Source organism: Bufo gargarizans, chromosome 8 (genome assembly GCF_014858855.1).
Source record: "Bufo gargarizans isolate SCDJY-AF-19 chromosome 8, ASM1485885v1, whole genome shotgun sequence".
In the NCBI taxonomy this organism is placed as follows: Eukaryota; Metazoa; Chordata; class Amphibia; order Anura; family Bufonidae; genus Bufo; species Bufo gargarizans.
In genome coordinates this window covers 178248339-178308233 of record NC_058087.1, presented here as the reverse complement: position 1 = coordinate 178308233, position 59895 = coordinate 178248339, and the positions used below count along the sequence as shown (strand labels likewise).

General features: G+C 46.6%; 1 protein-coding gene across 1 annotated transcript; it reads right to left on the bottom strand.

Moving 5' to 3' along the window:
- Positions 1-3960: 3960 nt before the first annotated feature.
- On the bottom strand, positions 3961-50143 carry RAB11FIP3 (RAB11 family interacting protein 3). The gene is made up of 16 exons (XM_044302665.1): positions 48319-50143; positions 32655-32748; positions 28951-29039; positions 16835-16989; positions 15304-15480; positions 13240-13380; positions 12388-12423; positions 11866-11953; positions 11091-11194; positions 10862-11002; positions 8038-8119; positions 7752-7889; positions 7282-7437; positions 6953-7093; positions 6424-6533; positions 3961-6037 (listed from the first exon to the last, which is right to left on the bottom strand). The coding sequence occupies exons 1-16, from the start codon at positions 49909-49911 to the stop codon at positions 6028-6030; spliced, it is 3255 nt and encodes a 1084-aa protein (XP_044158600.1). The 5' UTR covers positions 49912-50143; the 3' UTR covers positions 3961-6027.
- Between the last annotated feature and the right edge of the window lie 9752 nt (positions 50144-59895).

Here is a 59895-nt window from a genome sequence, read left to right as displayed (position 1 = left end):
GTCATAGCCAGACCCTTATTTCTGATATTTGCGGACTCTATACTGACAGGGAATGTCCCACAGGATTGGCGCATGGCAAATGTGGTGCCGATATTCAAAAAGGGTCCAAAAACAGAGCCTGGAAACTATAGGCCGGTAAGTTTAATATCTGTTGTGGGTAAACTGTTTGAAGGTTTTCTGGGAGATGCTATCTTAGAGCATCTCAACGGAAATAAGCAAATAACGCCATATCAGCATGGCTTCGTGAGGGATCGGTCATGCCAAACTAATGTAATCAGTTTCTATGAGGAGGTAAGTTCTAGACTTGACAGCGGCGAATCAATGGATGTCGTGTATCTGGACTTCTCCAAAGCATTTGACACTGTACCACATAAAAGGTTAGTATAAAATGAGAAAACGTCTGTATGCGGGTAAGTAACTGGCTGAGGGATAGAAAACAGAGGGTAGTTATTAACGGTACACACTCAGATTGGGTCACTGTCACTAGTGGGGTACCTCAGGGGTCTGTATTGGGCCCTATTATCTTCAATATATTTATTAATGATCTTGTAGAAGGCTTGCACAGTAAAATATCAATTTTCGCAGATGACACTAAACTGTGTAAAGTAATTGACACTGATGAGGACAGTATACTGTGTGTGTACATATATATATATACTACAGAGGACAGTATACTGCTACAGAGGGATCTGGATAGATTGGAGGCTTGGGCAGATAAGTGGCAGATGAGGTTTAACACTGACAAATGTAAGGTTATGCACATGGGAAGGAATAATGCAAGTCACCCGTACATACTAAATGGTAAAACACTCGGTAACACTGACATGGAAAAGGATCTAGGAATTTTAATAAACAGCAAACTAAGCTGCAAAAACCAGTGTCAGGCAGCTGCTGCCAAGGCCAATAAGATAATGGGTTGCATCAGAAGGGGCATAGATGCCGGTGATGAGAACATAGTCCTACCACTTTACACATCGCTGGTCAGACCACACATGGAGGACTGTGTACAGTTCTGGGCTCCTGTGAACAAGGCAGACATAGCAGAGCTGGAGAGGGTCCAGAGGAGGGCAACTAAAGTAATAACTGGAATGGGGGGACTACAGTACCCTGAAAGATTATCAAAATTAGGGTTATTCACTTTAGAAAAAAGACGACTGAGGGGGAGATCTAATCATAATATAATATAAATATATCAGGGGTCAGTACAGAGATCACTCCCATCATCTATTTATCCCCAGGACTGTGACGAGGGGACATCCTCTGCGTCTGGAGGAAAGAAGGTTTGTACACAAACATAGAAGAGGATTCTTTACGGTAAGAGCAGTGAGACTATGGAACTCTCTGCCTGAGGAGGTGGTGATGGGGAGTACAATAAAGGAGTTCAGGAGGGGCCTGGATGTATTTCTGGAGCGTAATAATATTACAGGCTATAGCTTCTAGAGAGGGGTCGCTGATCCAGGGAGTTATTCTGATTGCCTGATTAGAGTCCGGAAGGAATTTTTTATTCCCCTAAAGTGGGGAAAATTGGCTTCTACCTCACAGTTTGTTTTTTTTTTGCCTTCAACTGGATCAACTTTCAGGATGACAGGCCTTATGTACTATGTTACTATCTGCCGCCATATTGGTTTTGCATGTCTGGGATTAAAGGAATGCTCCAGAAAAATCAGATATCATGGCGGAGACGTATACAAATGCAAAGAAAAAGTGATGGAGTTGCTCCCGGCAACCAATCAGGTCACAGCTTACATTTTCCCATAGATCTCTGAAAATGAGAGGTGACACCTGATTGGTTGCCATGGGCAATGCCTCCATTTTTTCCTTGTGCACTGTTGGTTACCATGGGCAACACCTCCATTTTCCCTTCTGATGCATCTCTCCCCCCCCCCCCCCCCCCACACTGTTAGGGCCATATTACGGCTCCCTGCACCCATTCTGGATGGTATGGGGCAGCTATATGGCGGTGAGATCTAAAAGGTAGGTCCAAGGGGGTCAAAATTTGAGGATATGTAACAGAATTTACCTTTGTGCGTTGCCAAAAGGGATATCCATGGTGGAAATCTGCTGCGTATTTCAGTGCCCTAGGTGGACGTCCCCACCATTTTTGTAAGATGTTCCATTTATGGTCCCATGCATGAGGTCAGAGTGGGCGGAGCATGACACAAGGACGATGAAAGATACAAATGTTGTCATGCTCCGCCCCCTCGGTTATAACATCCACCACCAAGGATTTTCGGGACTATATGAGGCCCTGTTACTTTCGTCCTCCTCGCAGGATCAGTCCCCCCGTGTGGCCTAACCCTAAGGGCTCATGCACACAAGCGTATTTGGTTTCCGTGTCTGTTCGTTTTTTTAGGAGTTTTTTGCGGCCCGTATGCGGAACTATTTACTTCAATGGGGCCGCAAAAAAAACTGAAGTTACTCCACATTCCGTTTCGCCAAAAAATAGAACATATCCTATTATTGTCCGCATTATGGACAAGGATGGGACTGTTCTATTAGGGACCAGCTGTTCCGTTCTGCAAAATACAGAATGCACACGGACGTCATCCGTATTTTTTGCGGATCCGTGTTTTGCAGACTGCAACATACATATGGTCCTGTGCATGAGCCTTAAAAGCGTGCGATGCTGTAGGCAGAGGACCTTTATACAGGTCACAGGGCGCTGTGGCGACTCTCCATCTTCTCGTAAATTATAGTAGAGGCGCATTACTCCGTATAATACACACCACAGATGCTGCAGAACCTCTTTTTTTAAGATTTTTTAAAATTAATTTATTAATAAACTGCTGATTTAATTCATATAAAATATTTCTGAAGATAATAGCGGGATCACCAGGGCTGGGATTTTCTTCTCTTCTTCTTGCCAGTCGGCCTGAAATGTCTGACACCAGAGAGCAATAGACTGCATTCAACAGCAAAGTAAGTGGACCTACCCTTAAAGTTATAGTAGCTGTATGGGATTAGGGTTGCTTTATTCCAAAAATGGCGCCACACCTGCCCACAGGTTGTGTGCTGTATTGCAGACCAGCCCCATTCACTTCAATAGAGCTGAGCTGCAATACCAGATACAACCATGGACAGGGGTGGCGCTGTTGAGAAAGCAGTCATGCATTTCTAATCTGAAGTTATCCTTTAAACATGGGTTTTCCCCACCAAATTTTATGACTCGTCAGAAAATTTGCTTGGGAAAACACCTTTATAGAGCACTTCCCCTTAAAGGGGTTTTCCCAGGAATTTTATATTGATTGGTTATCAATACCTGATTGGTGGGGGTCCAGCTCCTGGCACCCCTGCTGATCAGCTGTTTGAAGAGTAAGCACAGCGCCATCCATGGTATAGTGGCTGTGATTGGTATTGCAGCTTAGCTCCATTCACTTGAATGGGACGAAGCTGCACCTAGGTCATGGTACCAATGAATGCGACGTCACTGGCCTAGGAGAAGCACAGCCTCTTCAAACAACTGATTGGCAAGGGTGCTCGGGAGTTGGACCCCCACTGATCAGATACCGATGAGTATTAATATCAAAATCCCAGACAACCCCTTTAAAATCTACACGTGACTGCGACAGAACTGCAATACCCAGGGGTGCACCTAGCCTTTCTGCTGCCTGAGGCAAAAACTGGACCCCCCCCCCCCCCCAAGCCAATTTCTTAACCTAACCCCTGTGCCACAATGAAAGCGCTCATTGCCCATGGCCCTTCTGCTGCCCCCACCTGGTACGACCTGAGGCGATCGCCTCAGCTGGCCTCATAGGTGGTGCACCCCTGGCAATACCAGGCACACCCCGCAAGAGTGGCACCGTTTTTAAAGGCTGCCAGATGCAAGTTGGAATCTTCCCATGAAGATAAGCGGCATCAGACATTGACTGCCGCTTGTCTCCACTCCAAAAAACGTTACCCTGTCTACGGCTCTTTATTGGCATCCGCTGATGTGTTAAAAATCATGCACACGGGAAAAAGTTACTGCAATCAATCAGTTTATTCCTCACCAGAAATTTCTGAAAATACACAAAGATAAAGCAAATGATCCCAAAATTAAATTAATAAACTTTTCTTTTTACACATAAAATGTACGTTCATGCTCCATAGCGCCCTCTGTCTGCTCGGCTGCGTGGCGCAGCGTACGACTGTCATCGGCCCGTCACATATGAAGCCAGCCATGTCACCAAAGCCGTTGAACCTGGATGTGCGTTTGAATTTCTAGATGAACGGATGCGATTTCCTCCGGGTACTTGGAGCGGATTTTTTTTTTTATAGATCTGGTAATAGGTAGTGGATTTAATGGGGGGGGTTGGAGCATTCATCATGACAACCCCGGAGAGGTGGCAGCTGTACAGTCAGTGGGTCAGTATCGATTCCTTGTATGTAGTGCATCTCCATAAGCAAACCAACGTTAACAACCATTGGTGGTGGTGAAGACAAAATCAGCAGCGCCCTCTTGTGTCAGGAGGAGGGAGGAGGGAGGGGGAATAAAGCGCTGTGGGGTGAACTAGCACCAAAAAGAGGGCCCCCTTAAGAAGTATGCTGTGGAAACCCTCATCCTTATATGTATTCCTTTGCATGAAAGCCTACGCGACAGAACTGCAACTCAATGTGCACCTAAAATGTGACCATAAGAATAAAATAAAAAAAGGGTACAGGGGTACTGACCACTAAATGTAGGCAGAGTCCTAAAAGGTAGGCGGAGTAGTCCTAACATTACTGAAACCCCTCCACCCTCCCCTCTTAATTCAGCAACAGCAGGACTATCCTATAGCTCCCTAACCGTCGTCTCTTTGTAATTCATGGCATGAATTGGTCTTCAACAAAATGGCCGCCGTACCGGAGACCAGTTTGTAGGACTTTTCTCTTACTCGATAGTTTAACCACATCACCGCCACGGAGCGGAATGAAACTAAACTAATCTGCGCGGGGATTGTATTGCTATGCCCTTGGCCACGACATGTTCATATCCAGTGTCTCGACAGGAAAAGAGTCATCCCGGAGGATCCCGTCCATATACCTGTATATTTACATCTCTCTCTCTCTCTCTATATATAGAATTTTTCTATCTACTTATGTACATACACATATAGAAACTTTCTTCAAAAGTGCCTAAAAATGTGATTTGTCTGCATATAAAAAAAAAAAAGAAAAATAAAAAAAGGGGAAAGCGAGATAATAAGCTGCACAAGCTCGTTAGGAGTCATTTATATCCCCCCATCCCCCCCTTGTCGAAACAGGCTGGTCAGGCGTCAGATGCAGCACCATGAAGTCAAATAGTGGGGGTTCACAGTAGCAGCCTGCGTGATTTGGTACACGGCCCTATATGCATGTACCTGTTGGAATGACATGGATTTTGTGCAAATAATATGCATACTGGGGGGGAGGGGGCAGTTCTGGTATAGTCAAATAGAGCAGGCCATTATTCCAGAATGCACTCCTTTTGCTGGGAGTGCATGCTGGGGTAGGGGACCAGGGAGCTGCAACTTTCTTTACTCCGCATGTTAAAATGAATAAGAAACCCATCCAATTATTGACATTATTACTGTTCGACGCCCCCCCCACCCAATGCGGATTTTACATACAGATCCCATGTGCACCTATACGACGCCTATATACATCTGTGCATGGAGGCGACGCTATATACACATTTACTCAAACAACCGCCTTCAAGTCCATGGTCCAGGAATCCACGCTGGCCATCTCACAGGCCCACAATAGTGGACAGCTGTGCATTGTCTTAAGGTGATGTGTGAGCGGGGTCTTCGAGGTGAAGGAGATTTCGAGATGTAGCAGGTTCGGCCCATGATGATGTCCGGCCCGTGCGCCGCTCAGTCCCACAGTCTCTTTGTGCATTCCGTTAAGACACAAGTGTAAGACAAGACGACTTTCTGACGCAAGACAGCTTTTGCCATGGAAGCCCGGGGAGGTTCGCACTGCCAGAGCTGATCGGCCCGAGTGCCCAGCGGTCAAGGTCGTACCTGCCTCCTCTGCTTTCTGGATCACGGGCAGGGCGGCTTCTACTTTTGGACTGACCTGTGGGGGTTAATGTAGCCTGCAATGAAGAGAAAACGTAACTTTTAGGAAAGTTTCCTGGCGGTTCTGGTTCTCCTTATGGAGACCCAGTTGGTGTAGGGAGGGGCAGTGACGGCGACTCCGGCATAAAAGACAACTGAAATCTACGCTAGCGCACAGACTGCTGCAGTGGCGCCTACCTTATGATGAGACGTGAGCAAGTGTCATAAATTGGGCGCAGCCTCCAGCAGCACACGGGGAGATCATAGACCAGTGTAAAATGCTGGTCTACGATAAATTCCCCCATAGTTTTTAATGGTAAATTTGAGTTTTGAGCTCGCTGGGAGAATTTATTAACTACTTGACTACACCACAAGACCATATTATAGGACGAGCCTTTCATGTTTGCCCACCCTCGAAACTCACTTCACTTCCAATATGGCTGGGTTGGTCTCCATAATTGCCACGATGATCCGGTCAATATAATCCTGTAATCTAAGGTTGATTTCCTCCTGCTTCTGAATAGCCTCCATCAGCTGCAAAGAGAGAGAGAATGCAATAAGACGACCGTGTCTCTAGGCGGAGAAAAGCCCCCAGATGCCATATATAATCCCAGGTCAGGCCAGGATAAACTACATGTGCGAATCACATCTGAATGGATCTCATGCACACAAACATATTTTCTTTCTGTGTCCTCTCCGTTGTTTTTTGCTGAGCGTATGCGGAACCATTCATTTCAATGGGTCCGCAAAAAAACAAGAACAAAAAAACGTTACTCCGTGTGTATTCCGTTCTGCAAAAATTTGAACATGTCCGCAAAATACGTAACGTACACGGACGTCATCCGTATTTTTGGCGGATCTATGTTTTGCAGACTGCAACGCACATACGGTCGTGTGCATGATCCCTTATGAAGGAAGCATGTGGCCAATGTAATGCCTCGTCCTTTACATACCTCATCTCTAGAAACACTGCTGATTTCAGCGGCCAGCGAGTCGGAGAACGTGGTGGAGAACAGGTTCTTGGCTCCCTGGATGCTGAGGTTAATGATCTGGCCGTTCAGTTCTTCATTCTGTTCCTTGAGAAGCCGTTGCTCCTACAAAGAGTCATATATATATTGGAATGGTCATCTATAAAAATATTATCTAGATCTAGCCGTCCGTCTGTCCCTCTGTCCCTCCGCGCCTGTGGTTCCCTGCCTCTCCGTCCAACCCCGCTCGTCCGTCCTTGCTTCTCCGTCCCCGTCTCTCCATCATCCTCCGTCTTATGAAGTAATAGCAGCACCTGTTTGAGCCTCCGGACTTCATGCTCCAGCTCAGCCTCCCTTGTGCGGCTGTTGTACTCCTGCAGGGCGGCGCTGTTTCCCAGTCCCATTCGCTGTTCCATTTCGAGGCGCAATAGCTGTGTCTGCTCTAGTTCCCGCCGGAGCTCCTCTATTACCTGTCGTTACAAGAAGAGGAAAAGGAGGAGGATAAAAGGTTAGCCTTACCCAATGCTGCATGATATGAACACCACTCTTTCAGCCTGATTGGACAGATAACACGGAAAATTTTTGCTCTTTTTTGTTTACCCTGTGGATAAGCGGCATCCGATTGAGTCTTATTGCCGCTTATCCCCATACAATATTGCCAGGCTGAATGGGTAAGAGTGGCCTGAGAATTCAGATTTTGCATGTTTTCAGCATCTTAGGAAATAAGTGAAACGTCAGACAGGGATCACCCGGGGACACTGGCACGCAGCATGGTCACTCGTACCTCTTGGCAGCGCTCCTTCTCGAGCTGTTGTTTATGTATCTCGATGCTCAGCTTCCCTCCCAGCTTCTTGTTCTGCTCCTGGTGATCCTTAAGCTGACGCTGCAGTTCTTCCACTTCATCCAACAGTTTATATTTCTCCTGCAGACATGAACACCCTGGCATGCAATTATTTGCATCTAGGCCTTTGTACAAATATAATACTGCCCTGCTTGCAGTCAGGGAATTGAAACCTCTGTGTTTCCATCCAGTGGTGTCACTGGCAGGTAACTGATTAGACATTGCTCACCTCTTCCAGTCTCTGTGTGGTGGCCCTTGCACTGGGCAGCTGGGAGAGGAGCTCTGTGTTCTCACTCTCCAGTTCTTGAACCCTGCAGAACAAGATCGATCATTAGTATACTGAAGAAGTGAAGATCTGGCTACAACCGGAGGAACATCCCAACAATGTCAAAACCACACAGACATCCCGCCGCATACAATAAATGGATTCATAGGCCCCCATTGTACTGACGGACAACAGAAAAGTGCTCTTTTGGTCTCTGTTAGGAAGGTCTCCTCTGAAGGAGTCATTCAGTAAAAAAAACGTATACCGCACAGTTTCACGGTTGTCAATCAGTGGCATCCATTAAACACATGCAGACCTTTGCGTCTGGTGCAGTGTTGTCATGGAGGCCTTGTGTGGATCCAAATACATCAATATCTACTTCCTAACTGGAACCTGCAACCGTACAAGTTACCCATGACAGCATTACACCCGACACATGCATGCTGCAGTTTTTGTCCGGCTGTGCCGTCCCCGTTATAGTGAATGGCGCCGGAGCATACTTCTGGCGGCACACATGGGCTAGCGTTAGTGCGGATCCAGAAGACTGTTCCCCTGTTGGAACAGCCTGCCGGACCCTGCTAACGCTAATGTGAAAGTAGCCCTAGTCAATAGGCGCCAGATCCGTCTTTTTTTAGTAAGGGTACTTTCACACTAGCGTTAAAGTTTTACGGTATTAAGTTCCGTCCTAGGGGCTCAATACCGGAAAAAAAACGCTTCCGTTTTATCCTAATGCATTCTGAATGGAAAGCAATCCGTTCAGGATGTCTTCAGTTCAGTCCCTCTTACGGTATTTGGCCGGAGAAAATACGCAGCATGCTGTGGTATTTTCTCTGGTCAAAATTCCGGAACACTTGCTGGAATGCCGGATTTCCATTGAAATGTATTAATGCCGGATCTGGTACCAAGTGTTCCGGTTTCCCAGTCTGCGCATGTGCAGACCTTTTAAAAATGTGTTTTTTTTTTTTCTTCCAGGTGACACCGTAGAGACAGATCAGGTATTTCAATGCATTTGTCAGACGGCTCTGCATCCGGAAACAAAATGCTATCCGTTTGCGTAACGGATTTCCGGATCCGGCTGGCAGTTCCGGCAACGGAACTGCCCGCCGGAATCCTCTAACGCAAGGGTGAAAGTACCATAATGAAAAAAAAACAATCAGGCACCATTGACTTATATTGATTTTCATGCCTGATCAGGTTTGTTCCGTTTTGCAAAATAGACACAAAAACGCTGCCTGCAGCGGTTTTGTGTCCGGCGCCAAAACGCAACTGAACTGATGCATCCATAACGAATGGAGACAAAAATTATCAGTCTAACTTAGGTCTTGAGATCCTCTGCCGGATCTCATAACCTGAATTAAAACCGCAGATGTGAAACTAGCCTAAGTAGTGCAGCCTCAGGCTTTGGGCCTGTAACTACACTTGTTAAGCTGTTAGTAGCCCGCATAGTGACATACAGAGTAAACATAACTGGTATTGCCGCCTTCGAAAGGGTCTGAAATATTACAATATCATGGTATTTATAGCACATAGTGAACATTGTAAATAGTTTTTTTTCACCATGTCGTCTTCCTCTTTCCACCCCAAAAAATAAAACTGAATTAAAAAATAAAATAAAATACACAATTTACCGCAAAATGGTACCAATAAAAACTACAGCTCAAGCAGAAAAAAAAAAGATAGCTTCAAAAACAGAAAAATAAAGTTCACTATATACGTCCGGCCTGCATTTAACTCTGCAACAACGTTTCTGAATGTCCTTGTCAGTGACAGCCGGGACGCCTGAAGAGAAGGCGGAAACATTTTATTACCGTCCCTGTCTTCTCTATGACGGTATACACAATAAGCGCAATGCCGCTTCCTGCTCCTAGTGATCGCCAGGGCACGGGTAGTTGCAGTTTCTAGCCCTGCCCCTAGCTACCGTAACCCATATATCTCCGATATCAAAAGGTCTCATTGCTAGGATATGCCCCCTTTGTCTGGGGGCATATATGGGGGCACTGGGCAGCTGGGAGCCGCACCTATATTGGGCAAGGAGCCCTGCAAAGTGGTGGCTGGAGGACTCCGGTCCGGGCACCACCAAGCGCTCTTCCCATAGAAGTGAATGGGAGCGTACTGCACATGACCGGCCACCGCTTTCTATGAGCCCGAGCTCGGTTATTTTTGGTGCCCCCATAGAAAATGAATGGAGGGCAGCTGCGCATGCACAGTGTGCCCTCCACCACTTTCTGGGCTCCGTTCTCGATATTGCTGGGACCCACACCTATCAGACAATGGGGGCATATCCTAGCGATATGCCCCCATTATCTGAGATGAGACAAAAGGGGTTGTCCACTATTTACTACTGATGATAGATCATCAATATCAGTGCGGTGGGGGTCCGACTCCTGCTCGGTTTACCTTCTTCAAACTGCTGATCAGCAGGGGGCCCAGGAGTCATACCGACGACCTATCCTGAGGATAGGTCATTAATAGTAAAAATCAGACAACCCCTTTAAAGTAAAATATAACTAGAAAAAAATAAAAAAAACACAGCTACGTAAATTCCACAGGCTGTAGCTCTGCTCATTTCACTTCCATGGAGCAGAGCTGCAATACCAAACACAAACTATGGACCGGTGGTGGCACTATTTCTGAAAGAAAGCAGCCACGTTTTCTAACCGTGCACAACCCTTTAAATTCTTTCTTTGCCACTTCATTATCAGAACTTCTTATGACCACCTTATCCTATGATGTGGACCAATCAAAAGTTGTTTGGTGCAAATTTTTGGCTGCGCGTTCCTTTTGTTACCTGGCCTTTAAACTGCTCATCTGAAAGCCTCGGTCACGGTCCATCTTTCGAAGCTCGTCCCTGTGTTTCCGCGTCTCCTCGCTTTGCACCTCATCCGATAGTAATTCCTGATCTTTCAGCTGCTCCTCAAGAGCGTGGGCTCTGCTCAGGAGAAGAAGGGAGTCAAATGAGAAACAGCGGGTCAAGAATGCAGGATGGCCGATCCCTAGAGGCAATGTAGGAAGCTCACCTGTGTAACAGCTGCAGGTTCTCCTGTCTGAGGCGGTTTTGCTGTTCCGCCGTCATGGCGGCGTCTCTCTCGAGTTCGCTCACCCGCTGTTCCAGGTAGAGGACCTGTGGGTGACAATGTGATGCAAAGGGTGTAGGTAGCTCCAAAAATGGCCTCTCCTAAGGGAATTAAGCCTGACACACTCTGACTAGAGGTCAGGTTTTACTTGGTGGGGGGGTCTGAGTGCTGAGACCCCCACCGATCGCTAGAACGAGGAGAGAGAGAAGCGCTTTACATATTGCGCACTCCATCTCGCTGCAGGAGACAGACTCAGTACAAAGTCTATGGGCCCTTTTTCTGCAGCGAGGAGAGAGCGCACAATATGCGAGTGCTTCTCTCTCCTCTTTCTAGCGATCGTTAGGGGTCTCAGCACTCGGACCCCCAGTGATCAGAAGCTACTTTGACATATCAAAGCTTTAGTGAAGGCTCGGTTAACCCTTAGAGGAGTATTTCCATCTCACAAAGTGAAGCATATCACTAGGATAGGCCATCCCTTTACAACCGGTGAGAATCCCACCTCGTAAGAATAAAGGGGGCTCAGGACAGATTCAGAGCCGCTGTGCAGTGGAAGACACTGAAGGGACCACCACAATCTCTTCTTTCTCCGGATTGGTTGCGTTACTAGAGGTCATACCCGCCCCCACTGGACATAAAATGACGGCCTGTCCTAATGATACGCCATTACTTCAGGATTTGGGAATACTCCTTTAAGACAGTCCTCCAATGGTCGTACTACCTTGTCTGTCAGATCGGTGTCATCGAACGCCATGTTGGTGAGCGGCTGCTCTCCTTGATCTTCTAGGAATCCACTGTGATGAAGCCTCCTAGAGACATAAGACATGGATATAGAAGCTCCACCATACGGAGATAACGTACATCCTGCTCCGTGTTTGCGGTGCCTTATGGACGACCAGTTGCAGTGTTGTAAAATATTCCTCTTCTTGAACGCACAGTTCTCCTATGCCACAAGCTCCAGAGCATTACGCCACTCATAACTAGCTAGCAACCAATATATATATATAACCCTTTTGCGGCAGCATACAACATTAACCTACATCTATAACCATATTGCGCCGACATGCAACTTTAACCTATAACCTTATTGTACTGGCATGCAACTTTAATCTATAATCTTTTTGCCGCTGGCATGCAGCTTTAACCTATATCCATAACTTTATTGTGCTGGCATGCAACCTTATCCTATATCTATAACCCTATTGCGCCGGCATGCAACATTAGCATTTGTAGTACCACTCACCGTGCCTCCTTTCTGCTCGACGTCCTCTTGTCCGGGCTGCGGGGCAAACAAAAGGATAAGTAAGTGAGAGTGGAAAATAAAACCAGAAGGAAAGTATGAAGGGACAGGGGAGGGAAAACCTGCAGATAACATGGAAGCAAAAAAACAACTCAAACACCAATAGCATGCAAAGCCTGGAGCGTCGGTGAACGAGACACACCGACATCCTGTGTATGGCGGGTTGATGCAGCAGCAGAGGAAATTGTGAGTGACAGGTGGAAGGGAAAATGCTGATGCTGCAGTTAGCAGTGGTCAGGAGGGGGTTAATGAGCGCTGGGATCTGTCAGGAGAAGAGCTGGGGTGATATCGGTTTCCTGCCCCAGGAAATAACAAGAGGGAAGTATGTCCAACCACAGCGCTGCCCCCCCCCCCCCCCCCCCCCCAGCTCTCCTCTCCATTATTCTGTCATCCCCTGCACTGGGGTTGGCAGAGCATTGTCTGAAAACACATCAAATGCATCACTCATAGCAGAGTATAGCGCCCCCTAGATGATGAAGCAGAACCCCCTTCCACATGCAATGTCGCATACATGCACAGCAAGCCCAGTCAAAATTGGACAGGGAGAGGAACCCTGGAGACCCTTTTACAAGACTGAGACCAGAGCCCCCCCCCCCCCCCCCCGCAGCAAAGGGCAATGGAGATCCCGGACAGAAGACTCATCCAGGCCCCAAGCACCATAAATTGGTCATTTTGTGGCACTGGATCATGGGAGTGGATTTAGGGACCGACCAACGTGCACAGCCTTGTCTAAGGGTCTCCATCGACATAACAGCCTCCCCCCGTCCCATGTGGGTAACGGGCATGCAATGTCACCTGTCCATCTCAAGGTAGCGGAGACGGGTGGACAGATCTTCCAGACGGTTGATATGTTTGTGGCACTGGCTGCAGTACAGCCCCCCCAGGCCTGAGCAAGGTGGTGGTGCCAAAAGTTGGCGCTCTGACACGGGTGCACCACTAGGGGGATGTAAAAGTAAATCATGAGGAATGCTCCACGTTATTGAATGGACACATAGAGGTTACTGATCATACCACATGCCTGACTTATTTATCCGGACGGATACCGTCTGCTAACTACTGCACAAAAACAGAAGTTATTTATGGGATGTGGCAGATATTCAGGTTACGTAAGCGCCTTCTGACAACTTTGTCTCAGTAAAACATTACCTTATTACAGTATGTGTCTACCTGTAAACAGATAGATGGAATTGACATAAAAAGTTGAGGTGCTGACTGTTTCCAATATCAGCAAGCAGAATAGTGAGTGCAGCTCTGGAGTGTAATACATTTTGTAACTCAGGATCAATACAGGATAAGTAATGTAATGTATGTACACAGTGACTGCACCAGCAGAATAGTGAGTGCAGCTCTGGAGTATAATACAGGATGTAACTCAGGATCAGTACAGGATAAGTAATGTAATGTATGTACACAGTGACTGCACCAGCAGAATAGTGAGTGCAGCTCTGGGGTATAATACAGGAAGTGACTCAGGATCAGTACAGGATAAGTAATGTATGTACACAGTGACTGCACCAGCAGAATAGTGAGTGCAGCTCTGGGGTATAATACAGGATGTAACTGAGGATCAGTACAGGATAAGTAATGTAATGTATGTACACAGTGACTGCACCAGCAGAATAGTGAGTGCAGCTCTGGAGTATAATACAGGAAGTAACTCAGGATCAGTACAGGATAAGTAATGTATGTACACAGTGACTGCACCAGCTGAATAGTGAGTGCAGCTCTGGAGTATAATACAGGATAAGTAATGTAATGTATGTACACAGTGACTGCACCAGCAGAATAGTGAGTGCAGCTCTGGAGTATAATACAGGATGTAACTCAGGATCAGTACAGGATAAGTAATGTAATGTATGTACACAGTGACTGCACCAGCAGAATAGTGAGTGCAGCTCTGGAGTATAATACAGGATGTAACTCAGGATCAGTACAGGATAAGTAATGTAATGTATGTACACAGTGACTGCACCAGCAGAATAGTGAGTGCAGCTCTGGGGTATAATACAGGAAGTGACTCAGGATCAGTACAGGATAAGTAATGTATGTACACAGTGACTGCACCAGCAGAATAGTGAGTGCAGCTCTGGGGTATAATACAGGATGTAACTGAGGATCAGTACAGGATAAGTAATGTAATGTATGTACACAGTGACTGCACCAGCAGAATAGTGAGTGCAGCTCTGGAGTATAATACAGGAAGTAACTCAGGATCAGTACAGGATAAGTAATGTATGTACACAGTGACTGCACCAGCAGAATAGTGAGTGCAGCTCTGGAGTATAATACAGGATGTAACTCAGGATCAGTACAGGATAAGTAATGTATGTACACAGTGACTCCACCAGCAGAATAGTGAGTGCAGCTCTGGAGTATAATACAGGATAAGTAATGTATGTACACAGAGACTTTACATAGAACATTAGAACGGCGCCTAATAGGCATATACACTTAATATTACAATACAGTTCACTATTTATACAAGTCACAATTATGGTGTCAATATACAAATTACTCTGTGAACAGCCAAAATAATCTTTTGCATAGGAAAATGTGTCATATTCCCCAACCAGGGCCGTAACGAGCTCTAGAGCCCCAATGCAAAACTTGTAATCGGCCCCACAAACCATTTACATTACTGTTGCCCTCCTATGTGACAGCGTGTTATTTGGGCCTTTTTTTCGGCACCAGGGCTGGGGTGCCACCACATACCCCTATAGTTACTCCTCTGCTCATTTGCTTGTATTCCAACCTGTAAAGAAAAAATCCCTGGCAGACTGTGACAGGCCGCAGCACGTTCCTGTGCGTTCATCGTCTGCACCCTGAATTATTAAGCTGAAGGAAGCGTTATAACCTCACCTGGAGGTGAGACGCGGGGAGGTGTTTGTCATCTGGGTGAAGCTCTCCTGCTCTTCCTCGCAGTGGCTGTTGAACAGGTCTGGCTCTGCTCCTTCGCCAAAATCTTCAAACTGTTCCTCCTGCCCAGTGACCGTGACCCCCGAGATATCACAGAGGGACAGCTCCAATCCTTCAGGTCTGAAACAGAGGATATAGAAGGTGTACAGACGAGACAGGGAGCTGGGATGGCCTTCTATGGTCCACCTAAAATGTGGTCAGTTGCTCTTTAGTTGCAATCTAGTCCCCATTATAGTCTATTGTTAGGGGGCAACTGAATTATAAGCAGCATTTTAAAATCAGAGTTCCACTATGAACTATGGGTACCATCCTGGTGTACAGGACCTGTGCCCACTAAACTGGTGTCCCATACAGTCGATAGTGGGGTGGAGATGCAAACTGGAAGTATGAGCCTACTTAACCCTTAAAGGGGTACTCTTATCTCAGGCATTTGAGACATATCCCAAAAACTGTATGTTCCCGATTGGTTTTGCTCCAAAAACGTGCTACCCTGTTTCTGTAGCTCCCGCAGAAGTGAATGGGGAGAGCCGCACACCTGCGCGGTCACTTCTGCATTCATTCTCCGCCTCTTATCGGGCTAGAAGGGGGTCGGAGGACCCCTTTTCTCAGCCGAGGTGCAGATCCCAGAGTTGAGAATAACTTTTTAAAAAGGCTCTCCTCACACTACACCACTTTGTAAGCAGAATTTGTTCCCCATTTAAAAAGGGATCCACCTGCAATAAGGAACCGGTAAGTACTTATGTGCTAGATCCTGGATGCAGCAGTGATGTCACCTCAACAAGTGACCACTGCAGCCAATCAGCTGGCCTCAGTGGTGTACCTGACAAGGGCTCTGGCAGGTAAATACTTACCTGTTAAATATTGCACACGGATCCAGAGGGTTGTACAGTTTCCACCCTTTAGCATTAGAAGAACAATAAATCCCAGCCATTCCTATTACCTTCTCTGAACAACATTCCCAGGTTGCACCATGCAAGTATTGGTGGAGGAGAAGGGAGGTGGTGTTCTCATAGGTCACAATCATAAAAGGTGGACATCTATTCCCCCCCTCCCCCATACACTTGTACTCTCGGCACTGCCAAGTGTGCATGTGTTTTCCATAGGGGGGATTGGAGAAAGTCACGGTCAAGACACCTCTAGCAGCGGCAACGCTTCCTCCCCCCCACATCTACCAAAAGGGGAGGCATTGAGAACCCCTTCCCCGATACACATTAGATGGTGCGGCGGACATGGATCTAACATGTATGACCACCTTTAGGCTGCTGTACGTCCACTGTGCTCTACAGGCATATCTCAGGTATCCTAGCCCCCTTATGGTGAAGGCCTAAACACCCCCATAACTCCATAGCAGCTTCTATGTCTACGTATTGGGTGCTCAATTAGCTTAGCAAGATTTGCAAAATAATTGATTACATTCTCATTGCAAAAAAACAAAACAAAAAATATATTTAAAAAATGTAGGAATTTCTCTTACGTTGCTGGTGCATGTCCACGAGAGCCTGCCCCATCTCCTTCAGTCTCCGGGTCTTCCTGCGCAGCTAGCCCTCCGGTATCTTCATCTGTGAAGGTCTCGCACTCGCTATAGGCGCTCTCCGAACCCACATAGGCGCTGTCCGTCACCTCCGTAACCTGCCAGGAGAAACACAGGAGAAATCTGTCACCACAGCTACTAATGCAGCAGGGGTCAGCGCATAGCCCTGATCTTCTATCGACTCGCCCTACCTTACCGGAGGCTATAGACATCTCGTGAGTCATGAAGGGGTTAATTCATGCCAGTCCAGCAAAAACAAGTCTTCTCGATAACCCTTGTAGGATTTATATGTAACAGGATTAACAGAGTTGGGTTTATAATTAAAACACTTTGTTGCCGGAGGGTTTGTTAATGGCTGCCTGAGCGGCGAGAGGTCTCTGTCCTCGCTCAGCAGAATGACAAGCCATAGGAAGGATAAGCCCCGCGCTGCCCTTCCTGGACCTATATGATGTTCTTACTCAGCGTAAACTTTATCAGGACAAAGTTCAGTGCCGGAGGCGGCATTATTACACCCGGCCACGAGACAACACCTTTATAAAAGGTACACAATGCAAGGATCATATACGGAGGGGTAAAAAAACGTGCACAATCACATTGCTCATAGGAAGAAAAGAACCCAACTATAAATGCTCACCTTCGAGCTGCAGGTAAAATTTTCTGGGACAGAGCTCCAGATCCCCTGCCTAGCCATAGAGTTAGATGATAAGAACGTTGCTGCTTGGAACCACCACTAGGGGGAGCTCACTGCATAGCCACAGAGTTAGATGATAAGAACATTGCTGCTTACAACCACCACTAGGGGGAGCTTACTGTATAGCATCAGATGATGAGATTCATGCTGTCTGCAACCACCACTAGGGGGAGCTCACTGTGTAGCATTAGATCATGAGATTCATGCTGTCTGCAACCACCACTAGGGGGAGCTCACTGTATAGCATTAGATGACGAGATGCATGCTGTCTGCAACCACCACTAGGGGGAGCTCACTGTATAGCATTAGATGACGAGATGCATGCTGTCTGCAGCCACCACTAGGGGGAGCTCACTGTATAGCATTAGATGACGAGATGCATGCTGTCTGCAACCACCACTAGGGGGAGCTCACTGTATAGCATTAGATGACGAGATGCATGCTGTCTGCAACCACCACTAGGGGGAGCTCACTGTATAGCATTAGATGACGAGATTCATGCTGTCTGCAACCACCACTAGGGGGAGCTCACTGTATAGCATTAGATGAAGAGATTCATGCTGTCTGCAACCACCACTAGGGGGAGCTGACTGTATAGCATTAGATGATGAGATTCATGCTGTCTGCAACCACCACTAGGGGGAGCTCACTGTATAGCATTAGATGATGAGATTCATGCTGTCTGCAACCACCACTAGGGGGAGCTCACTGTGTAGCATTAGATGATGAGATTCATGCTGTCTGCAACCACCACTAGGGGGAGCTGACTGTATAGCATTAGATGATGAGATTCATGCTGCCTGCAACCACCACTAGGGGGAGCTTACTGTATAGCATCAGATGATGAGATTCATGCTGTCTGCAACCACCCACTAGGGGGAGCTGACTGTATAGCATTAGATGATGAGATTCATGCTGCCTGCAACCACCACTAGGGGGAGCTTACTGTATAGCATCAGATGATGAGATTCATGCTGCCTGCAACCACCACTAGGGGGAGCTCACTAAAAACACATTTATAGTTTCCATTTAATGGGGTTTTCAAAACCCAGTGGGTCTTGCAGAGCCACCTTAATTACGCATAATATACTTACCATTCCGATGTTGCGTGGATCGGCAGCTCAGGAACCCAGCCACGCGATGCTGCTCTTCTGAAAATCCAACTGCTGCTGACGTCAGGACCTTTTACCAGGTTTCTGTCCTGGGCTGTGGATAGGACCTCACTTCCACTGTGGACGGGACCGGAACTATTCCTCTCCCTGATGCAAGCGCAGATGAGGCGGATTCAGGAGTTGGCGCGCACACACCAGGTAGCGGGGTAGTTGTGGTACTGTCTCTGGCGCATGAATCTGAATCAGACTCTGGAATCTGCCTCCTCTGTGCGAGAACTGCTCTGGCCCTGTTCACAGCAGAAGTGAAAACCCAGGACAGACCGCCGATTTCAAAAGGAACTGTGTAATGCTTCACACTGAGGAGGGCAGCAGCAGGACACCTTGTGACAGGCTTATAGGCAGAGACTTGTCTAACAAATAGTGATTGCCCAAAGTGGACAGCCCCTTTAACTGAAAGGATAGGAAGGACATTCCTGGGACCCATCCGGCTATGCTAAAAGTTCAAATGGTAATTCATTGAGGGAAATTTATGAAAACTAATGCAAATATGACTTTTTATTTGTATATACTGTTTATTTCCTTCATTGTATTTTTAACTATATCGAATCGGCTCTTAAAGGGAAACTGCACAGAAAAAAAACAAGAGCCTCCCATAGCAACAGTTTGGGACGAATCTTTCAGATCATGTCTGTGGTGTCGCTTGGCAACAGACGGGTGACAACACTACCCTCCATGCTTCTGTGTACCCCGTATTACTGACGGAGCAGTGACTGGTGGTGGTGTGTACTGATGGTCATCACAAGGGTTTCTGGACACCATGTGACCCGGTCGGCAAGATGGCCGCCCCCACAGCATATACCTGTATACAGACGGCAGGTGTAGACTCTGCGCAGGCCATGGATCTGTGAACATGAGGTTAAATCCCCGGTGATCTCTGGACATTTGCTGGAGGAGAGATCTACGAGACATTTAATCTCAGTGCAACAAGATCCTCTCCCCGAGGCTTCCTGCAGAGCGGCGGATGCAGTAACATGGACTCTGCTGTGCAGTGGTGTGGGGGCGACGATCAGCATGGACGCCGCAAATCCTACATGGATGCTATTGAGATATTGTATGAATAGAGTCCCGGCCCTTTAAAATATAGGTCATGCCCCTAAACTATGCCCTTTGAACGTGCAACAGCGGCAGCCGCGGTGCGCCCCTTAAAACAGCGGCAGCCGCGGTGCGCCCCTTAAAGCAGCGGCAGCCGCGGTGCGCCCCTTAAAGCAGCGGCAGACGCGGTGCGCCCCTTAAAGCAGCGGCAGCCGCGGTGCGCCCCTTAAAGCAGCGGCAGCCGCGGTGCGCCCCTTAAAGCAGCGGCAGCCGCGGTGCGCCCCTTAAAGCAGCGGCAGCCGCGGTGCGCCCCTTAAAGCAGCGGCAGCCGCGGTGCGCCCCTTCAAACAGCGGCAGCCGCGGTGCGCCCCTTAAAACAGCGGCAGCCGCGGTGCGCCCCTTAAAACAGCGGCAGCCGCGGTGCGCCCCTTAAAACAGCGGCAGCCACGGAGCGCCCCTTAAAACAGCGGCAGCCACGGAGCGCCCCTTAAAACAGCGGCAGCCACGGAGCGCCCCTTAAAACAGCGGCAGCCACAGTGCGCCCCTTAAAACAGCGGCAGCCACGGAGCGCCCCTTAAAACAGCGGCAGCCACGGAGCGCCCCTTAAAACAGCGGCAGCCACGGAGCGCCCCAAAACGGTGACCATCATATTAACCTCTTTAAAGTGCCAGCTACAGTGCCCCTTTTACAGCGACAACAGGCAGTAATGACCAACGCCAGTCCCGGTTGCTGCCGCTGAACCACCACAGTGAAGCCTGCTTTCCCAGCAGTCCAACCAAGTGTTAAAGGGCCGGCACCACGCCTAACGATGGCAGCATATAAAAGCTCAGCAGCGTTATAAGGGGAGCGGCGGGCGGTCACACCTATAGACTAAATGTAAAGGCTCCTTGAGGTGTTTTTTTTTTTTTTGGGGGGGAAGAAACAGTCTGATAAGAGAGAACACTAGACTGCAGAGAAGACACTTCCTGATCCATCAGAGAGCAGCACATGGAAAACTAATTTATCAGCTTTTAGTCATTTTCATTCCTGGGAAATCTTTGTGACAACCAGTATGGCCGCCATGACCCTTACCCAGCTTTCCCAGACTCTGGAATGGCATACCAGGTTATTGTATGGTAAGTGGGCATCTCATTATAGGTATCTGGGCTTGGTACCTAGTGTCTTTAGACTATGCATGTAGATGTAGCAGAGATGTTAGATATTCTTTTTGCATACTGTATTATATAAAAAAAATCAATTATGACAAATTCAGCTCTGCTACATCCCTATGCACGATACAGACTACGTCACATATTCCAGACGTCTTCACACATGACTGATGCTATGTACACACAACCACACTACACCGGCAACAGCTGTGTATACTAAACGGCACAGGTGCCCCTTCCCGGTGGACTCACCTGTAGCGCCATCCTCACAGGGCCAGACGCCTGCCCTTCTCGCACCAGCATGGCATCTCCGGGCACGACTAGGACATATCCTCTGTGGTGAACAGCCTGAGCGTGAAGGGGGTGACCAACAGGTAGAAGGACCTGAAGAAAGTGGCTTCTATTTCTGACCTTGCAACCTGGAGCAGCGTCTCTTTGAACTGGGAGGTGACAAACCCGTCCGGTGTCACGTGCACTCAGGTACACTCCTCCTGCACTTAACCCCTCCAGCAGTACACAGGAGACCGCAGCCTCCGCTGCATGGGGTAAAGCCGCCCACAGACACAACCACGATCAGGCGGAACAATCGCTAAGGCGTGCAATAAAAAGTTCTGCAACTTTCTAACAAACTTGGTTTTCAAGATCTCTGCTTGCTGTCAAGAGGGTGAAAATCCATCCCGGTCTAACACCACTTACAGCTGAGAGTTTGCAACAATGGAATCTGGTCTAGACAATCCTCTGTGAGCAAAATAACACCAGCAGCACAAAGCTCCTTACAGCCCTGAGGGTTTGCTACAATGTGTCACTGGAATTAACCTGGAACGACACAACGAACCTGCAGCTGTGAGTGGTATTCGGACATGTTCATTTTTTTTGTAACATTTTATAGGCGATTTGGAATCTATCAAAAAAAAAAGTACCAGGTCACTTTTTGATGCGGAGTCCGCACGGCCTGGATTTGCAGCGCGATGCACAAGAAATCCGTGTAAACGTGGCCATAGGGTGGATTCACACATGGCGGAAAAATCCACAAAGGGTTTCCGTGCCCTTGGGAGGCTTTACGGTTTTTTCGGCCTCAGTATATGCAAACAAGTCTGTTTCTGTTCACTGACAGCAAGCAGTGCTCTTTTAAAACAGTCATGAAATGCACAATGTACAAGGAAAGAAATGGCGTCCTGACTGTAATAGAGGGGGCCCCATGGGTTGCAGCCATTGCGGCAACAGTGTATTACAACCGCCAACTACAACTGTATTTACCACAGCGTCCAAACCTATCACAGATCGCAACGGGACTGGCGCTAACTAAGGTTTGCAGGGCAAGCCACAGAGCATGCCAGTCCTACCCCTGCCAATAGTTTCCACCCACTGACTTCAGGGAAGAAGTGCATGCCCGGAGAACCGCTGGTGAGCTCTCACTAAGGTGCCCACTGTAGCGAGAAGTGAATAGAAGCCAAATTCCTCATATGTCTCTGCACAGTGTTTACATTCTACGGCAGGCGGCGGCAGGGGGAAGTATTCCGAAATACAAGCTGTTCCCAGCCAGACAAGCGCAGCGCAACCAGTAAAGAGCAAAACGGGCTAAAAATAGCAAGAAACAAAGCGCGTGTTATTATGTCCACAGGGGCAGTATTATAGTAGTTATATTCTTGTACATAGGAGTAGTATTATAGTAGTTATATTCTTGTACATAGGAGGCAGTATTATAGTAGTTATATTCTTGTACATAGGAGGAGTATTATAGTAGTTATATTCTTGTACATAGGAGGCAGTATTATAGTAGTTATATTCTTCTACATAGGAGGCAGTATTATAGTAGTTATATTCTTGTACATAGGAGCAGTAATATAGTAGTTATATTCTTGTACATAGGAGCAGTATTATAGTAGTTATATTCTTGTACATAGGAGCAGTATTATAGTAGTTATATTCCTATACATAGGAGCAGTATTATAGTAGTTATATTCTTGTACATAGGAGCAGTATTATAGTAGTTATATTCTTGTACATAGGAGTAGTATTATAGTAGTTATATTCTTGTACATAGGAGGCAGTATTATAGTAGTTATATTCTTGTACATAGGAGGAGTATTATAGTAGTTATATTCTTGTACATAGGAGGCAGTATTATAGTAGTTATATTCTTCTACATAGGAGGCAGTATTATAGTAGTTATATTCTTGTACATAGGAGGCAGTATTATAGTAGTTATATTCTTGTACATAGGAGGCAGTATTATAGTAGTTATATTCTTGTACATAGGAGGAGTATTATAGTAGTTATATTCTTGTACATAGGAGGAGCATTATAGTAGTTATATTCCTGTACATAGGAGGCAGTATTATAGTAGTTATATTCTTGTACATAGGAGGCAGTATTATAGTTATTCTTGTACATAGGAGGAGTATTATAGTAGTTATATTCTTGTACATAGGAGGAGCATTATAGTAGTTATATTCCTGTACATAGGAGGCAGTATTATAGTAGTTATATTCCTGTACATATGAGGCAGTATTATAGTAGTTATATTCTTCTACATAGTAGCAGTATTATAGCAGTTATATTCTTGTACATAGGAGACAGTATTATAGCAGTTATATTCTTGTACATAGGAGCAGTATAATAGTAGTTATATTCTTGTATACGGGAGGCAGTATTATAGTAGTTATATTCTTGTACATAGGAGGCAGTATTATAGTAGTTATATTCTTGTATATGGGAGGCAGTATTATAGTAGTTATATTCTTGTACATAGGAGGCAGTATTATAGTAGTTATATTCTTGTATATGGGAGGCAGTATTATAGTAGTTATATTCTTGTACATAGGAGGCAGTATTATAGTAGTTATATTCTTGTATATGGGAGGCAGTATTATAGTAGTTATATTCTTGTACATAGGGGGCAGTATTATAGCAGTTATATTCTTGTACATAGGAGCAGTATAATAGTAGTTATATTCTTGTATACGGGAGGCAGTATTATAGTAGTTATATTCTTGTATATGGGAGGCAGTATTATAGTAGTTATATTCTTGTACATAGGAGCAGTATAATAGTTATATTCTTGTATATGGGAGGCAGTATTATAGTAGTTATATTCTTGTACATATGAGGGCGTATTATAGTAGTTTACAACAAAAATAAAACATTTCTGTCTGTGGTGCTTCCTTATATTACTTTGATAAAGTGTCTTTGTCTTCCTTAAAAGATACTGGTGTCTTTGACGGGGATTTCCATCTTTCTTTGAAAAAAAAAAAACAAAGTCTACACCGGCGTGTGATCTGGAAATTCACTGCTGACACAGGAACATTGTATGGATCTGTATCACCTTCCCGGCCAATGTGCATAACGATTCAAGTTAATTAGGATATGGGCGTCTATGTGGATGGCAATATGCATCTCAATGCAAAAAGACGAACAGGAAGTGTTGTCATGGGGGGGCGCAAGTTAAAGGTTTCAGGTCCCTGATAACGGCTGGTGGGCTCTGGAGAGGGATCATCATCCAATTATCTTACCCAATAATTGCAAAAGCGTTTCCAACCTAAACAACCCCTTTAAGACAGTCAAACCACACAGAACTGAGGAAAGAGGAACTACCATGTGAACACCATCCTATGAATAATGGCCTCAAAATAAGTTAACCTTTTGTTTGCCGTAGCACAGGTGGCATGCTAACCGGCAGAAAATATATTGTAATGTTCATTCACGACCAGCCTGATCTCTCCAGGGGGACGTGCCATTATGGCAGTCACTTGTGCATTTCCACTTCACACCAGCAGAGGGCAGCAGAGGGAAACTAAAGGGAATTTAGAATGGAGCATCTGGTTACAGATGTGAAGGATTGGACTATTTACACGCCATGTAAGCAACCGATTTCCAAATTTCCAAAGCGTGCACCTAAATACAAGGCCGCGGCAGCACGGAGACTTGCAAACGTTAGTCACATTTGAGATCCCATCCTCTTGATTTGCATTCTCGTATCTGCAGTACACAGATATGGGTCAGAAGTCACCATGTTGCCCAGGATTTTTTCTACCCCCCCCAGAAACAGTGCCACTTTTGCCCATAGGCCATGTCTGGTATTGCAGCTAGAAAAAGGTCTGACCTGTAATAGCAAATGCGAACAAGAGTGGCAAGGTTTCACCCTCATGATAATGTGTCAATTGGCATGCTAAGAAGTTGGCACGTGCATACCAAGGGACAGAAAGATGGAGAAGGGAGGTGATTGGATACACAACCTGCCACCTAACATCATCTATATGGCTATAGCTCAATGTCAGCTGGCAGCTGTAAAGCACTGCAAAATTTATATTTGCTACATAAATTAAGCACAGTGATAATGAATAGGAGGTGAAAGGGCAAAAGTCAACAATGAGCTGGGGAGAGGGGAAAAGTAAACCGAGATAAGGAGTGAGGATGAGGTGGGGGAGGGAAAACAATAGAAAAAAGTTGTGAGTTTCTATTTGGGGGGAAGATAGTAGGAAAAAGAAAAAACAGCAAGCATGGGCATTGTTCCTGATCAGAGTGCAGAGTATGGGGGGTCGACAAGATCTACAGGACAGAAACTGTACAACAAGCATCAAACCATTTGGATACTTCCCCTTTAAGAGTCCCACTGATCCTTCACAGTCATTTATACGACTGTGGTCGATGACCGATCTCGGCTGTGAGTGACATCAGAACAATGTCCTCCTTTGTGATAATTGCAATAACTGTATCAGTAAAATATAGGAATTACAGCTTGCATTATGCTTCAGAAAATCATTCACAATTCTGCAATCATCAGAGCTGAAATCTCCCACAACTGTTCCATTACAGTATAGGAGCCCAGCGAAGCTGTTAGGCCCCTTTTTTACACGGGCAAGATTTCCGCGCGGGTGCAATGCGTGAGGTGAACGCATTGCACTTGCACTGAATCCGGACCCATTCATTTCTATGGGGCTGTGCACATGAGCGGTGATTTTTACTCATCACTTGCGCGTTGCGTGAAAATCGCAGCATGCTCCTCTTTGTGCGTTTTTCACCCAACGCAGGCCCCATAGAAGTGAATGGGGCTGCGTGAAAATCGCAAGCAAGTGTGGATGCAGTGCGATTTTCACGCACGGTTTCTAGGAGACGATCGGGATGGAGACCCGATCTTTATTATTTTCCCTTATAACATGGTTATAAGGGAAAATAATAGCATTCTGAATTAGGGATCGACCGATATTGATTTTTTTAGGGCCGATACCGATAATTTGTGAGCTTTCAGGCCGATAATTTATACCGATATTCTGGGAATTTTCATTTTTGAAAAAAAATAATAATTCCCACAAATCTGCTGAAAATTAATGTTTATTGTTAATGTGTATTTTTATTTTTTTTGTAAATCTTTCTTTTGCATTTATATTTAATATTTTGGTGTTTTTATTTTTGTAACTTTTTTTTTTTTTTAACTAACTTTTAGCCCCCTTAGGGACTAGAACCCTTGTCCTATTCACCCTGATAGAGATCTATCAGGGTGAATAGGAGCTCACACTGTCCCTGCTGCTGTGTGCTTTGTGCTGCTGTGTGCTTTGTGCACACAGCAGCATGGAGCTCATCATGGCAGCCAGGGCTTCAATAGCGTCCTGGCTGCCATGGTAACCGATCGGAGCCCCAGCATTACACTGCTGGGGCTCCGATCGGAGGAGCAGGGGAGGAGGGGATCCTGTGGGGGGGGGCGCACTGCGACTGGGGTGGGGGGGCCCTATGCGCCACCACTGCTTAATACTGGGGGGGAGGGGGGCGCACTGCGACTGGGGTGGGGGGGCCCTATGCGCTACCACTGCTTAATACTGGGGGGGAGGGGGGGCGCACTGCGACTGGGGTGGGGGGGCCCTATGCGCTACCACTGCTTAATAGTGGGGGGCTTGGGGGGGGGGGGGGGGGGCGCACTGCGCCACCAATGAAGCTTAATCTCTAGTTTATTCATATACAGGAGGCGGGAGCTGGCTGCAGAATCACATAGCCGGCTCCCGACCTCTATGACAAGTAGCTGCGATCCGCGGCACCTGAGGAGTTAACTACCGCAGATCGCAGCTACCGCTCATAGAGGTCGGGAGCCGGCTATGTGATTCTGCAGCTCCCGCCTCCTGTATATGAATTAATGAGAGTTTAAGCTTCATTGGTGGCGCAGTGGCCATAGCTCCTCCCCTCCTCTTGTCCCCTGTCCTCTCATTGGCGGCAGCAGCAGCAGCACAGGGGGAGGAGACACTGCTCCTTCTCCCCTGTGCTGCTGCTGAGGGAACACGGAGAGCGCTGTCAGCAGCGCGATCTGTGTTCCCCATACGCTATCGGAATATCGGCAAAATAAATGCCGATACCGATAGCGTTCAAAATCCTGAATATCGGCCGATAATATCGGTAAATCCGATAATCGGTCGATCCCTATTCTGAATACAGAATACATAGTACAATAGTGCTGGAGGGGTTAAATAAAAAAAATAATAATAATTTAACTCACCTTAATCCACTTGATCGGCAGCCAGCATCTCTTCTGTCTTCATCTTTGCTGTGCACGGGAAAAGGACCTGTGGTGACGTCATTGCGGTCATCACATGGTCCGTCTGATCCATCACCATGGTGATGGATCATGTGATGGACCATGTGATGAGCGCAGTGATGTCATCAAAGGTCCTATTGCTCAAAGATAAAGACAGAAGAGAAGCCGGCTGCGCGAGCAAGTGGATTAAGGGGAGTTTAATTTTTATTTTTTTTATTTAACCCCTCCAACCCTATTGTACTATGCATTCTGTATTAAGAATGCTATTATTTTCACTTATAACCATGTTATAAGGGAAAATAATACAATCTACAGAACACCGATCCCAAACCTGAACTTCTGTGAAGTTCGTGTTTGGGTACCAAACATGCCGATTTTTCTCACGCGCGTGCAAAACGCATTACAATGTTTTGCACTCGTGCGGAAAAATCGCGCATTTAACCCGCAACGCACCAGCATCTTATCCGGGCCAAAAACATGACGCCTGTGTGAAAGAGACCTTAGGAGTGTATCTGGTGACGAGCTTGCTGGCTGTTTCCAATTACAACATGCAGGATTGTGAATGCAGCGCTACTGTATAATACAGGAGGTAGCTGGCTCCACCAGCAGAATAGCGAGTGCAGCTCTGGAGTATAATACGGGATGTAACTCAGGGTCAGTACAGGATAAGTTATGTAATGTATATACACAGTGACTGCACCAGCAGAATAGTGAGTGCAGCTTTGAAGTATAATACAGAATGTAACTCAGGATCAGTACAGGATAAGTAGTGTAATGTATGTACACAGTGACTGCACCAGCAAAATAGTGAGTGCAGCTCTGGAGTATAATACAGGATGTAACTCAGGATCAGTACAGAATACGTAATGTAATGTATGTACACAGTGACTGCACCAGCAGAATAGTGAGTGCAGCTCTGGAGTATAATACAGGATGTAACTCAGGGTCAGTACAGGATAAGTAATGTAATGTATGTACACAGTGACTGCACCAGCAGAATAGTGAGTGCAGCTCTGGAGTATAATACAGGATGTAACTCAGGATCAGTACAGAATACGTAATGTAATGTATGTACACAGTGACTGCACCAGCAGAATAGTGAGTGCAGCTCTGGAGTATAATACAGGATGTAACTCAGGGTCAGTACAGGATAAGTTATGTAATGTATATACACAGTGACTGCACCAGCAAAATAGTGAGTACAGCTCTGAAGTATAATACAGGATGTAACTCAGGATCAGTACAGAATACGTAATGTAATGTATGTACACAGTGACTGCACCAGCAGAATAGTGAGTGCAGCTCTGGAGTATAATACAGGATTTAACTCAGGATCAGTACAGGATAAGTAATGTATGTACACAGTGACTCCTCCAGCAGAATAGTGAGTGCAGCTCTGAAGTATGATGGAGAATGTAACTCAGGATCAGTATATACAGGTACCGTTATGTTTCTGTAATGCACTTAAAGCCAGGCTAGCAGCCAAAAAAACTAACCTCAAATGCTGCCAGATCATCAAAATCGACAGAGCAGGCTGGTTCCTCCTCAGAGGGGTATCCCATGTCGTACAGCTGCATGTCTAAATCTATGGGGTAAATCAGAGTTAAGATCAGATTGGCGACTTTATTCATGAAGTTTATCAAGACATCGCTGCCTAAAGCCAGAAATCAGATATCTCTAATCATCATAGACAAACCTGTGAAGCGAAATCCCTACAAAATTAGAAATTTCAAGAGCCTCACCTTTCAGCCATAGCGGCTGCACAGAGTATCTCGCTCTGGAGGACCAGACACGTCCACGCACTGACTGCTGTGTAATACCATATTTCTCCTGTGGAGGTGCTATAGGAAAACTGACCACCCGCTGTCAGGCTCTCCTGCAGTTTACAGATGTTAGATGGAGGTTTCAGCAGGGGGCACAATCACCTGCTCATCATGGAGCCTTCTACCACCACCCAAATACATCTGTGTCACTTACTCCTCCGTTCCACCCTGTCCATTAAACCTGCAGACGCCCGGGAGTAAATTGCCTCATTTCAAGATAATCTTTGCGAGAGGCCGTGCTGTGCATTCCTATCGAGTGCTACTAATTGATAAGGAGAACGTGAACACAATTGACCAAAATGCTGAACTTTTTTTGGAACTGGGAACAGAACATTCAGATCTACCTAAATTTCCAAGTCAGGGGCCAGAAATAATATTTTATGATATACGGTCTCCAGGCGTTCTTTAAGGAAACTTCCAGTCATCAGGATGAGGTAGACGCTGCCGGGGCTGAGGTGGTTTCTGCTGTAGATTGAATTTGACACGCCACGTACAGGAAGGAGTTAAGTCTTTTTGTCGTCTTTCCTCCCCCACCCAGTGGGCAGAGCAAATTTAGTCAATTCTAGCTCTACGGGGGTCTCCTTCCTCTTTTTGGAGCACTAGGATCAGGGTACTTCCATCTAGTGCTCAAATAATACCTTCATATATCGACTAAAAAAACGGAAGTAATAAGATAACCGCACTATACAGCATCTAAATAATACCGCTATACAATTAAAAGGGAATCTGTCAGCAGATTTATACCCATGAAGCTGGGTGACCCGTTACATGTGCGCTTGGCAGCTGAAGGCATCTGTGTTGGTCCCATGTTCATATGTGCCCGCATTGCTGAGAAAAATTATGTTTTAATATATGCAAATCAGCATCTAGGAGCAACGGGGGCGTTGCCAGTTACACCTAGAGGCTCTGCTCTCTCTGCAACTTCCGCGTCCTCTCCAATTTGAGAGGGCCAGGCAGTGTAAATGTTTACACTGCCTGGCCCTCTCAATCAAAGTGAAGAGCATGGAGGGCAGAGCCTCTAGGAGTAATGACAACGCCCCCGTTGCTCCTAGAGGCTCGTTTGCATATATGAAAACATCATTTTTCTCAGCAAAGCGGGCACATATGGACATGGGACCAACACATATGCCTTCAGCTGTCAAGCGCACATGCAACAGGTCAGCCAGTTACCATGCTATTTAAAGGAGTTGTCTCCCTTGCCTCTTTTAGTGCTTCCTTGCTGGTCTCTAGGCACGATTTCAGTGCTGTAGGGTGGGCGTTGCTTCTTCCTTTGACTGATGGCATAGGCTGTGATGATGTAATCCTGCCCCTTGCCTGCATGTGCACGCCCCCGAGGTATACTTACAGATGGCGCATACCCTGGAGTAGTTCTAAACTAAAAACTGCAGGACATAAGAGCTGTAGGGGAGCTACAGAGCCAATTTGAGGTGGTTGAGGACTGCTGCGCATGTGCATTTGCTGCACTGCACCGCTGGCTGTAACCCCTAGCAGTCTATTAAAACCAACACAAATTTCAAAACTAAGAACAAGAGGCATTACTGCTACAGAGAGTATTTGGAGAAGTGCCTTTTTTTACAAAACATAAATATCAATTATTGAGGCGAGACCTCCCCTTTAAGGCTTCACCCTTCAGCAAGGACAGCTCTGGCAGACATGTTTTCCCTCATACAAAGGAAGCATACAGCTCTCCTAGTCCAAGAAGACGTCCCGCCCCGCCTAGGAGAGGCTTGTGCCTCCTTCAAGTTTCCGACAGTCGCGGGAGTGTAGAGGAAACAGATCTCCCGGCTCGCTGACCCCATCAGTCCCACGACAAACCACTGACTTGTTCATGTAACTTTCCAAATGCAAATTTAAGCCGCTAATGGATGATGGGTTAGCCTCACATACTCAAGGGGATGAGGACGAAGCCAGGAGCAGGCAAATATTCACGGTCTCAGGAGATTAGTATGGAAATGGCTGCACCTGCCTTCACTCTAATGTAGACTACAGACGTCCTGCAGGCATTTCTCAAGTCAAGTGTTCTCTATGCAAAACAATCCAGATACATAAAGGGGTGAAACTGTGTCTGCAACAAGACAGACCATTTGGTAGTTAGACAGTAAATTCTATCACCAACAGGATATGAAAACGGCCAGAAAGTATTGTTTTTGCTTACAGGTATAGAAAGTACAGCTCTCTCTGCCTCTCTCAGAGCGGGAAATCTCAGCATAAGCTGAAGAACCAATTGGTAGCCGAGTTCTACACAGTCAGTCAATCAGCCTTCTGTACAATAATTTCCCACCAAGATAAATGGGGTCATTTATCAAACTGGTGCAAAGTAGAACTGGCTTAGTTGCCCGTAGCAACCAATCAGATTCCACCTTTCATTTTTGACAGCTTCTTTGGAAAATGAAAGGAGAAATCTGATTGGCTGCTATGGGCAACTAAGCCAGTTCTACTTTAAACCGGTTTGATAAATGACCCCAAAAGTGTTTTTCTAGGTGGACGGCTGGCTTCATCCTAATATTATATTATGTTACCAGTCTGCTGGCTAAAGGGACTGTCCAACAATTTGATGTTCATACCCTGTCCTCAGCATAGGTCATCAATATCTGATGGGTGGGGATCTGACACCCAGGACTCCTGCCGATCAGCCATTTGAAGAAGCCGCGGCAATCCAGTGAGCGCCGCGGCCTCCTCACAGCTTACCAGGCACAGCGCCATACATTGTATAGTGGTTATGCTTGGTATTACAGCCCAGGCCTATTCACTTGAAAGGGACTGACCTGCACATAGGCCAAGTGACCGATGAACGCTGACGTCACTGACCTAGGAAGAGGCCGCAGCACTCACTCTAGAGCTGCCTGCCTCTTTAAATAGCTGATCAGCGGGGGTCCCGGAAGTCGGACCCCAACAATCATGAGCATAGGCCATAAATATCAAAGTCTTGGTTTTAAGCTATGCAAATTGGTTAAGCGGCCAAAATGGCTGCCATCATACTCCCTGAAAGATTTTTTGACACCTTGTTCATAAAACGTTGAAAAGTTAGGCAATTATTAGAAACTTTTTACTCATCAATTCATCATAGTTTTCAAGACCTTTGCTTGCAGGTATTTAATAGGAACCTTCAATGTCTATCTCCAGAGGTTGAACTTCTGTGATGTTCATACAGCAGGACAGCTCGTTATAAGAGAGGGTGCTGACAACCCTACTGTAACGAGCACCGGGACCCGTATCTATGCTTTGGAAAGAAATAAACGTTCTCATTCACTGACAGCAAGCAGAGATCTTGAAAACTAAGTGGAATTAAAACACAAAGTACATCAGAGACCGCTGCATTTTCGGACACGTGTAACCCGGAAACCCGCATCTTTTGGCGCAAATACAGAAGTTCTCACCTTCATTCTGGATTTCGGAGATGCCCCGATAGAAATCACGGAAATTTATAACCCCCAGGCCAGCTGGATCCAGGTACCCAGTAAGATATTTTACCTGTTAGGAGAAAGAAAATCGGAATGAATGGCAGGGATTAAGGCAGATACGATCCAAGATGTGAGAATACAAAGCCTGAAACCTCCAATAAGGACGAACTGTGCACAGAACAGGCGGAGATAAGCGGCTGCCAGGTACCTGTGGTGCCATAGTTTTTTTTTTATAAAAGTATCCCATCCGATTTTTAGATCCCCACGTCAATAGCGGCACTCACCTGAGGATCTGTAAGGCCCGTGTATATTAAGCTGTTAACAGACTCTCAGATAAGCGGTGCCAGATGTCTGGGAGACGATTATCCCCCCACTCTATTACATCTGATGAGTCTAAAATACATGGTTGATAAAAAAAAAATGGCTGCACAACATTTTACATGCAAACAATAGAATTGAGAAATGGGGATCATTCTAGATTAAAGTGGTATTATACCTACTATAAATGGAAATATAGAAGCTCTTTGCGCACATTTTTGATCAAACGTGTGTCGGCCCATCTACCAGGTGTCTTCTGCAGATGGGTACCTAATACTAATATACCGCCTCTCTTGGACACAGGGCAGTGTAGAAACCAGCTACATTTATACTCTGCTCAGAAGCCCCAGGCAGATGGACGTTGCCTCGATTTCGACTGAGCAGAGTATAAATGTAGCTGGTTCCTACACTGCCCTGCAGAAGCCACCTTGACGCCTGGTAGATGGGCCCAACACACGTTTTAGGGATCAACCAATTATCAGTTTTACTGATATTATCGGCCTATATTCAGGATTTTCAAAGTTATCGGCATCTAACCTTGCTTGCCGATAACGAATCGCGAACATGGATCGCGCTGCTGTCAGCGGGATCCATGTTCCCGCAGTAGCACAGGGGAGAAGGAAGCAGTGTCTCCCTCCCCCTGTGCCGCTGCCACCAATGAGAGGAGAGAGGAGAAGAGGAGGGGAAGGGCTGTGGACACTGCGCCACCAATGATGTTAACTCACTCATTCATTCAAATTCTGCTGGCTGCAGAATCATATAGCCGCCCCCGACCTCTATGACAAGTAGCTGCGATCCGCAGCAGTTAACCCCTCAGGGGCGGCAGGGGTTAACTGCCGCGGATCGCAGCTACCGCTCATAGAGGTCGGGTGTGGCTATATGATTCTGCAGCCAGCACCCGCCTCCTGTATTTGAACTAATGGGCGAGTTATCTTTATTGGTGGCGCAGTGCGCCCCAACCCCAGTATTAAAAACATTGAAGGTGCAGTGCGCCCCCCCACCGAAGCCCCCCGTATTAGTCATAGGTGGCAGTGGCCACAGGGTCCCCTCTCCTCATTGGTGGTGCAGTGGTAGCTTCCGATCGGGGCCCCAGCAGTGTAATCCTGGGGCTCCGATCGGTTACCATGGCAGCCAGGACGCTAAAGAAGCCCTGGCTGCCATGGTAATCCCCCTGCTGCTGTGTGTACTATACACAGAGCAGCAGAGAGAGTGTGAAGTCCTATTCACCCTAATAGAGCTCTATTAGGGTGAATAGGACAAGGGCTCTAGCCCCTAAGGGGGCTAATAGTTAGTAAAAAAAAAAAAAAAAAAAACAAACAAACACCCAAATATTAAGTATAAATGAAAAATAAAGATTTACAAAAAAAAAATTTTTTTTCAAAAATTAAAATGCACAGAATATCGGTATAAATTATCGGCTATTGGCCTGAAAGTTCACAGATTATCTGTATGGGCTCTAAAAAAAGAATCAATATCGGTCGATCTCTAACACGTTTAATCAAAAATGTGCGCAAAGAGCTTCTATTTTTATTTTATTTATAGTAGGCATAATACCATTTTAATCTAGAATGATCCCCATTTCTCAATTCTATTGTTTGCATGTGAAATGTAGTGCAGCCATTTTTTTAATCAACCATGTTTGCTTGATGGATATGCACCTGTGATTATGAATGTGCTAGTCTAAATTTTCTTGTAGTAGAGTCCAAAATACATGTTAGGGCTCACTCACAAGACCGTATGAATGAGTCCACATCCGTTATGCAATTTTGCTGAACGGGTGCGGACCCATTCATTTCAATGGGACCGCAAAAGATGCGGACAGCATGCCGTGTGCTGTCCGCATCCGTAGTTCCGTTCAGCGGTCCCGCAAAAAATAAAGAGAATGTCTTATTGTTGTCCGCAATTTTCTATGATGGAGGCGGCTATGTGCGGTCCTCAAATTTGCCAAATGTACACAGGCCGGTATCTGTGTTTTGCGGATCCGCAAAACACTATGGTCGTGTGGATGTATTGGCTGATATATATTTAGGATGCATGCCCTTTAATTGTGTGCGAGGACAAGCAAACTAGCCCCCCCTCTGTGAACCACCCCTTTAATTGAGGGCAGGGCCAATCAAACTAGTCCTTAAATAGGTCCACAGCGGATACATCCTGAATACGCTGCCTATGCTATTGTAACCCTTTACATCAGCACAGTGTTTTGGGAAAGCTGGGTGACAACCAGCATGACCACCATTAAAACGCCCACATGGGTAGTCACCCAGCTTTCCCAGAATCTGCTATGTGACGTCTCCAAGGGCGGCCTTACTGGTTGTCACTGAGACTGAACTGATTAACCCTACCCTTGCCAGTGGCAGTCGTGGATGCTAGGAGAGTAAGATGCAACGATGATGCAACGTCTTACACTCCATGCAACCCACACACATGGCCGCTGATCATCGCTTCTGCACAGGCACAGCTCAGGATGGCGCCATTTTTTTCCATATTGTGCAGCTTTGATGACTGTGCTGGATTACAGGGGAGTTTCTCACCAAACCCCTTTGGCTCATCTGACTTGTGGGGTGTGCCGGATCATGGAGTCATTTCCTCCTAAATGTAAAGCGCACTCAGAGACCACTTTTCAGGTGTACTGGTATCCTCGATTTGTTAAATGGGTATTTAGTCTCACTTTTGGCCTATAGGGCGTTTACACAGAAGGTACAGTATATATCTCTGCCGCCATGTGAATGAAGCCTTACTAAGTGACGTCTCTTATAGTGGCCATGGCAGACACTAGAGGGGGCGGCACTGAGGTAGGCATCATGGCAGTGATTAGAGGGGGTGGCACTGTGGCATCATAGCAGACAGAGAGGGCGGCACTGAGGTAGGCATCATGGCAGACACTAAAGGGGCAGCAGCGAGGTTGATGCCTAGAGGAGTGGCACTGTGTTAGGCATCATGGCAGATAATGCCTAGAGGGGCAGCACTGAGGTAGGCATCATGGCAGATAATGCCTAGAGGGGCAGCACTGAGGTAGGCATCATGGCAGACACTAAAGGGGCGGCAGTGAGGTTAGTATCATGGCAGACGATGCCTAAAGGGGTGGCACTGTAGTAGGCATCATGGCAGCAATTAGAGGGGGTGGCACTAAGGCAGGCATCATGGCAAACAAAGGCGGGAGTGAGGTAGGTATCATGGCAGACAGAAGGGGCGCAGCGAGGCAGACATTAGAGGGGGTGGGAGTGAGGTAAGGCATCAGGTGAGGTAGGGGCCAGCCATTTAGAGGGTTTATAAACCAGGCCTTGTGTCATGTACACGCCTTGTTTCCTACAGCAACCAATCAGAGTTCATCTTTCATTATTCATCCGAGATGGGGAAATGTGAATTAGTTGCTATGGGCAACAAGGTCGCTTTGACGCCGAGACGTAAAGCCATTGGGTTCGAGGTTACGGTCATGGCGCGCCGGCACTGCTAACGCCTTTACAACTAGACGTCAAAGCGACCTTGTTGCCCATAGCAGTCAATTCAGGTTTCCCCATCTCTAATGCATAATAAAAGCTAAACTCTGATTGGTTGCTATGGGCAACACAGTGGGTAAGTGACAATGCCTGGTTCATAAACCCATAAAATGGCTGCTCTCCTCATCACAGGCTCCTGGCTTTTATTTCACAGAATAACAGTAGAAAAGGAGCGCGCTGCAGTCACTGCCAGGTGAATTTCAATAGATTTGACTGTAAACATATAAAAAAAAAAAAAAAAAAAAAAAAAAAAAAGGCCATCAGAGTTTAAAAAAAATGTATTAAAAATACTGAAATTTCGGACGGAACTAATGAGTCAAGCGGTTTGCCATTGACCTAGTCCTGTCAGGGACACATGCGTTAAAATCCGTGTCGTTATCCCACACAGCGCCGCAGCCTAGCAACAGTCGGCAAGAGACACGGCTCTGGAAAGCAGCGAGATGAGGAACACCTCCTGTGTGAAGCTCGTCTGCATCTCGCTGCCTTCAGGAGGAGATGATCCTCATGTTGGATCGCATGACTAAACCCGCAGGGGACGCAGGCAACAAAATGGATTCCGCACAGAATCCATATTTTCATTAAGGACAGTAGATATTATTAGGGGGGAGATTTATCAAAAGTGGTGTAAAGGAATACTGGATTAGTTGCCCCTAGCAACCAATCAGATTGCACCTTTCATTTTCCAAAAGAGCTCTGAAAAATGAAAGGTGGAATCTGATTGGTTGCTAGGGACAACTAAGCCAGTTCTAATTTACATCAGTTTTGATAAATCTCCCCTTACTGTCCCTAAAGAGCGCCGGTCGGCAAAGTGGCATATGTTGGTTTGATTGGTGGACATGTTTACATGGGACCTGCCCCCGTTCCCGACATGTCTGTTTTAGTAACTACTTGCATTCCCCATGTAATAATTCTGGAGCATATGTTCTTATGATTCTATGTTGTGCCATTCCTCTATTATTCCTGCTAGAAGTTATGAGTGTTACTAGCAGTTTGCAATGAAGTTTTAAGATGGGTGTTACCAACTGGGGCAGGGTCCCTGCACAATCTGACACTGGCAGCACTGCTTAGTGTCAGACTCTGCAGGGACACACACCCAACTGGTAAAACCCATCCAGACCTTCATTGCCGTCTGCTGGCAATTCATCCCTAAACTTCTAGCAGAAATAATAAAAGGAATGGCACAACATAGTCAAAATAATACCGTAGACCAGGTATGCTCAACCTGCGGCCCTCCAGCTGTTGCAAAACTAGAACTCCCAGCATGCCTGAACAGCATACAGCTATCAGCCTACAGCGGGGCATTGTGGGAGTTGTAGTTTTACAACAGCTGGAGGGCCACAGGTTGAGAATGCCTGCCGTAGACGTTCCAGAACTATTATTACACGTGAAATGCACACTGTACGGGTATGAACGAACGTATGGTGGAACATTCACCGACGATAAATGTGCCATGTAAATGGGAGTACACAAGCTCCAACTGACTTGTAAATACTTCCTTTGCCTTGAAGGGGGTGTCCTGGATTAGAGTAATATGGCTGCTTTCTTCCAAAAATAACGCCACCCCGTCCATAAGTTGTGTGCGGTATTGCACGTCAGCCCCATTGACCCCAATTGAGCCAAGCTGCAATACCAGACGTAACCTATGGACAGGGGTGGTGCCGTTTTTGGAAGAAAGCAGTCATGCCTTTTCTAATCCCACTGTACTGTGATGTTGCTTTCTTTATTCCTCCTGGAAATGCATTTCTAAACTGACAACTGTCCCCTTTGCTAATAGGGTCTTACAGACACTGACAGCAAGGGATTGACAGCACCCTGCAGGAACCCTACTTAGTGGCGACACCAAGTTGTCAAAATTATTTGTATACTGGCCAGGGGGAATAACAGGGGGACAGCACAATGCAATTAATCCAGTGCCACATCTAGTCCCAACGCTATTCATTTGGCGCAGATGTGTTCACAGCTTAACCCAGAGCTGCTATTACCAGAGAATGAGGAGGGATAAATATAACCGCCACCTCCCTGTATGGCTCAGCGGTGCGTGAAAAAGACGGATTCATTGGTTTTCCCCTATTCAGTGGCGGTGTATAGAGGGGCTATTGTCACAGGATTACGGTATAGTCTCAGCTAGGTGATACACCTCACCCATACAATGGCCTCATTCATTCTCTCTATGCACGTGTTAACCCTGTAGTAACTCATTCATCCCCATCACAAGACCCGGACTCGGACGACATTGAGCGTAGGCGCCTTCCCACCAGGGTCCCAATACTTTTTGGTTTCAGACGGTCCGTAAGTGTGCCAGACGATGTACCGCTGGGGCAACGCCTCTTCTTCAGAGCATAGGAGTGATTATTGCACCGCTCTCCCGTTCTACAGGAGCGGTTCCCATGATAACGGCACATTAGGAGATTGCCAGTCAAGCGACTTCTGTACAGAAGAAAGCAGCAACATAACAAGGGCACCAATGAGGGGGCGCTAAAACCAGATGAAATTAGTACTTGGGGCCCGTAAGCCACAGCTCCGCTATATGACGGTATGTTAGTCAGGTCTTGTGCTAATGCCGCTGACTGAGCCCATTAACGAGCGTCGCATCCGCTCTTCCATAATTGCTACCAGATTAAAATACCGGCTCTAGGATCTATTTTTTTTTTCTTCCTGAGTCATCACTTATAAGGCAGTATAATCCCCACACTCCAAAGTACCTGTCACCAGGATTTTGTGTATAGAGCTGAGGACATGGGTTGCTAGATGGCCGCGAGCACATCCGCAATACCCAGTCCCCATAGCTCTATGTGCTTTTATTGTGTAAAAAAAAAACGATTTGATACATATGCAAATTAACCTGAGATGAGTCCTATCCCTGACTCATCTCATGTACAGGACTTATCTCAGGATAATTTGCATATGTATCAAATCGTTTTTTTGACACAATAAAAGCACACAGAGCTATGGGGACTGGGTATTGCGGATGTGCTAGCAGTCATCTAGCAACCCATGTCCTCAGCTCTATAAACAAAATCCCGGTGACAGGTTCCCTTTAAAGGGAAGAGTCCTTCAAAAATGTTACAGCCACCTATTACCAGCCTACAGGTGACTATTGGATGTCTTTTATTTTTATTCTTAAATAAAGTACAGGGGAATGTTTTCTGGATATAATTTTTTGAAGTTACACCATGTGTTCTCCTTCCTGTCCCCTTTAACCTCCTCTTTTTCTGGACATTTAGCACAGAAGACAATATCGTTAACTCTCTCAGTCTGACCATCACTGCGGCCAGAGAGACCCCCCTGTAGTGACTCCATAAGAGCATCACACCTATCAATGCAATGCCCTTCTGTGGGCAACTTTAACTAGCCCTATCAAGAGAACAATAGAGAAGTCATACTGTTATCCAAATTCTACGCCTACTATTATCACAAGGATTACACTGCAGATTCCCCTCACAGCAGCAGTAAACTGACAATGGATTACCTATCTATATAGGAGGTCTTATCATTTGTGTTGACTGCTACATAAAGACAATAACTTGCATGTAATATTCTGTGTTACAGCGCTAACGAAATGAAAAGCCAAAAATTCTAAAAAAAAAAATAAAAAAAAACTATCTGCTCCTCTGACATCTTTGGTTTAGTAAATATTTGCAGTCCTCTTGAAATGACAATTCTGAGAGAACTCTATTATTCCACCTGGAAATGTATGAGTATCTTGACAACTAAGTGCTATCATTACACATCCTTTTCACAGGGGTGTATTAAAGGGGTGGTCCAGGGGGGGATACAAATATGTTTAAATGAGACTCAGAATGGGTTAAAAAATAAAATAAAATAAAAGTTGCATTTCTCACCTCCCCTATCGCTCTCCACTTCCTGGTCCAAAGCTCGACACACAGGAAATGGCAGGAGATGCCAGATCAGCCAATCACTGGCTGTAGTGGTGACCCAGCTCAGCCACTGATTGGCTGATCGGGCATCTCCTGCCATTTCCTGTGCGTCGAGCTGGAACCAGGACGCGGAGAGCAGCTGGGACCCAGTGAGCATCGGAACGACAACGGCAGGGGATTTTGATGGTGGGCAACGCAGATTTGAAAATGTAATCCTGCTGGAACACCCCTTTAATACCCACCTGTCTCTCTCTCAGGAATAACAGAGTAGCAACACAATGTACATTTTTTCACCTTCAATTCAATCCTTTAAAAATTGAATCCTACTGGAACACCCCTTTAATAGCCAGCTGTGTCTGTCTGATGCACACGTTTCCAGGAGGAATAACAGAGTAACATCACAATGCACCACTCTGGAATTATTATTTCTATGCAAGTAATTACTAAGACAGACATGTCGGAAGAGCTAACCGGTGCTCATTCACTTTGCTGGTGCCATCATTGGCCGCGGACTTCGCACAACACAGCGTATTCTCCCCTAAGAGCATTGATGGGGTGCAAGTCTATACTTTACATGTGCCCCAAAAGTCCAAGCTGCCATGGCATTGCAACTGACCCCAGACAGATGCGACGGCGTTGGGGCAAGTGCCGTGTAATGACGGCGGGGACCCCTGGTGATGCCCTCCATGCTAGTTGTACTCTTGTACAGCTTCTCCTCCCCTGGCTCCATGGCGCAGCATCGCATGACACACCGCAGGGTGACAATAGCGTGGAAATCAGATCCTCTCCCACTGGGTTCTCATTACCTCCCATAATTCCTTTGGGGCATTACACGCACAATACTGGAAAACGGTAAAGATTTCACCACAGTCCCACAGCTGCGGCGCACCAGCTGAGACGTAGATCTTTTCACGCCAATTGACGTCAATAAGCCCAATGCAAACTAAACGCAAACCGCACGCTTCCTCTTAACAAGGTGCGGGTATTGTAGATGCCAATATGGTCGTCATTGTATAGACTGTCATACAGCTGTTGTAACTTTACGTGGCCTCCATTTTGTGGCTATGGTTCCATCCACTTTACACAGGTGATGGTGGAATATTTAGGAGGGAAGACATTTTAGGAAGTGATTTATGGCAATGGTGGCATCCTATTACATGACCACGCTGGAATTCGGAGAGCTGTGGAGGCCCATCAACAATTACCTCAGCTCAATCTTAGGTAAACTAAGGGTCGGCCATCTTTGATTAGGGTTTGCCCAGTGTTGACATTAATTCCAGGACGTATTCGCAGAATGTTCACCATACAGATAGATCTGTGACAGACACCCATGATTTTTTCCCTCTTAGATTGTTCACCTTGAGACTAGCCAGCATGGCTGCCAGTCCTTTATCTGAAATTCAGGGAGCTCTTTATATTGAGCCATGCTAGCCCGTTAACAATTACCTCAGCTCAATCTGAGGTAAACAAGGGTCGGCCATCTTTGATTAGGGTTTACACACAGTGTTACGACATTAATTCCAGAGTGTACCCAGATAGATCGGTGATACCCATGATATTGTTCACCCTGAGACTACCCATCATGGCTGCCAGTCCTTTATCTGCCACCATATATTAGAAGACGACATCAAACACATATAGTTTGAGAATCGGCTGTGTATGGCCACGGTGCTCGCAACGGACTGACAACGCGCTTTGGGTTGTTTTTTTACCTGTTGCGGCAACATGGCGCCCCCTTGTACATGACACGCCATTGCTACCATGATCCTTCAACCACCTGTCCCGCCTGCCCTTGTCACCGGTCACACACAGCCCTTTTTAACCCTCTCATTAGTAAAGAGATAAATGCCTCTCGTTAGATCATGTGCCAATAGGCTGGAATACTTGGTGGATGGAGCAGCTTTCCCAGCAGCACAGATTATTTCAGGAGATGACTGTATGAAGCAATCGAACGATGGAGTGTAATGAAGACAGGAGGGAAGGAGGACATAGACTGATTTAAAAAAAAAAAAAAAAAGTACCAGGTTCCCCACAGCAGCACAAAGCATTTCAGGAGAGGAGTGTGTGAGCAGGTCATCACAAATAGAACAAAGGCATGGGGCAGACAGCCTATGGAATGAACAGGTCTTCCCATCTCCTTGCTTGGCCATTCTCCTTCAGCTCCAACTCGAAGAGGACACAAGAATGCCTCATATGGGATCCCCACACAGGTCTCCTGAAACACTCTGCGATGCTGGGAGATCCTGCTCAAGTATACTTCCTCCATCTTGTCTTCAGTCCATTCCATGTATCGTGTGGACAGGTCACTGCCTCCCCCCCCCCCCCCAAAATCAGCAAACCCTTCTGCTGCTGTCATTGCTCCCACTTCATGATGACAAAATGGGAGATGAATGAGATATATATATAGAAAAAGCTGCAAAAAAAAAAAAACCACCTAAAACAAAGCAGAGAACAAAGTGAATTAATAAAGCTTTTCTTATTTAAAGGGAACCTGTCACCGGGATTTTAGGTATAGAGCTGAGGACATGGGCTGCTAGATGGCTGCTAGCACATCTGCAATACCCAGTCCCCATAGCTCTGTGTGCTTTTATTGTGTATAAAAACTGATTTGACACATATGCAAATTAACCTGAGATGAGTCAGAGCTTGAAAATATGACTCTTCTCTGGTCACACAAGTAAGATATGACTCTTTTATGTTAATTTGCATTTGTATCAAATCGGTTTTTTTTTACACAATAAAAGCACACAGAGCTATGAGGACTGGATATTGCGGATGTGCTAGTGGCCATCTAGCAACCCATGTCCTCAGCTCTATACACAAAATCCCGGTGACAGGTTCCCTTTAAGGCGCAAAATCAGCAGGTAACGCTGAACTACAAAACGCCATTGTTAGGTGTCACAAAGGCGACGGGAGGCATAAAAAAAAAACATTATATGGGTCACATTCTGTCATGACAAAAACTATTCTGTGGAGACAAAAGTCGATGACACAAGCCAAAGCTCCTGTCTGAGAAGAGGCGACGTCGCCCATTGCAGGCCCGGGTCACGCCGCGAACAAAAGGTTCATTTTAGTATCAGTCAGCTTTGTGTCTTACACCTTGTGACGAAACTCACCTGTACAGACAAGAATACAGCACAAAACATGTCCTAGACAGAAGACAAAGGGGTTGTGCCAAGTTGTTTGGCTTATGCCCTATTCACAGGATAGGCAATAAGTATCGGATCCATGTTATCGGACCCCAATAAATGGGAGGAGCGACAGGTCAAACATACGCACTACCGCTCCTTTCATTCTCTGTACTCTGCCATCTCTGGAAGGGCTATAGAGAATGAATGGAGCTGTGGCGCGCATGCGCACCCTATTGCTCCATTCATATGGGGGGAAACGGGACCCACACTCCCAGCGAAGGTAGGGGTCCCAGCAGTCAGACCCGCACCATCAGATCCTGTGGACAGCGTCTCCAAACTCTGCCTCTCCATGAATTGCAAAACTACAACTCTCAGCGTGCTCTGACAGCCAGGCAGTGGTCTTCAACCTGTGCCTCTCCAGCTGTTGCAATACTACAACTCCCAAAATGCCCTGGCACGCTGAGAGTTGAGGTTCTGCAACCTCTGAGGTGCCACAGGTTGGAGACCAATGTCCTACACCAGAGCCAACCTTCTATTCATGCCCTCCATACAGCGCCCAATTAACACCGCCTTACGATGCCCAAATGCCATGGCCAGACGGCTGCCTAAATAGCAAAGCCCAATCTATACTAGAGAGTGGATCTAGTTCAAGGGGTGCCAAAGCAATCAGGGCTAGTGACGCCCACTATTGGCTACCGCACAGGTCATACAGCGCCACACAATCGCCCTTTTCCTTCTTCTCTAGGAGCAGGGTCACGAGTGGTCACCTCACGGCAAAGCTCTGGTAGCCTTCAAGCATAACCAGCTGCGGTGGAACTACAATCCCCATCATTTTATTCTAATCTCTGCCTGGTAGGGGTTGTTGATGTGAAATCTGCCAGGAGAAGAGGAGCACACACTGAATGCAGGAAGCCCACCCTCCTCCCACCGGCAGAAATAACCGGCGATATAATTAGCTTTTCTTCACAGGTTTTACAGCTTGAAGACCAGAGGTTTTCTCTGAAGACGTAATCCGGTCACAGACACTAAAAATACAAACAATGACATGGTCAGTTCTGTCAATTACATCTTTCCGCTGTCCCCTTGTACCTCTCCGCAGACTATGTACGGCGCTATCTCTATCATCAGTGATCATAAAGGAAGCCCCCTGACTACCCCGAGTCCATCGAGGGGATGATTTTATCTGCAGTCTTAAGGAAAAAGTAATTATTATTTGCCGAGCGCTGATAACGGATTACTAAGCAGGCGAGACTGGAGGTGACATTCGCACACATAGTTTAGGGGCTTAAAGGGCGACTCCCATGGAGCATGAGCATCAAGACAACTTCAAGATCTAGTCCAGACATTCTTCTCCGGCTCACCCGTTGGCATGCACAGTCACGTACATCCAAAAGGCAAGTTATTTCTATACGGGTGGAGACAAACGGCTGCCGGGTGCATCCGAGGCACCGCTCATCTTGGGTAAAAAATAAAATAAAAATTAAACATGTACAATCATGGCTGACAACAGGTTGTAGAACAGACAGGGAGCTTGTCAGAGGACCTCCTCCTTCCGTTAAAGTTGGGCTGACCTATAGACTGTGGGGCGACTTTACTACAAGTATATAGCAGAATCAACGGTATGCATTGGTCACCTGCTTCTCGGGATGTGTCCAGCCATGAGCGCTACCCAAACACCCGACTGGGCTCTGCAGCTGACTCGCATATTTTGGGGGGAGGGGAGGACGATGCTGCACTGGCAGAACAGGTTCACAGCCGGGTGTGCAGGTCTATGTAGGTGTAAACACTGGGCCAGAGATAATAATGTAGTACTCTGACTGGGAAAAAAAATTAAAAAAAAATAAAAATCCATTCAGCCATGCGCTAAAACGAGGAAAGAAGAGCGACTTTGGTCATGCACAGTCGACAACCAAAAAATAAATAAAAAAAGTGCGCCATTTGGCTGGAGTCGAGCATCATTAGACAGGATAGGACTATATGGCGGTACTGGCCATGCAGCAGCAAGTTGCGTGAGCAAAAAAATAAATAAATCACGATATCTTGCTGAGACGTTCAGTTCAGAATTTGTGGCGTCCATATGTATCGAAATCAGACATGCCGCCACACGCTATTAAATGGCTGACCATTTTCACAATTGTTACATGCAACTTTCATGCTGTGCAACCAGAGTTGCCGCGTGTCGTGCGTGACTTAGGGTGCATTCACATCACCGTTTAGCTTTCCGTTCTTCAGATCAGTCAGAAAAAGAGAGAGAGAGTAAAAAAATAAATAAATAAAAAATGGATCCTGTTAAGAAAAACGGATCCTGTTGCATCACTTACTGCATAGGATCCGTTTTTTTACAGGTCCAGATCCTGTTGCATCAGTTGTCATCCATTTGAGCTATTTCCGTCTGAGATCTGTTTTTTTAAGGGTACTTTCACACTAGCGTTAAAGTTTTCCGATATTGAGTTCCGTCACAGGGGCTCAATACCGGGAAAAAAAACCGCTTTAGTTTTATCCTAATGCATTCTGAATGGAAAGCATTCCGTTCAGGATGCATCAGGATGTCTTCAGTTCACTCTTACAGTATTTGGCCGGCCAAAATTCTGGAACGCTTGCCGGAATGCCAGATCCGGCATTCATTTCCATTGAAATGTATTAATGCCGGATCCGGTACCAAGTGTTCCGGAAAACCGGATCCGGTTTCCCAGTCTGCACATGCGCAGGCCTTTAAGGATGCAAAATAATAAAATAAATACCGGATCCGTTTTTCCGGATGACATCGGAGAGACGGATCCGGTATTTCAATGCATGTGTCAGACAGATCCGCACCTGGAAACAAATGCTATCCGTTTGCATATGGATTTCCGGATCCGGCAGGCAGTTCCGGCAATGGAAATGCCTGCCGGAATCCTCTAACGCAAGTGTGAAAGTACCCTTAGACGGAAACAAAAGCACTGCATGCAGGCCTTTTTTTCCCAGTCTAAAAAAACGGATCCCAGACGAAAATGGCTCAAATGGATGACAGCTGATGCAACAGGATAATTTTTTTTACTGGATCCTGTTTTTTTCCCCCCCTCTCTCTCTCCTTCTGACGGATCAGAAGAATAGGAAAGCTAAACGGTCATGTGAACTCAGCCTTAGGCCTCATGCAAAAAACGGCCCATTGTAGACATGCCTATTCTTTTCCGCAAAACGGACAAGAATAGGACATGCTATTTTTTTTTTTTGCAGAGTGCTGTCTGCGTCTTTTGCGGCCCCATTGAAGTGAATAGGTCCGCATCCGAAGATGCGGGCCATAACTACGGTCGTGTGCATGAGGCCTTACAGTAAAGTCACCAAAATTGCAACCAAGTATCTAAAAGTCTCATTATGTCACGTCGCAACGTGTCCACCTTAACAAATCGTTACTTGCCATCGTCATGCTTCCTGCTAAGGGTAGGAAAGGCTATTTTGAAAAGCACCTGTCAGCAGGACCAACTCTATTAAATCTGGCACACTGTCTGGTAGGGTTGATCTTGCTGATTAAAATGATACCTGTCTTGTGAAAATCGGTTTGCGGAACACCCCAACCGATTTTCACAGGCTAGGCATCATTTTAATCTGCAGTATCAACTCTACCAGATAGTATGCCAGACTTAATGGGGTTGATCCTGCTGCCAGGTGCCCTTTAAAGCAATTCCCTAGCATATCTGTGTAGGGTGAGAAAGTCTTAAGGCAAGCAAACGCCATCCATTACCATAAATTTTGCAATTTGCAAAGATGTCTGAAACAGAGCAACAGATCCGGATTTAGGGCGAAAAACCCAAACAAAAACCGCACATTGAAAGCCACAGAGAAAAAATCAAGTAAATGTCGCCATTATATGCAAACAAAGGTAAGTAATGAGTAAACATCACAGAGTTCCTCGCTCCATTGTTCTCCATGGTAAAAGCTGATAAGACCAAACACACACATATACACTACACACTGCTGAAACACAAAACCCACCGACAGGGCGAGTTCCTGCAGACAGGAGGCCGGGGTGGGAATACAATCTATCGAAATTTAAAAACAAAAAATGGTATACATAAAATATTTAAATGATGATCATGGTCACATTAGGTGACTTTTACTTTTTTTTTTTTGGTGTCTACTTGTTGCAGTTATGTCCTAGTTTATTTTTTTTATTTTTAGCACTACAGGGCCACGATGAGCGACCACAGCCTTAGGTCAGCTTCACACAGGTGAAATCCAAGCACATTAGTGAGCTTCCTATTACAGCATCAAGTCTCAGCCCAAAATTATAGACCCCTATGATTCTGCACTGGTTGTCCAATCTGGTACATTAGTGGCATATGGCAGGGGTATGCCATCAATGTCGGATAGGAGCAACTCCCAGAGGAGGAACCTATACCCATCTCCAGAACAGGGCCTCCGAAGTGAAGGTGCGCACATCAGGCATGCACAGATATGGGAGTTGCAAAAACAGCAGAATGAGAGCGCTCAGGTGTTTTCGTAGGGCCCATGGCGGGGAATGAAGAGCAAGCTGTGCCACTAGGGGACTTCTGGAAATAGCCAAGCCATTCCTATAGTGGAGAGCGGAGGGTGGCCACGCGTGAACGGCTGCTCTCCCTGCAGTTCGGGGGCCCCATTCTAGAGCTAGAAGCAGGTCCCAGAGGTAGGACTTACTTTTATCGGACATTGATGACATATCCCAGATGGGAAGAGGACTAATGGCTACGAAATACAAATGGGACAGATTATGGGGGCCTCAGTAAGGGGTTCATACATGACCAATAATTCTCGAGGTATACAAATACATTACTTCTACAACAAGACAATCTCATCTTACCTGCTCGGCCCCATAAACGGTGGCAAACTGAACAAAGTCCTCCATTTTCACAAATCCATCTTTATCTCTATCCAGGGCATCAAATACTGCTCGAAGACGGGCCAGCTCGTCCCCAGCACAAGGAGAGTCATTGTCCAGAGAAAATGCCAAAAGGGGATCACCCTCCCCAAACGCCAAGAGGACAGAGGCTGAATCCTGGGAGTCACGTGATCTACGCTTGATACCTTCAAATGGTGAACCCGGCAGCTCCCCAGTGGACATAAATGAGGGCAAAATAGTCCCAAGAACACAGTCTGACTGAGGTTGATTTGACCGAGGAGGTCCATCACACAAGGACAATTCAGAGGAGTCCAGACAATCTGAAACTTCAGACCTGTCCTTCTTCAGTTCTGGTGCTATCTCAAGTGATGGCACCTCCACAACCTGAAGATCACTATCCACTTCAAGCTTGGTTGATGTAGACATGTCCAACGGTAAAGCATTTGAAGACAAAATGTTATCCGCGTGGTCATCCGAGCTACTCAAAAACTCAAAAGGATCTGTTACAACAATCACAGGTAGCTGTGTACTTTCACTGGGCGACTCTAAACTTAAGGAATCCAGGTCAATGACCGGCTTTGAGCTAGACTGACCAAACCGGCTTGAGATAAAGGTAGACTCTGACTGAGACAAAAAGGAGTCGTCCAAACTGTTGCTAGTAAGGGATTTTTCCACAAAGGATAACCCATTCCAGCAAATTTGTGATTCGGAGCACAACCATGATGGATCAGATGAACTGTTGGAGACCACCAGACCTTCAGTATATGTCCTTGGGTTGGGTTGCAGAAGTGTCTCACTGGCCAAACTTTCAGGTTCTTGGGACACACTGGAGGGCTCAAACAATAAATCCAAGAAATAAAAGTCTGACTGGTCACTCTCGGAATTGAGGAAGCCATGGTCGAGGGCAGGGTTTGCACTATGAAGGCTACAGGATTTGAAAGTTGTACTTGATTCAAGGTCTTTTTGAAAAGTAGTATTAAAACATTGGTCGCCTTCAGCAGGATAGTCTGTCAGACCATTAGTGGCGGACTGGTCACTTTGTGAGTGTATTATATCATTAGTTTGTAAATTTGAAAAAACATCACAAAGGGACAGTAGGTCCTCTGATAGGGAAAGGTTGGGGGTCACATCGGTAGAGTCTGGAGGGGTGTCTAAGCAAAATATTGAAAAGCTGTCCCCGGGTTCATCATATTGCTTGGCAGAGTTTTGTGGAAGCTCACCGTTAAGGCTCACTTCCGATAAGTCCATTGGGTGCAAATTTAATGTCCAGTCCCAAGGAGACTGGAATTCCTCTGGAGTTATACTGGACAAATTTGTGTTAGACGGTGTGTTCAGTGTTAAGGAGGAATCACACAAGGGCACATTGGTGGTGGGGAGGGTTCCAGGGGTTTCTGATGGATAAAAATGGGGTGTTGTGGGTGGCTCAGTGGGTTCAGAAATAGTTAACTGGTCAAACAGCGGCAAATGCATGGTGCTATGTGAATTAGAAGGTTCGAGCAGCAGTAATTGTGTTGCAGTAGGTGGCACAGAGGATTCTAACAACTCCAAGGGCATTTCTCTAGTGGTGGGAACCACAGTAGACTCAGCCAAGGGTAACTTATCTAAATTTGGGGTCACAAAGGATTCGGAAAAAGACAGTTGGTCAGCTTCTACAGAAAGAGGGGATTCAAACAAGGCATGGGAAAAAGCAACTAGATGGATCTGGTTGGGGTTACTGGTCGATTCAAAAACATTTAGTTGAGTAGAGTCAGAGACTTGTTGGCAGTCAGACTCATGGGAAAATGGGTGCTCAGATTCAAACTGGGACTACTTCTTCACTCTTAAGGCCTAAATGGGTTCCAAGCTCAGGCAAAAGATCACCACTGAGGACTAAATGAGGTTCGGTCTGGGCCAACTGGTCGCTACTGTGATACAATGAGGACTCACAATGTGATAATTGCCCACTATCAGAGCTCAAACAATCACCAGATTGGGACAAATTGTCATTATCGGGATCCAAATTGCATTCAAACTGGGGTAACTGTTCATTTTCTTGGCACAAACGGGATTCCCTTTGGGGTAACTGGTCAATATTAGGGTTCAAACAGGGTTCCAACAGAGTTGATTGGTCATTATCAGTGCCCAAACTGGGTTCAGATTGAGCAAGCTGGTCACTAATATTTTCAGACTGCATACAATATTCGGTCTTGATCAACTGATTCGTATTAGGGCCTGAATACGATTCAACCTGGGATAACTGGTCATTACAGGGACTCAACGGGCATTCAGACATGGGCAACTGGTCATTATCTGGGCTCATACAAGTTTCAAGCTGGGGCAATCGGATATAAACAAGAGGCCTTAAAGTCAGAGTCTGGTCATCATCTGGCTTCAAACATGGGTCAGAAGAAGGTAACTGGTCAGTTTCTTGAGACCTAGATTGATCAAGTACAGGAATCTGGTCCACATCATGAGCCAAAAAAGTTTCAGACAGAAAGAACAAGTCATCATCCATAGGCAAACAAGACTCAAAGTTAGGTCCACCATCCAATTCTATATAGGAGTTGACCAGTAGCAACTGGTCAGAAACAGGGACCATAGAGGAAACATGTAGCTGCAACTGGTCTACGCTATCAGCCAAATTAGAATCAAGTCCTCGCAACTGCTCAATGTCAAGAGTCTCAGAAGGTGCAGGTATAGTTACATGGTCAGAGTCCAAAGAATTTTCAGCTTTAGGCAACTTGTCCAAGCAGGATTCAGTCAATCGGCCGGTCTTAAGGTCCAAAATAGAATCAGATTGGTGCAAATGTTCACTGTCAGGCATCAAAGAGTCTTCAGACTGGTGTAAGTTCTCCAATTGGGGAACCATGAGAGGACCAGGCAGTGTTTTATGGACCTCGTCAGAAAAAGATTCACATGTAGATGATTGTCCATCATCCGGCTCCAAATACGTATTACCTAAAGTCAAGCGGTCAGTAATGCAGGTTGCAGATTTTAAAAACTCTGAATGGTTTGGGGCCAGAAAAGGGTCACAAAGGGACAATTCATCGGCCTCATGGGCCATTGATGACTCACCCTCATTCAAACTGTGCATGGAGAAAGGCAAAGGGGCAATATTGGAGCTCATAGAGACTTCAAACCAAGGCAACTGGTCCGGATCATAATCCAGCAGGTCCAGAGATAATTCAGAGTGGGGCAACGGGTCTCTTCTGGGAACCTTGTCGGACTCAGGATGGGCTAAGTCTTGCTGTAGATGTCCAGGGTTTAAGTCAGGTAAGTTAGAGTCCAGAAACAATTTGGGTTGGGTTAACTGGTCAGTGGTGAGGACCAAAGAGGACACTACAGACTGCTCTGTATCATGGGCCATGAAGGATTCAGCCAGATTGAAAGTTTCAATGTCCGAGTCTAAACTGTGATGTGAATGGTCAACAGAAAGGTCCAAATCAAGTTCCAAAAATTCACTGGTTTCTAAACTAGACTGCGTTATCTCTGGGCAAAAATATTCTAATAGGTCTGACTCACAGTCTCGAAGGGGTTGGGAATATGTTAAGGTCTCACTATTGTAAAGTTGGTCATAGGGGGGCAACAAGTCAGTCCAAGCGTCCAAACAGGATACAGAGTGGGGTAACAGGTCAGAGGTCACAGATATTTCAGATGAAGGCAACAATTCAGACTCCACTGTGTCTACACAGAGGTTGAGAGAGGACTCAGAAGGACGAGGAAGGTCATGGTCAGGGGTCAAGCAGGACTCTGTTTTAGACTGAGGAAAATGGTCAGTCGCAGGGTCAAAATAAGGTTCAGACTGTGCCACCTTCTCAGTTCTACGGTCTAAATGGGATATGGACTGGGACAACTCTTTGTTGACCATGGGGAGGGACAATTGTTCAGGGTCTAGGTCAAATTGGGACTCAGACTGGGGCATTTTATCAGGGTCACAATGAGACAGCTCTTCATTGTCCACAGTGGACTTAGGTGAAGGCAACTGTTCAGGGTCAGGGTCCAAATTTGATTCAGGCTGAGGCAAATGTTCAGGGTCCAAAACTGATTCAGACTGGGCCAAATTAGGGTCAGGAACCAAACATGAATTTATTTGGGTGTCTACAAAAGATTCAGTCAGGGGAAACTGTTTAGGGTAGGGTTCCACAACGGATTCAGACTCAAGTAACTGAACAGGGACTAAATGGGGGGCATGCTGTGGCGACTCTGGTGGGGAATTTTGGTCAACGGTTAAATTTTCAGTCTCCTGCCTGTCCACCGTCGTTTCAGAGTGGGGCAATTGTTCCAAACTGGCTTCTAACTGGGGCAGGGAATGATTGGGAATTATTTGGGTGTCTAAAAAAGAGTCAGTCAAGGGCAACTGTTTAGGGTAGGGTTCCACATTGGACTCAGACTCGGGTAACCGAACAGGGACTAAATGCAGGTCAACCTGGGGCGACTCTGGTGGGGGATTTTGGTCAATGGTTAAATTTTCAGTCTCCTGCCTGTCCACGAACGTTTCAGAGTGGGGCAATTGTTCCAAACTGGCTTCTAACTGGGGCAGGGAATGATTGGGAATTATTTGGGTGTCTAAAAAAGAGTCAGTCAAGGGCAACTGTTTAGGGTAGGGTTCCACATTGGACTCAGACTCGGGTAACCGGACAGGGACTAAATGGAGGTCACCCTGGGGCGACTCTGGTGGGGAATTTTGGTCAATGGTTAAATTTTCAGTCTCCTGCCTGTCCACCGTCGTTTCAGAGTGGGGCAATTGTTCCAAACTGGCTTCTAACTGGGGCAGGGAATGATTGGGAATTATTTGGGTGTCTAAAAAAGAGTCAATCAAGGGCAACTGTTTAGGGTAGGGTTCCACATTGGACTCAGACTCGGGTAACCGGACAGGGACTAAATGGAGGTCACCCTGGGGCGACTCTGGTGGGGAATTTTGGTCAATGGTTAAATTTTCAGTCTCCTGCCTGTCCACCGTCGTTTCAGAGTGGGGCAATTGTTCCAAACTGGCTTCTAACTGGGGCAGGGAATGATTGGGAATTATTTGGGTGTCTAAAAAAGAGTCAATCAAGGGCAACTGTTTAGGGTAGGGTTCCACATTGGACTCAGACTCGGGTAACCGAACAGGGACTAAATGAAGGTCAACCTGGGGCGACTCTGGTGGGGGATTTTGGTCAATGGTCAAATTTTCAGTCTCCTGCCTGTCCACCGTCGTTTCAGAGTGGGCCAATTGTTCCAAACTGGCTTCTAACTGGGGCAGGGAATGGTTGGTGCTTAAGTGGGGCAACAGTCCTACGTCAAGGTCAACAAAACGGGGCTGGTCAGTTTTAAGAGGTAGACATGACTCCAGGGGGTCAATTTGGTCATTTGTGACTGCGCTACCTTGGTGCACGTCGCTTGTGATCTGCAGCCTCTGCTCCAGATCGGAGGACAAACTCTTGACGGGCAGAGGAACCTGATGAGAACCTAAGGCAGATACCAGCGAGTCATTGCAGGCGTCTCGGTCAGATTTGCTATCAGGGGAGTGGACACCTAGGATGTAATCAGCCGTCGGGGGATCTGTCACTTCAAGATTCTGCTCAGATTCTTGGCTGAAGGGAGGCGGGCAAGGAGGCAGGTGGGCATTTTCAGGTGGCACAATGATCAGCGGTGGCATCTGGTCATCTGTGGGGGGTTTATAAATAGGGGGGTTCTGTGCAGGGTCTGGGGGTGCCAAATTCAAAGTGTAAAGAGTGAGTCTACCATCCTCCTCCCCTGTCCATGGCTCAGCGGTAGCATGGCGAGGCTGGCAGCGCCCTGCCCCCAGCGGCTGCCCCTCTCCTGCCCCCTCATGTTGGGACAGGAGAGGGTGGGGAACAGACATGAGCTCACCCTGCTCCTCCAGGATTTCTAGTGCAATGCAAGCCTTCTCCTCGGCGTTCATGAGAAACAAGCCCCCCACTACCTGCTGGGGGGCAATGAGGTCCAGAGCTTGCCCCCTCATGACACCCCAGGCAGTCACTTGAGGGTCCCCCTCCATCTTCATCAGTAGCTTGGTGTCTTGGGCTCAGCACATCATGTCCTCAGCAGTTGCTCCTCTGCATCATACTCCATGTTCGGTAATAAACAGTAGCTCCTCAGCAGATGCACCCCCTCGTCTCAATGCCAAGAGAAAAGGGTCTGTGCCAGGGCCCCTCACCTGTCCTGGGGGCCCATCGTGTTTGCAGCAGGGCAGTAGTAATCCAGGCTAGTGCAAGGTGCAGCGGGATCCACAAGGCGGTGGCGACAGATAGGAGCCCCCAGCCCCGGGCAGACAGGGGGGACGGTCACAGCGCCGGTGGATGGGGCCTGGCGGCGGGTGTACGGGCGTCCAGCGGGTGAGAGGCGGAATCCGGCGGCACCTCCATCCGATAGACTGCGGGATACTGAGATGGGGAGGCTGGGAGAAAAAGGAGGAGCGAGGGGAGGGAGGAAGGAGGAGGAGGGGATGGCGGCCGGGGAGAGGAGAGCAGCCCGCGGCTGTGTGAACGGAGAGCTGGGGATGATGGGGGTGATGAGTGCAGAGAGGGTATCGAGAAAGGAGAACGGGGGTGATGAGCGCAGAGAGGGGGGTATCAAGAGAGGAGGATGGGGGTAATGAATGCAGAAACGGGGGTATTAAGAGAGGAGGGTGGGGGTGATGAGCACAGAGAGGGGGGTAGCAAGAGAGGATGATGAGAGCAGAGAGGGGGATATCAAGAGAGGATGATGGGGATGATGAGAGCAGAGAGGGGGATATCAAGAGAGGATGATGAGAGCAGAGAGGGGGATATCAAGAGAGGAGGGTGGGGGTGATGAGCACAGAGAGGGGGTATCAAGAGAGGATGATGGGGATGATGAGAGCAGAGAGGGGGATATCAAGAGAGGATGATGGGGGTGATGAGTGCAGAGGGGGGTATCATAAGAGGAGGATGGGGGTGATGAGCGCAGAGAGGGGGGTATCAAGAGAGGAGGATGGGGGTGATGAATGCAGAAATGGGGGTATTAAGAGAGGAGGATGGGGTGATGATTGCAGGATGGGGGTGATGAATGCAGAAATGGGGGTATTAAGAGAGGAGGATGGGGTGATCAGCACAGAGAGAAGGGTATCAAGAGAGGAGGGTGGGGGTGATTAGTGCAGAGAGGCGGGTATCAAGATAGGAGGATGGGGGTGATGAGCACAGAGAGGGGGTATCAAGAGAGGATGATAGGGATGATGAGAGCAGAGAGGGGGATATCAAGAGAGGATGATGGGGGTGATGAGTGCAGAAGGGGGTATCAAGAGAGGAGGATGGGGGGTGATGAGCGCAGAGAGGGGGGTATCAAGAGGAGGATGGGGTGATGAGTGTAGAAATTGGGGTAGTATGGGAGGGGTGATGAGCACGGAAATGGGGGGGGGGGGGGTGTTACTGCAACATTTCCCCCATAGATGGTGCCAGTATCCTCTGGATCAGTGTAGTGATGGAGGACAATGGCTCTTTGTTCGCAGAGAATCCTGAGGGGCGTTTCGCTGTGGGTGTATTTAAGGTTTAATTTTTAGATTGGAGTTGCGATGCGTCCCAGAGCCAAGTTTATGAAAATGGCGCACAGTAATAATGACTCTGGTGCAAGCGTAGTCTAGCTGCTCCTTTTTCAGTGAAAGTGGTGCAACCCAGAAGATATTGCACAATTTGGCAAGTGCAACATTTTCACACCAAAAAGTGGCATAAAAACTTGATAAATATCTCCCCCCCCCTTGTGGATGGAAAAATGGAAAGTGATTATATATAAATATTAGGCTACTTTCACACCTGCGTTCAGGTGTCCGCTCGTGAGCTCCGTTTGAAGGGGCTCACAAGCAGCCCTGAACGCAGCCGTCTGGCCCTAATGCATTCTCAGTGGAGGCGGATCCACTGAGAATGCATCCGCCTGCCAGCGCTCAGCCTCCGCTCAGTGAGCGGACACCTGAACGCTGCAAGCAGTGTTCGGGCGTCCGCCTGGCCGTGCGGAGGCGTGCGGATCCGTTCCGACTTATAATGGAAGTCAATGGGGACGGATCCGCTTGAAGATGACACCATATGGCTCAATCTTCAAGCGGATCCGTCCCCCATTGACTTTCAATGTAAAGTCTGAACGGATCCGCTCAGGCTACTTTCACACTTAGAAATTTTTCTAAGTTATAATGCAGACGGATCCGTTCTGAACGGAGCCACCGTCTGCATTAATATGAGCGGATCCGCTCGAACGCTAGTGTGAAAGTAGCCTTATGGCATTGCGATATTGCAGGCCATGTAAGTTGTCAGAGCTTCTATGTGGCGCTGTATTGCCGCCATCTTCCCTATAACCATCCAGTAGAGCAGGCATGCTGCTGATGGAGGGGTGTATCCAGGCGTGGGGCGTGCACCTGCCGCTGCTGGTTTCCTGGGTCCGCAGCACACACCTGGGAGTGGAGCAGCTGGAGCTTCAGTGTGAAATTCCATTACATCATTACCCGGGAGATTTCTGTGTGTCTTAATACCTGCGCTGTTATGTAACCCATCCCCCACCTTCCTGCACGTTATTATCCAGCAGGCTTATCTAATCCGTCCCAAAAAGTTCTGCACCTCAGTGTCAAGGTTTTCTTTTTTCTTTTTTGTCTGAGCTCGACCTATAGAACTCCTCATCCTACTCCAGGAACAGAATGCCAGAACTATAGTGAAGACTGACACAAAAGCAGAGAGCATAAGCAGTGGGATGTCACTGCAGAACAGTGTCCATTTCTGTCATTCAGACGCCATGGAAACCAGGTCCTCCAGATGATCAGTGGCAGCACCTATCGGGAGGCGATGGCCTAAGGCAACGTTTTCCAGTTTCATTCACCGACCTGTGTGAATAGGGCCTTAGACGGGGCACTGTGTGATTCCTATAGTGCTAAGGGGCAGGTGCTGGTAGGACAGCAGGGGGTTAAAGGGGATAATCTCATTTACAGTTGGACCTAGGAACACAAACAATCTTCATTCAGTTGTCACCAGGGTGTTGTCAGAAACTGCCATTAGTGGGTGTCATAAAAACAAACAAAAAAGTCCTTGCCCTGGGCACAGAAACTTCTCCTGCTGGGCCTCCGGCAACCATGGATCATCAGCCTATATGAAAATGGGACCATAATGCTTTGCGGCAGGCGGCCATCTTAGCTGGGCCTCCTATCCTGATCTGAGGATTTGCCATTTTGTCCTTTCTTTTTTAGCCCTCCCTCAGTGACGGCGTCGCTCCCCTCACGGCCCACTTCACCCACCACCAAAATGTCTACACTTGTTTTTTCCCACGTTTTACTACTCCGCCAACCCGAGCTGAAATAATTGATTCCAACATGTCACATCAATTATTCAGCGCGTTCCTGGTTTCTGGATCAGGGAGCGGAGAGCCGGCGTACATCAGCCTCGCCTGTGAAGGATTCTGTCACTGCCAGAGGCGGTCAGCTTACAGTGGGCGGCCATAGGCCTGGACACCGTGGAGGCCGAGAGGCCTGGACACCGTGGAGGCCGAGAGGCCTGTGGATGGGCAGCACGAGGGCGCAATGACATATCACGGCACAAGGATGGCGCTATCTGACTGTATACATTCCAGGGAGGCAAGAAGGTGCCTAGGGAGCCATGAGGGCAGCTTAGGACTACCCAACCCCAGGTTGCCATCTTTCTAGGGGATAGCAAAAAATAAAACTGATTTTTTTCCCCCCACTTTTTACATTTTTTATCACTATCAAAAGGAAAGAAAAACTATACATATAAAAAAGTATCGCCGGATTCGCACCTGACCTGTGGAATAAAAGTAACCGGTCAGTTTTATCGCACATCGAACGTCGTAAACTGTGGTGGAATTATATTATTTTTTTGCAATTTCACCCCATTTGGAATTTTTCCCTGCTTCCTACTACATGGTATGCAACCATAAATGGTGCCATTATAAAAGTACATCATATGCAATATTAAATGGTGGCGTTGGAAAGTACAACTTGTCCCACAAAACACAAGCCCTCAAAAGGCTATGTGAACAGACAAATAAACACAAAAAAAAAAAAAAACACTGGCCCTTCAAGGGTTAAAGGACGCCTCATAACACTGTGTTATGCCTTGTGCAGGGCCTGAGAAGGTGGAGCTTGACAAGGATTTAAAGTACACCAGAGAGAGAATATCCCTGTCATGCTCCGCCCCCTCAGGCCCTGCACTAGGCATAATAAAGTCTACCAGTTAAAGGGGTTGTCCAGGTTCAGAGCTGAACCCGGCCATACTTATAGTTTCATCAAGGCAGCCTCCTTGATGTTAGCATCGGAGCATTTCATGCTCCGGTGCTCTCCTTTGCCCTGCGCTGGATCGCGTAGGGCACGGGCTCTTTTATTTACAATTACACACTGCCAGGCGGAGGCTTCCGCCCGGCAGTGTGTTCCGTGACGTCACCGGCTCTGATGGGTGGGCTTTAGCGCTGCCCTAGCTGTTTTACAGTCAGAATTGTTGTAACACGTCACGAAATTTTGCTATGCATAAGTATTCCTAAATGAATTAAGCAGTTGGAAAGCATTGAATAATTTTGACCAGAACGAGTTTTACTCCAACAATTCCCTGATCTACAGCAAAGTTTGCGCAGTAAACAGTGTATGAAAATGTAATGGAATCACAACATTTCAAAAAGTCTCGTTTTTTAGTTTAACAGTCTTACTTGAGCCCAGTACTGTTACTGCTTCAGGCATCTGCTTTTGCGTTTGTGAACGATCATATTTTCCCTTTAAAGGACCTCCGCCGTACATGTACGGCGGAATGCCGGCCCCCAAACATGGCGCCCACTCGCATGTACAGCGGGCGCCATAGCCGCCGGGTTTCTGCTATTTTAAATAAGGCTGATCGCATACATTTTCCCTTTCAGATGCAGTGGTCATATGTGACCACGGCATCTGCGCAGTCCGGAAACGGAAGTCGCGCACTTCCGCTCCAGTAACAGCGTTTCCCGGCTAAGATCGGGGAACTTGTTACATTAATCTAATAGGCTGAAGCCTCAAGCAGGCTTCGATGCCTATTAGATGACTATACCAATACAGGCCACTAGGTGGCAGCATTGTATTGGTATAGTGCAAATTAAGTGTTCAATGGGGTCTATATAAACATCAATGAACACAATAGGCAATTTAAAAATTGCCAGTTATTGTATATAAAAAAGGTAAAAAAATGTTTTTGCAAATATAAAAAAAAATGAAGAAAAAAAAAAAAAAAAAAAAAAAGTCTAATCACCCCCTTTCCTTAAAATAAAAATACTTACAAACAAAAAAAAAATAAACATCATGGGCATCGCCGTGTGCAAAAATGCCCATACTATTAAAATATAACAATATTAATGGCATACGGCAAAAAAAAAAAAAAAAAAAAAAAAAAAGGCCAATTTGCCATTTTTTGTCACTTCAACTACCCAATAATTTTTTCATAAAAAGTAATCAAAAAGTCACACACACTTCAAATTGATAATCACTTCAGATCGTCCTGCAAAAAATGTAGCCCTCAACCAGCCCCGTACACATAACTATAAAAAAAAGTTATAGGGGTCAGAATATAGTTATAAAAAAAATTTTTTTTTTCCTCA

Excerpts from the sequence above, each read along its gene's own strand:
- RAB11FIP3 (XM_044302665.1), bottom strand. The coding sequence starts at position 49,911 with ATGCCCTTGGAGTTGTTAGAATCCTCTGTGCCACCTACTGCAACACAA. Across the intron at positions 7,438-7,751 it reads AGAAGGAGCGCTGCCAAGAG|GTAATAGAGGAGCTCCGGCG; the intron begins GTACGAGTGACC and ends TTGTAACGACAG. Across the intron at positions 6,534-6,952 it reads GCAGTGTTTCTAGAGATGAG|CTGATGGAGGCTATTCAGAA; the intron begins GTATGTAAAGGA and ends CTCTCTTTGCAG.